This window comes from Procambarus clarkii, chromosome 15 (assembly GCF_040958095.1).
Source record: "Procambarus clarkii isolate CNS0578487 chromosome 15, FALCON_Pclarkii_2.0, whole genome shotgun sequence".
Taxonomy (NCBI): Eukaryota; Metazoa; Arthropoda; class Malacostraca; order Decapoda; family Cambaridae; genus Procambarus; species Procambarus clarkii.
In genome coordinates, this window is record NC_091164.1 from 5,172,488 (window position 1) to 5,234,413 (window position 61,926).

General features: G+C 37.6%; 2 protein-coding genes across 9 annotated transcripts; one reads left to right on the plus strand and one right to left on the minus strand.

Moving 5' to 3' along the window:
- Window positions 1-10,616: 10,616 nt before the first annotated feature.
- On the plus strand, window positions 10,617-37,509 carry DCAF12 (DDB1 and CUL4 associated factor 12-like protein). 7 transcript variants are annotated; one of them, XM_045743903.2, is made up of 9 exons: window positions 10,618-11,014; window positions 14,343-14,431; window positions 20,388-20,448; window positions 21,015-21,164; window positions 22,593-22,760; window positions 24,394-24,558; window positions 25,280-25,966; window positions 29,350-29,486; window positions 34,309-37,509. In XM_045743903.2, the coding sequence occupies exons 4-9, from the start codon at window positions 21,030-21,032 to the stop codon at window positions 34,502-34,504; spliced, it is 1,488 nt and encodes a 495-aa protein (XP_045599859.1). In that variant the 5' UTR covers window positions 10,618-11,014; window positions 14,343-14,431; window positions 20,388-20,448; window positions 21,015-21,029; the 3' UTR covers window positions 34,505-37,509. The 7 variants fall into 7 exon arrangements, with proteins under 7 accessions (XP_045599856.1, XP_045599857.1, XP_045599864.1 ...); XM_045743905.2 differs by having other exon boundaries at window positions 10,618-11,009; XM_045743900.2 differs by lacking the exon at window positions 20,388-20,448 and having other exon boundaries at window positions 10,617-11,014.
- Window positions 37,510-38,087: 578 nt separating this feature from the next.
- Window positions 38,088-53,825, minus strand: LOC123759081 (uncharacterized). Of its 2 annotated transcripts, none has more exons than XM_069324914.1 (5): window positions 53,506-53,825; window positions 51,886-52,047; window positions 49,158-49,384; window positions 47,675-47,883; window positions 38,088-42,727 (listed from the first exon to the last, which is right to left on the minus strand). In XM_069324914.1, exons 2-5 carry the CDS (start codon window positions 52,011-52,013, stop codon window positions 42,557-42,559), a joined length of 735 nt encoding a protein of 244 aa, XP_069181015.1. In that variant the 5' UTR covers window positions 52,014-52,047; window positions 53,506-53,825; the 3' UTR covers window positions 38,088-42,556. The 2 variants fall into 2 exon arrangements, with proteins under 2 accessions (XP_069181015.1, XP_045599866.1); XM_045743910.2 differs by having other exon boundaries at window positions 53,618-53,823.
- Between the last annotated feature and the right edge of the window lie 8,101 nt (window positions 53,826-61,926).

Below are 61,926 nucleotides of genomic sequence, written 5' to 3' on the forward strand. Positions count from 1 at the left end.
GCAATCCGACTTCGCAATCACAACACCATCTAGCTCGTATCTTGTAACTCTATCATCATTACCTAACCTCAGAACTTTACATTTATCAGCATTAAACTGCATCTGCCAATCCTTTGACCATTTCAAAACCCTATCTAGATCAACTTGAAGTGATAGTGAGTCCTCCTCCGAATTAATTTCCCTACCGATTTTCGTATCATCGGCAAATTTGCAAATGTTGCTACTCAAACCTGAATCTAAATCATTTATATATATTATAAACAACAGAGGTCCCAGGACAGAGCCTTGAGGCACTCCACTTACAACATTTTCCCACTCTGACTTGATTCCATTTATACTAACTCTCTGTTTCCTTAGGTATAGCCATGCCCTAATCCAGCTTAATATAGCACCCCCAATACCATGAGACTCTATTTTTTTAATCAGTCTTTCATGTGGCACTGTATCAAAAGCTTTGCTAAAGTCAAGGTATACAACATCGCAATCCTTACCACTATCAACTGCCTCAACAATGCTAGAATAAAAAGATAACAAATTTGTTAAACATGAACGGCCATTTATAAAACCATGTTGCGACTCAATTATAAATTTATGTTTTTCAAGATGAAGACGAATTTTATTTGCTATTATAGATTCGAGTAACTTTCCCACAATAGACGTTAGGCTAATTGGTCGATAGTTAGACGCAAGTGATCTATCTCCTTTCTTAAAAACTGGTATCACATTAGCAACTTTCCAAAACTCTGGCACTCTGCCTGACTCTATTGATTTATTAAATATGGTTGACAGTGGGTCACAAAGCTCCTCTTTGCATTCTTTAAGCACCCTAGCAAACACTTCATCCGGCCCTGGGGATTTGTTTGGTTTGAGTTTTACTATTTGTTTAAGAACATCCTCCCTGGTAACTGCTAAACTCGTCAACCTGTCCTCGTCCCCACCCACATAGACTTGTTCGGCTGAAGGCATATTGTTAAGTTCCTCCCTAGTAAATACAGATACAAAATATTTATTAAAAATACTACTCATCTCTTCATCACTATCTGTTATTTGACCTGTCTCAGTTTTTAATGGACCTATCCTTTCCCTAGTCTTAGTACGATATAACTGAAAAAACCCTTTAGGATTTGTCTTTGCTTGCCCTGCTATGCGAACTTCATAGTTTCTTTTTGCTTTCCTTATCTCTTTTTTAACATTTCTAACCAGTTGTACGAATTCCTGTTCTAAAGTGACCTCCCCATTTTTAATCCTTTTGTACCAAGCTCTCTTTTTACCTATAAGGTTCTTCAAATTCTTTGTTATCCACTTTGGGTCATTAGTATACGATCTATTCAATTTGTATGGTATACTACGTTCCTGTGCTTTGTTTAGAATATTCTTAAATAAGTTATATATTGAATCCACATCGAAATCCCCATTTAAGTCACCTATCGCTGGGTTCATGTCTCGCTCCAAGACCGGCCCACACCCCATACCCAAGCCTTTCCAATCAATTTGACCCAAAAAATTTCTTAGGCTATTAAAATCAGCTTTTCGAAAATCTGGCACTTTAACAGAATTTTCTCCTACTGGTCTATTCCATTCTATGCTAAATCTGATTTCTTTGTGATCACTGCTCCCTAGCTCACTCCCTATTTCGATGTCATTAATTTGCGTTTCCCTGTTAGTTAACACTAAATCTAAAATATTATTTTCCCGTGTTGGTTCCTTAATGTGTTGCGTAAGAAAGCAATCGTCAATTAATTCTAGAAAATCTTCTGCTTCACTATTCCCTGTTTTGTTCAACCAGTTTATTCCGCTAAAATTAAAGTCACCCATGACATAAATACTGTTAGATCTAGATGCTCTAGATATTTCATCCCATAGATGCTTTGCTTCCATTCTGTCTAAATTTGGTGGCCTATATATTACTCCTATTATAATATTATTAGCTTTTTCGTTTAATTCAATCCAAATAGTTTCTGTGTGTGGCTCTGTTTTGATTCCCTCTTTGAGACTACATTTCAAATTGTCCCTAACATATATGGCTACTCCACCTCCTCGTCTAATATATCTATCTGTGTGAAATAGTTTAAATCCATATATTTGATATTCAGCTAATAGTTCTCTATTTTCTACATTCATCCACGTTTCGGTAAGTGCAATAATATCTATTTTTTCTGTGCAGACAAGAGCATTTAATTCGTTAATTTTATTTCTTAGACTTCTACTGTTAGTGTAATATACCCTAAGTGAATTGTTATTTTGCGGACCTTCTCTTTCCCGGATCGTTTTGCCAATTCCTTTCTCCCACAAACACATACTTTTATTACCTCCTTCCTCCAAATCAATTCCCATACCTCTATCTACTAACAGTTTAAACCCAAACAAACACCTCTAACCACTTCTTCTAACGAGTTCGCAACAGCAACAACCCCAGCTCTCGATAGATGCACCCCATCACGAGCATACATTTCATTTCTTAAGAACATAAGAACATAAGAACAAAGGTAACTGCAGAAGGCCTATTGGCCCATACGAGGCAGCTCCTATTCTATAACCACCCAATCCCACTCATATACTTGTCCAACCCGTGCTTGAAACAATCGAGGGACCCCACCTCCACAATGTTACGCGGCAATTGGTTCCACAAATCAACAACCCTGAAATTCCCTGACAAACACTGAAAAACACTTCTTCCATAGAAGTGTTCCCAGTATTGATAAGTATTGATAAGTGTTCCCAGTATTGAAGTGTTGATAACTGATAACTCAGTTTTTTTTAACATAAGAATTAAGGAACTTGAATAAAACCTATTGGCCCATACGAGAGAGCTCATATTTATAAACACGTCCTAGAGTGCTGTAACGGAACCCATGGGTCCCCTCACAAGAAACAAATATCTTTAATAATCCAAAAGTGCCGCTTAACCAAAGTAGAAATGTTCAGCAAATTAAGGGTCCCAGACTGGGAATGACTTATTAGTGACATTACAGACTTCTTTTCTCAACTAGTTTAAGAGAAACTATGAACTACAGCACCTAAATAAGTCTTTGTGACCAGTCTTACACATGTTTCATCCTACATGTCAACCAGTGTTTTGCTGTTATTACGAACATTAATAACTAAACTTCTATTGTTACTAATAACTGCTGTAAAAATTTAATAACAAATTTGTATATGTTAATCTCTTGTTCAAATTAAAATTACATATGTTTACAATGTTGCACAATTTTTAGTTTCTAAATACTGTATTACATAAAAATTTACATTTCCTAATTCTATTTACACGTTCACTTATAAATGTTATCGTATCTTAGTTTAAAAATTACCCCATTAAGCTTATATATGATTCAATTTTGTGTACATTATACGTGAAGCGCACTGAGTATTATTGGCTTTAGTCACTGTACTTATCTTATCTATGTATTCTCTACTGGTCATGTAAGTATGCGTAACGTAGGCTTACGATTAATTGATGAAGAGGTGCCACTCAAGAGGTGGGTGGGAAGTATTAACTAATTAGTTGTTCACTTGGGAAGAAATATTAATTGTAATTAGTGGACTCAGTAGAATTAACAGACCCATCTTATTATTTGCACATAAGTTAATGAGAACATGGAGCAAGTACATTACTGACTATACTTGCTACATATGTATACCAACTCTTACTTAATTAAATTATTATTATTATTGTTGTTTTAGATTCAGCTACTCTGAAAAAAAATCCATGTAGCACGGGCTATAATGAGCCCGTAATTGAGTTGCCTATATATATTATTATTATTTATCTAAGGGTCATTTCACTTGAACGTGTCCAGCGTAGGATGACTAAGTTAATTCCCCAAATTAGAAATCTTTCATATGAAGAAAGATTAACAAAGCTTAAGTTGCATTCAGTGGAAAGGCGAAGAGTTAGGGGTGACATGATAGAGGTTTACAAGTGGGTGAATGGACATAACCGGGGGGATATTAATAGGGTATTAAAAGTATCAACACAAGACAGAACACGAAACAATGGGTATAAATTGGATAAGTTTAGATTTAGGAAAGACTTGGGTAAATACTGGTTCAGTAACAGGTTTGTTGATTTGTGGAACCAATTACCGCGTAACGTGCTGGAGGTGGGGTCCCTCGATTGTTTCAAGCGCGGGTTGGACATAAGAACATAAGAACATAAGAACAAAGGTAACTGCAGAAGGCCTATTGGCCCATACGAGGCAGCTCCTATTCTATAACCACCCAATCCCACTCATATACTTGTCCAACCCGTGCTTGAAACAATCGAGGGACCCCACCTCCACAATGTTACGCGGCAATTGGTTCCACAAATCAACAACCCTGTTACTGAACCAGTATTTACCCAAGTCTTTCCTAAATCTAAACTTATCCAATTTATATCCATTGTTTCGTGTTCTGTCCTGTGTTGATACTTTTAATACCCTATTAATATCCCCCCGGTTATGTTCATTCATCCACTTGTAAACCTCTATCATGTCACCCCTAACTCTTCGCCTTTCGTAGGATGCAACGAAGAGAAAGGAAGCGCAGGCCCCTCAGAAAGTAAAGGAAGTACCTAAGCAAACATTAGTTGTGGGAGATTCCCAGATAAGGTATTTGGATAGAACGTTTTGTGCTAGAGATAGGGGGAACAGGTTAAGGGTTTGCTATCCCGGAGCTGGCATTGGTGATATTATAAACAACATGAATGATATTATGGCTGGTAATGGGAACAATCCCATTATTTGCATTAGCGTGGGAGGAAATGATGTTGGTCGAGTCAGGAGTGAGGAACTGATTCAGAGGTATAAAACAGCCATAGAGTTAGTTAGGAGCAAGGGAGGAATCCCGATCATATGTGGCATTCTTCCAAGAAAGGGAGTGGGAAATGAATGGATATCGAGGGCACTTGGTGTCAATTGCCGGCTGGAAAGATATTGCAAATCAAATGCAATATCTTTCATAGACAACTGGGAACACTTCTATGGAAGAAATGAAATGTATGCTCGTGATGGGGTGCATCTATCGAGAGCTGGGGTTGTTGCTGTTGCGAACTCGCTAGAAGAAGTGGTTAGAGGTGTTTGTTTGGGTTTAAACTGTTAGTAGTTAGAGGTATGGGAATTGATTTGGAGGAAGGAGGTAATAAAAGTATGTGTTTGTGGGAGAAAGGAATTGGCAAAACGATCAGGGAAAGAGAAGGTCCGCAAAATAACAATTCACTTAGGGTATATTACACTAACAGTAGAAGTCTAAGAAATAAAATTAACGAATTAAATGCTCTTGTCTGCACAGAAAAAATAGATATTATTGCACTTACCGAAACGTGGATGAATGTAGAAAATAGAGAACTATTAGCTGAATATCAAATATATGGATTTAAACTATTTCACACAGATAGATATATTAGACGAGGAGGTGGAGTAGCCATATATGTTAGGGACAATTTGAAATGTAGTCTCAAAGAGGGAATCAAAACAGAGCCACACACAGAAACTATTTGGATTGAATTAAACGAAAAAGCTAATAATATTATAATAGGAGTAATATATAGGCCACCAAATTTAGACAGAATGGAAGCAAAGCATCTATGGGATGAAATATCTAGAGCATCTAGATCTAACAGTATTTATGTCATGGGTGACTTTAATTTTAGCGGAATAAACTGGTTGAACAAAACAGGGAATAGTGAAGCAGAAGATTTTCTAGAATTAATTGACGATTGCTTTCTTACGCAACACATTAAGGAACCAACACGGGAAAATAATATTTTAGATTTAGTGTTAACTAACAGGGAAACGCTAATTAATGACATCGAAATAGGGAGTGAGCTAGGGAGCAGTGATCACAAAGAAATCAGATTTAGCATAGAATGGAATAGACCAGTAGGAGAAAATTCTGTTAAAGTGCCAGATTTTCGAAAAGCTGATTTTAATAGCCTAAGAAATTTTTTGGGTCAAATTGATTGGAATGGCTTGGGTATGGGGTGTGGGCTGGTCTTGGAGCGAGACATGAACCCAGCGATAGGTGACTTAAATGGGGATTTCGATGTGGATTCAATATATAACTTATTTAAGAATATTCTAAACAAAGCACAGGAACGTAGTATACCATACAAATTGAATAGATCGTATACTAATGACCCAAAGTGGATAACAAAGAATTTGAAGAACCTTATAGGTAAAAAGAGAGCTTGGTACAAAAGGATTAAAAATGGGGAGGTCACTTTAGAACAGGAATTCGTACAACTGGTTAGAAATGTTAAAAAAGAGATAAGGAAAGCAAAAAGAAACTATGAAGTTCGCATAGCAGGGCAAGCAAAGACAAATCCTAAAGGGTTTTTTCAGTTATATCGTACTAAGACTAGGGAAAGGATAGGTCCATTAAAAACTGAGACAGGTCAAATAACAGATAGTGATGAAGAGATGAGTAGTATTTTTAATAAATATTTTGTATCTGTATTTACTAGGGAGGAACTTAACAATATGCCTTCAGCCGAACAAGTCTATGTGGGTGGGGACGAGGACAGGTTGACGAGTTTAGCAGTTACCAGGGAGGATGTTCTTAAACAAATAGTAAAACTCAAACCAAACAAATCCCCAGGGCCGGATGAAGTGTTTGCTAGGGTGCTTAAAGAATGCAAAGAGGAGCTTTGTGACCCACTGTCAACCATATTTAATAAATCAATAGAGTCAGGCAGAGTGCCAGAGTTTTGGAAAGTTGCTAATGTGATACCAGTTTTTAAGAAAGGAGATAGATCACTTGCGTCTAACTATCGACCAATTAGCCTAACGTCTATTGTGGGAAAGTTACTCGAATCTATAATAGCAAATAAAATTCGTCTTCATCTTGAAAAACATAAATTAATAATTGAGTCGCAACATGGTTTTATAAATGGCCGTTCATGTTTAACAAATTTGTTATCTTTTTATTCTAGCATTGTTGAGGCAGTTGATAGTGGTAAGGATTGCGATGTTGTATACCTTGACTTTAGCAAAGCTTTTGATACAGTGCCACATGAAAGACTGATTAAAAAAATAGAGTCTCATGGTATTGGGGGTGCTATATTAAGCTGGATTAGGGCATGGCTATACCAAAGGAAACAGAGAGTTAGTATAAATGGAATCAAGTCAGAGTGGGAAAATGTTGTAAGTGGAGTGCCTCAAGGCTCTGTCCTGGGACCTCTGTTGTTTATAATATATATAAATGATTTAGATTCAGGTTTGAGTAGCAACATTTGCAAATTTGCCGATGATACGAAAATCGGTAGGGAAATTAATTCGGAGGAGGACTCACTATCACTTCAAGTTGATCTAGATAGGGTTTTGAAATGGTCAAAGGATTGGCAGATGCAGTTTAATGCTGATAAATGTAAAGTTCTGAGGTTAGGTAATGATGATAGAGTTACAAGATACGAGCTAGATGGTGTTGTGATTGCGAAGTCGGATTGCGAAAGGGATCTGGGAGTTATGATTAGTAAGAATTTAAAACAAAAGGATCAATGCATAAATGTTCGTAATAAGGCAAATCGGACACTTGGATTTATTAATCGCAGCGTTAGTAACAAGACACCTGGTGTGGTTCTCAAGCTATATCTTGCTCTAGTTAGGCCCCATTTAGATTATGCAGTTCAGTTTTGGTCGCCATATTATAGAATGGATATAAATTCACTTGAACGTGTCCAGCGTAGGATGACTAAGTTAATTCCCCAAATTAGAAATCTTTCATATGAAGAAAGATTAACAAAGCTTAAGTTGCATTCACTGGAAAGGCGAAGAGTTAGGGGTGACATGATAGAGGTTTACAAGTGGATGAATGGACATAACCGGGGGGATATTAATAGGGTATTAAAAGTATCAACACAGGACAGAACACGAAACAATGGATATAAATTGGATAAGTTTAGATTTAGGAAAGACTTGGGTAAATACTGGTTCAGTAACAGGGTTGTTGATTTGTGGAACCAATTGCCGCGTAACATTGTGGAGGTGGGGTCCCTCGATTGTTTCAAGCACGGGTTGGACAAGTATATGAGTGGGATTGGGTGGTTATAGAATAGGAGCTGCCTCGTATGGGCCAATAGGCCTTCTGCAGTTACCTTTGTTCTTATGTTCTTATGTTCTTATGTTTCCAGTGAATGCAACTTAAGCTTTGTTAATCTTTCTTCATATGAAAGATTTCTAATTTGGGGAATTAACTTAGTCATCCTACGCTGGACACGTTCAAGTGAATTTATATCCATTCTATAATATGGCGACCAAAACTGAACTGCATAATCTAAATGGGGCCTAACTAGAGCAAGTATATGAGTGGGATTGGGTGGTTATAAATAGGAGCTGCCTCGTATGGGCCAATAGGCCTTCTGCAGTTGACTTTGTTCTTATGTTCTTATCTCTCTAGCGGCCTCGACGAGGACAGGAAGCCTGCGGCTTGTCAAAGGCCCCCCCCTCCCCCATTTTCCTAAAGATTTTATCAATCTGAATTTGCAAACTCAGCAGTTTTGGTATTTACGGCTTCGGCAAGTATGCGGTTCCATGAATTTATAACCCTATATTTTTTAGCCTAAGAATTTTTGGGGTAGCAATAGATTGGAAAATCCGCATGGAGGGTGGGCCGGTGTTGGAGCGACACGTGAACCTAGGGATAGGTGACGTAAGAATGGATTTCGATGTGGATTCAAAATACTATATAACTTATTTATTCTAAGCAAAACACAGGAACATAACATACCATACAAATTGAATAGCTCGAATAATAATAATGACCCGAAATGGATAACAAAGGATCCGAAGAACCTTATAGGTTGAAAAAGAGCTTGGTACAAAAGGATTAAGAATGGGGAAGTCAGTTTGGAACAAGAACACGTCCAACTGGTTAAAAATGTTACAAATATATAAGGAGGGCAAAAACAAACTATGAAGTTCGCATAGCAGGGTAAGCATAACTATGTCCATTTAATGGACATAACAAAGGGGATATTAATAGGGTATTAAAAGTATCAACACAAGACAGAACACGAAACAATGGGTATAAATTGGATAAGTTTAGATTTAGGAAAGACTTGGGGAAATACTGGTTCAGTAACAGAGTTGTTGATTTGTGGAACCAATTGCCGCGTAACATGGTGGAGGTGGGGTCCCTTGATTGTTTCAAGCATGGGTTTTACATGTATATGAGTGGGATTGGGTGGTTATAAATAGGAGCTGCCTCGTATGGGCCAATAGGCCTTCTGCAGTTGCCTTTGTTCTTATGTTCTTATATTCAAAGATTTGAGTAAGGGTTGTAACACCCATGACCCCCTCCCCCAGAGTTCACACCCAGGGAAGCCTTCTCCAAGAGGTCAGCCCAGATGACCTCTGGATCATCTTGTATGTTGATTAAAAAATTCCTGGGTTAGTCTTAGTCAGCTAGTTTCAAGTATGTAATATTTCATGATTCTCTTGTCAAACATTACAATGGAATTAGACCCCAGATTCTTATGTGTAAACATCCATGGATCTCCCCCTTTTAGCCAGGTCAGAGGTCAGCCACACTCGTAATTAATACTCCCTCTTTTGAACAGTGTATGGTGAATGTCAAACAACAGCCTCAGCCACACTCGTAATTAATACTCCCTCTTTTGAACAGTGTATGGTGAATGTCAAACAAGCTTGATGGAAAAATTCTTGAGTGTTTGTGCACGTGTGGCCGACCTCTTGCATTTTTGGTGTAGGTAGCAACAGCAAATCTCCCCCTCACCCCTTTTGGGGTGTATATATTGGTCCTGTAGCAGACTTAGGGGCATTACGGGCTCACCATAGCCCGTGCTACACGGACACTTCGTTCTGAGTAGCTAAATCTGAAACAAGACTTAGGGACAGAGTGCCGGACACCAGAATCAGGAGTGGATCTGTGAGAACATTGCACAGCCAGGGAGGGACAGAGGTCTTAAGGTAAAGTGTGATCTCTGAGGGTTTTGTTCCATGTCTATTGGTCAGTGTTAGAGTAGGATTTATAGTGGTGATTAGCATAAGTTTGTTCTCAATAAACTTTTGTTAAATTTCCCGTCTGTGTCAATTGTTGAAGCCTCTTAGCCTTTTGGATATGGTGGGCTGGCAACCGTCCCATAATTAATGACAGTTATAGAAAGTACTCTCCAAGTCAAGCAATGTTTCTTGCCTCGTTGCTTGATATAGTCTCAATGGTCAAGGCAGATGGTGGCAGCGTTTTTTAATCCTGTGTAGCATTTCCTTGTTGGCAGTGTACCTTTTGGTTCCGGTGTAACCATCATATGTCAGCTCATATTACAGTGTTCAATAACAGTGTTACCGATAGGAAGTGTTACTCAGTATAAGTAGTAGTGTTACATTATTAGTTTATATTATATAGTGGTGTTACAATATACTGGTGTTACAGGGTACCGAGTGCTTCTGGGGCCAGAGTTAGATATTGTTCTAATAGCAGCTCTGTGTTGAATAATTAGAGGACGTAAATGATTTTGTGTAGTAGAACCCCAAGCACAAATATCGTAATTGAGATAAGGATAAATGAGAGCATATAATAGAGCGTCAGCAGGGAAGGGCGAGGTACATGATATCTGAAAGAATGCCAACAGTTTTAGAAGTGTTAAAGCTCCCAGCATTCACTATGGATGGCTTGAACCTCAATAAGCACATTGTCCTCTCAACAAGCCATGGCTGCGCCCGTAGTTGTGAGGGAGAAATTGTGAGCGTGTCAAGGCGCAGCCAGACCAGAGAGGCAGCAAGACGTCGGTGACCTGGAGATCGAGGCAGTGGCGTGGGGGGTGCCCCGAGACACACACCCAGGACCTTAAGAACCACATTTCCCCCCACCAAACGAGCACGAATCATACAGGAGAGGGTGGCGGATGTGAGGAGGAGGAGAGGCAGCAAGATGCGAGGCAGTAGAAAAGGGTGGAGGAGGAGTCGGGGTTCCTGGCAGTGGCGACAGAGGGCGTTGCTGGAGTGTTTATATTCTTATTGTTGATGTTGAAGGTTCTCCCTGGCGGGTCTGGCTCCTCTCTCACTCCTCCCGCGGTAAGGTAGGCCTCCTGCTGGCTCTCACTCGGCTTGCTGCCCCTCTAGGGCACCACCCTCTACCACTGTAATGTCTGCCCGCAGATATTTGTACAGATTAGTTGGGAGTTTGAGGCTTCTTTTGTCATTGCATGCTCTGCCAGCCAAGGTGAGGGTTCATGTTGCTTCAAGAAACTGAATAGCAGGTTTTTTATCGATTTATTCATTAGTATTTCCTTCAGTGTATGTGTAGTATATTGAATGTGCTACGATAGCGGAAGGAATGCATGAATAGTTCCGTTATAAGGCCAAGGAAACATGTGATGATTCTTAACATAGGCTCAGGAACCGTAATTAACTTGTAGTTTAGTCATAAAAAGGGTTAAAATCTATCACCCGCATCACTGTAGAGACTGTTTGTAGTGACTGCAGATACTGCAGTAATGGAACTGGTGCGGGGGGTAGAAATAGCTTAAGCTACTCTATCCCTTTGAGATGTATTTATTGCTTATCTCAATAAACATACTGGAACTGGAACTTGTGTTTATTGGAAGCAGAAATGTATTATTTTAAACCCTAGTCAAGATGGTGGCAATGTAACCAGAAAATGTAGATAAGTGTTTCAACAAGACAAGAATAAGTGTTGTTTCAACAACAATTCTAGTGGCCATTGAGTAAATGACCATAGTTAACATCACACACCTCACACAGTACAGAATATTTAGAGAAAATAGTTTTTGTTGGGTTTGTTAGGTTTATTTAAAGAGTAGCATTGATATGGCATAAGGCTCTTATGAGACTAGATGGCTCCTTTTTTAATGTTATGAGCCCAAGGGCATGTATCTTCAGTACCTAGGTTAGCTTAGGTAAAGGTTATTGTATTAAAAATAACATTGTTGGGAACAGGAAGCCTATTAAACTTATTGTTCAACTTGCCAAGAGAGAGAAAGAGAGAGAGGCTGTCTATGTGGTCACCCAGCCAACACTTGACCTGACTAAGTCATCATCTACTGTATTATGTCATGTTTGTATTTTGCTGAAATGAAGATTGCTGTTTGCTTTTCTAATATAAAACACTAAGACTTTTTACAGTACATGTTGTAATGGCTTTAAATACACACAGAAAGGTTAAATTTAGTTAGTGCATCCTTAGTGAGATACTTGTTATACTGCATAGTACAGTGTAACAGTTACTTGTTTCTCCACAAGAAGTGGGCAGGACCTAAGGAAAAAATTAATAATACTGTATTTATTTAGCAGTGATGTTTTATCCATAAAAAAAGGCATTGAAAGGCAACAAAAATTGTCAACGAGGCTGAATAAATAAATGAGGCTGAAATGCCTCATTTATTTCAGTATGTTAATCTGTTTTCTAGTGTACTTGTTGAATGAATATATAAAGTAAGTTTACTTGTTGAATTCTAAAACATGCCTATCAGGACCAGGCACTGTATTATTGTAATTGTATTTCTTTGTTATTTTATGTTTATATCTGCATCAGCAATGTAAAAATGTTTTAATGTAAATTCATTTTGTTGCATAATGTGTAATTAATTGGACACAAGTTGTTTGGTTACTATTTAGAGTACTGTGTTTGTATGTTATATATTCTAGATTTTGCATTGGTAAAACCTGTACTGACCTTTTCCTAATGTAATTTACTATGGTACTGTATATTAAGGTCTTATTTTATTTTATCTCAATGAACAGCATATACAGTACTTGGCTAACTGGAAACCTAGTTAAAAAAAAAATGCCAGATGAATCTTGTATGCACAAATGCAAGGATTCAAACTCCCATTTCCAATCTTGTACATTTCAAATCCTTAGTGTAAGATAAATATATAACTTTTGTTGTTAAATTAAATCTACAGGAGCCATGATGAGGACTGGGTATTCCCAGATGCACACTCTAGATGACTCTGCCATGACATGGTCAAAAAGAATTACATCCTGGGGTACTACTGCACTCTAGGATTCCTGAGGCTTCCACTGAACCCAAACCAGGGTTTCACGCAATCCCCCCCCCTTCCCATGCACTCTGACTCTGTCATCCAGTAATTCTACCTCTGGTGCTCCTCTTTCAATATACTGTACAGAGAAATAATAATATTGTAAAATATCAATGAGAAAATCCACATGAGCCAAGTCTTCCACTGAGGCTTCAGTGCAAGCCTCAGGAATCCTCGAGGGTGGAGTAGTACCCCAGGTTGCAATTCTTTGGACCATGTTGTGGCGTAGTCGTCTAGAGTGTGCGTCTGGGAATTCCCAGCGCATAGGTTCGAATTCTCATCGTGGCTCCTGTGGATTTTCTCCCCATCCAGTACATGCCACCTACATTTCATATGCCCTAGCATTCATTTTTCTCACAAGCTGGCTGAGACTTCTGGTCACTTGGGCTGCCATCTGGTGGCTGCCAAGCACATCAGTAAGAATATTTACCCTATGGCAATCTATACCCTATCTTTGCCTTGTTTAATTTGAGGGGCCTAATTTCCTTTAAACAGTCACTTGTTTCATTGTGCCTATGGTTTCTGCTGGGTTTTCTCAGTTTTGTGGTTAATTTTTGATTCCCTGTTCCCATTCTTTGTAGTGAACCAGATTCTGATCCTGACTTCCAGTAGGCAACAGATTTGTTGTAAATATAAATAAATGGCTCGGAGGCCATTTATGTTGTACTAAATCTTTGTGAGTAATCCCTATCTTTGTAAATCTGAGATAGGGTTAGAAAGCAACTGGGAGTCAGTCAGGGACTTACAGAAAAGGCCATTTCATTAATTAACACTTCATTTTTCAAGTTATTTAACCTCTTAAAGTTAATTAAAATTCTGTATACTATTCTCTCATTGTTTATATATTTCTCATCAGATATTAAAAAAAAACATGGTAGGGAATACCTGTATGTGTGTGTGTGTGTATGCCTGTCATTATTACAATTATAATTAAAACTGAACTAACTGAAAAACTGAAGGTTGTTATTTCCCTGTATATATAGTAACAGGTTTAACCTTTTTTTGCTTTCATACCTCAGGGTTATTTCATCCTATTATGAATGTTATCATGATACCTAATCCTTCTATGCTTATCATTTTGTCAAAATCTCTTTACTTAAATAAGTGCAGTACTACAGATTTGGATAAAATATAAAATATATCATGCATTTCACAGCCACTTGTAACTGGTAATGTTCTTTATTGTAATTGTAAAAAAAGATCATATCAAAATTTCAAGCATTCAGCTTTTATGAACCATTAATGTTTCTGTCTGTTAGGCAATAAAAAGCAATGTCTTCATGCACCATTGCCAGACATTGTGTTTGGGTTTACTAAGACTTGTCCCTCTGTCTCCTAACAGGGGACTAACAGGACAGTGAGAGCCAGAGTTCACTGTCTATCATTCAGCTGTTCAACATCATTATAATTATGCAGAGGAACTACTGGCAGGTAGCTAGACCATTTATGCTTATTCTTTAAATTATTGACATGGTGTCTACAGTATATGCAAATTCTATCATAAATCTGATTTCTAGATCTAAACAAAAATGGTTTGTTACAATGAATTGTTAGTTCACATTTAGTTTTTAGAATACACAGTATTCATATTGTCAAGGGATTTATTGTACAGTTCATGTTGCAAGAAGTTTCATCTTGGCCCTTTTATTTTAACCACTTGGGCTGGACAGTAGAGCGGTCGTCTCTCTTGCAGGTCGGCGTTCAATCCCCGACTGCCCAAGTGGTTGGGCACCATTCCTCGTCCTATCCCAAATCCTTATCCTGATCCCTTCCAAGTGCTATGTAGTCGTACAACCCGTTCTCGCAAATTTAATAAGTCAATATTGACTTATTAGTTGTGTGCTTGGGTGACATACTAAACATAATAGTTTCCCTTGAAAAGCTTCATAGAAAACACCGACCTTACCTAACCTACTTAGTATGTTAAGATAAGCATCTTATTACTTCGTAATTACAATTATTACCTAACCTATACCTATAATAGGTTAAGTAACAATTGTAATTACGAAGCTATAAGATGCTTATTTTAACATACTAAGTAGGTTAGGTAAGGTCGGTGTTTTCTATGAAGCTTTTCAAGGGAAACTATTATATTTAGTATGTCGACTATGCACGCGACTATGCAAGTCAATATTGACTTATTAAGTCAATATTAATACTAATAAGTCAATATTGACTTATTAAATTTGCGAGAACGGGTTGAGTCGTAATGGCTTAGTGCTTTTAACAGACAGTTCACTTCAGTTCAGTTCAGCCCCTCTTTATCATTTACAACTTTATTGACTCAATATACAGTACAGTACTGTAATACATAAATAATAAAGATTCTCAAGTTTTCATCAATTGTATGTTTATATGAAACAAATGAAAATAATCTCAGAATGCTGACAATATTCTTTTGATTGGAAGTATAGTGAAAACACTTGCATTAAAAAGTTGAGTTCAAATACAATACAATACATTACAGTTGTTCCATTTGCACCCAGAAGTCACTGACAATTTGGATGTAAACTGATAGAGCTCTTTTGAAGGGTATAAGTACTGTACTAGAATAGCCTTTAAAATGAGATGAAGTAGACTCACATGTCAAACCCTGTAAAAATACATATGTCGTCACTGTTTTGAAACTATTTCTATTTCTTGTTTTTCAGTATGAGTAAAAAATAATTGTATTGTTGGCATTCATATATGTATAAACTAATATGGATTATCCTTTATAATACATTATATGAACCATGTTTAAAAAAAAAATCCTGAAAATTGCAGGACGTATTTCATAGGTAACATTTTGCATTCGTATTTCCATCTTATTTTTGTGTTGGCCCTCAGTAGCTTCCTGGTGCATTGGGTCTGGTATCGAAGGCACATTCACAATCCCTCTAGGCCTTTGAACCTGCACAGAACTACCAAACACAAAGCCAGAATCTGGCATGCTCATAGAGGCAAGGGTAGCATGGGGGATATAAGATCGACCTATAATCAGCAAACTGTTGAACAAGTACAGGCAAATCAAAACAAACTTCATAATTTGATTAAAGAGGGAATTGATGGACAACCAGCAGTATTTTGCCTAAGGTCAGCACTCTGCGTTAGTACCAAAGCAAAGTGGACCGCCACGTGGCTCAAGTCATACCCTCACTTGCATGCCTGGTACCACCTATATTACTACATCACCTCAGCAAAGACCAGCCTCCTTTTATAGTAAAGTTGTTCCTTGGAGCTTTGTTATCCCAACCCGTCTTCCTAATAGAGCGTCACATTTTGATGCATACTTTATCTAAGGCCAAAAATTGTCTATTGTTCAACTAGACATTGGTAGTGGCTGGCAAACTTGACATAATGTTCTGTTTTGGGTCCTCTGGTAGGTTAGGAAATGGGACCTTAGTACAGTGTATAACAGTTTCTTGACGTTGGGAAACCTTAGGAGGATGGGCTGATTATCCAGTGAGGTACCATGCTTACCGTACTTTTACTTTTTTGTTTCACAACTGTGTTTGTTCCCAATCTTGTGTCCCCCATCTTGTGTGTTAATTATTCCTAATTTTGTTTCAGGTTGTCTTCTCTGGTGTCGGCTCACATTTCTCATTTCCTTTACAGAGTCATTTCCTCCTGAGAGGTTTGAGTGTCATTCTTTCCATGGCTTTTCCTCTTGAGTTGGCTCAGTGTCTAGACGTGTATGGGACTTGGTTCTCATGTCAGACCTGTTAATAGGTGTTGATTAGATATAGTGTGTACTTACCATACTTAGCATTTTTTTGTCATTTGTGCATGGTTATCTCTTATAGGTGTGTCTTGTGCATTTCTGGGACTCTGCTTGGAAGATGAATAAAGATTTTGGTTTAACTCTCTGGCTCTGTATGTTTCCTCACCTATAGTTTACAGAGTTTGGTGTGCAAGAGTTTGCTACACTTCTCTTGCATCAGACACCCCCAGATGTTTTTTAATGGCATAAATGCAAGTTTCCATTGGCACTGTGTGAATTTTTGTACTTCAATGTTCTTGGTTTGTGATGGTTAACCCCTTAACTGCGTTGCCTCCAAATGTGACACCCCCGCAGTGCGCAGGAAATAAATTCTCTGGAAAAAATTATTTTTTCTTTTTAAAGTGTCAAAAACCCATCCCTCAGTATGGGTATGTAAAAAAAAGTCGAAATTGTACTTACTTTGGCTGCTATGGGGTCCGGAAGTTGGGGCGTGACGTCATCATTCCCCGTGCGCCCGTGCCGTAAGCTCTCGGGGGCGGTGGGGCGCTCGGGGCGGGGCACGTGAGTTGCCGCGAATATATTTTCGTTCATTTTTTGCGCACCTTTCCAAATACATTTTCATTGTTTTTATGTGGCAATCCAATGTATAATGAACACGTACACTATAATATCGCAGTACAACATCCGTACTGTCCGTAGACACTGTGTTACGTGCATGAAACTTGTGTACACATATTTACTATGTATCATGCTAATTTGTGTATATATACAATCTATTTACACACTATACACTGTCACACACTATACATTCACCATCAACACATTCAGAACACTGCGTAACAGCTGCTTCGTATGGGCCAATAGCAGCTGCCTCGTATGGGCCAATAGCAGCTGCCTCGTATGGGCCAATAGCAGCTGCCTCGTATGGGCCAATAGCAGCTGCCTCGTATGGGCCAATATCAGCTGCCTCGTATAGGCCAATAGCAACTGCCCCGTATGGGCCAATAGCAGCTGTCCCGTATGGGCCAATAGCAGCTGCCTCGTATGGGCTAATAGCAGCTGCCTCGTATGGGCCAATAGCAGCTGCCTCGTATGGGCCAATAGCAGCTGCCTCGTATGGGCCAATAGCAGCTGCCTCGTATGGGCCAACAGCAGCTGCCTCGTATGGGCCAACAGGAGCTGCCTCGTATGGGCCAACAGGAGCTGCCTCGTATGGGCCAATAGGAGCATTTGGCCATGAACACATTCAGAACACCTCGAGTGAGAGCAGCCACACCCAGCCAGTCTCCCTCACTCCAACATCTTACTCGCCAACATTGCTCCTCCCACCATATTGTTATAGTTCTTATTACACATGTTCTATATACCTATCTACATGTTTTATTTACCAGAAGTATGCAAGTAAGCCGGTATTGTGTCCAAACAGTACAGTGGCCACCATACACTGCATGAAAAATCACACAGCAGACGACGCTACGATTACGTCACCTCCCTCACCAAAATAGCTCTTCTCAACATTCTCCTGTTGCTGTTCTTACACTATATACACACACTATATATACCCATGTACATATGTGTTGCCCATAGCGAACCACTAAGCTAGTATGGTGAGCAAAACAAGAGTGGCAGCCACACACACACAATGAGGCTACCTCAATTCTCGCCCTCCCTCCCTCATCAAAATTCCTCCTTCCACAATACTACGCACAACGCTAATTATAACCACAATCCTGCTATTATCACAATCCTGGTCACTAATTCCTGTAAATGAATAATTGACTACACGTTTATTTTGAAAAGGAACCTAAGAAATCATTTGAAGATTCCTAGATGAACAAAATAATGCTGTGGTGCTGTGGCTAGCGCTGTGAACATCGTGAACAGCATTGAATCACTGATATTTGAACATTGTACCCAGTCATTATCACACTCAGGCTCTAATATAACACTATCATAGCTAAATAAAACAAGTTATATATATATATATATTTTGACATTATTAGGCGATGCTGTGGTCACATGCTGAACAGCAGTGCTGTGCGCTCATGCTGCGAGCGCCAGCCTTGGTTGCTCACACACTATTGAGGCTCCCACACCTGGGAATGTGGACCACGATTTTTTTTAAAGATGGTGTCTGTTTACAAGAGCCCTGAGGAAGCTGATGTGAACCCCATGTAGCCGCGGGAGTTTTGAATGGAACGTGAAAAATACAAATACCCAGAGGCGCGTTGCGCAAACCAGACGTGAGCCTGCTGGCGCGTTGCGCAGTTTAAGGGTTAAATTACCAATCTGCTACTTGGTGTATGCTACTTGCACCTTTCAGAGCATGGCAGTGTTTTCAAACTCCGTTGGACATTCTGCTTACCTCTGTCACTTTGCCTATTTTTTTTAATAACTCATAGGTGTGCAATAATTGTGGTTGTTGGACATCTGTGCTTGCCTGCCATTTGGGTTGCTTCTGCCCTATAAGGGTGTGCCTTAAGGTGCCAAATTTTGCTGTCTGTTACCAGCTCTGCAAAAAGGATGTGAGGAAAGACCTCTCTTTTTATGAGGGAAGATTTCAAGACTGTGGTGATGTGGACTTGTGCTAAATTTGGGGCCTCATGCTTTTGGTTGTCTTGATGTGGCAGAGGTTTGACTTGTTTATCTGGAATCTAATCGTGCTACCTCTGTCTCCACCTCCGTTAGAGAGCACTGAAAAGTCTCTGGTTAGGGCTTTACCTGTTCCAGAGGTATTGATGCTGGGTTCTCCTAGCTTGAGCAGGTATCCCTTGGTGGCAGTTTTGGGGCCTGTGGTTTGTCCACAGTCTGTCCCTGTGGTTTCTCCCTTGTGATGCTACCAAGTGCGATTATTTGCACGCTACTCACACTTCCTGAGCTGTGGCTCTCTTTGGCAATCTTTTTTTTCTTTGGTAGCGTGATCCAAGTTTTCCCAGGGTTATCTGTAGGATGGTTCGGTTCAATCAGCCTAACGTGTATCTGTGTACTCATGATGTGCATAAGTATGCTGCGTTGACTACCTTATTTGTTGATACATAGTTTGTTTTGCTTTCTTGTACTTCCATGGGCAGCTTTACTCAGTTTTGTGTCACTCTTAAATCCCCCAAGCACCCTGCACCTCCTTGAGCATACCACATCCTGGGCCTGGTGTTTGGTAGGTATATGCAAGGCCAAAAGCCTGGTAGTGTTGAGGATGTGTCTCTGATATCAGACTTATTGCACTGGAAAGCTACTGAAGCTGCCCAGAAAAGAGCATTTCATTACATTAAACTTTTTTTTTTTTAGCATTAGTCTTTTGTTTTAAAATAAATTCTGAGAATGTTAGTACAGTACTAACTACTGTAGGTATATCCCCTGGATTTTGCATGTCTATCTTGTCATATTTATGTACTGTGTTTTACAGGGTTTCACATAATTCAATACCTGGTGACCCCTCTCATTCTTTCCAATATAATATATAAAGAAATACTGGTATGTATGTTTGTGTACTGTATATATAGATGATGTACATATTTTGTACATCATTGGTTAACCCCAATATAACTGGTTCAGTGTTTTTATTGGTGGTATAATTATGGAAGTTTTGGTTAAGTAAATTTGGTAGATATTTGATTGATGAGTGTAATTAGTATATAAAAGAGGGTGGAAATGTTGCATAGTGATAACATTATACTATACTTCCAGGGGAGATAGTAGGATAACTGCATAACATTATCAGGAAGTATGCAAGAGGAATACAATTAAGGTAAATTAAACTTGGAGCAAGATTTATTTGCTCTATTTATTTATTTTTTCCTGAAGTACAGTAGGCCTATAGCTGAAAGATTAGAATATTGAAAAGGGTCACAGATTTTGAATATTTGGAAATAGTTTCAGTAAATATGATTGAATGAACATTTGAGTATCTCTATTCTGAAAGTCAACCGGGTAAAAGAGATTTAAGAAAGACATGACAAAGAACAAGGTGAAAGTATTTGGTGGTTAATGAGTAGCTCTATTCAGGCTAAAATATCATGTTTTGTTCAAAAATATCCCACCAGGTCTGATTTCCTTTCAGTTTGCTGCTATTAAATTTAAATGTCATTTAATCTAGATAACCTGGCTAAATTTGTTGATAGTTAAGCACCTCAAAGTTTGAATCCTCCAAGACATAAGTGTAAGTGAATTTCAGATCCTTCAAAGATCGTTTTCAGTCTGGGTAATATTTTTTCTAGACTATGAGTACTGTTTAGCAATTTCATAGCAATATAGTGTAAGTCTATTATTTACCCATTTATATTGATATACAGGTATACTTGTAACATTTTACAGAGACCAGTGGTGACCATGGCTACAACACATACAGTACGGACAGTAGGAAGCATGCCTGCAAAATTTGTGCCGAGGAAGAGATTGCGGACAAGACCATCAAGCAATGGTTTCCACCGAGTGGCTCTAATCCATGGGGAGCCAGAGCATAAGGTCAGTAATGCTTTTCAAATGATTATTACTACTGGATAGAGTATTGGCATGAGCAGAAGATCAAAAGTGAGGTTTGAAGGTACAGCTATTCCTATTTCTAATGATAGGAAAAATCTCCCTCTGCATTCTACATCAACAGATTCTGGAGCTATCCTGGCTCAGAATCACTCCAAACACACAGTTGTTTGTCCGGGGGCCAGTGGCTGAGTGGAGGGGGCTGGTGGCTGAGTGGACAGCACGCTGGGGACGTAATCCTGTGGTCCGGGGTTTGATTCCCGGCGCCGGCGAGAAACAATTGGCAGTTTCTTTCACCCTGATTCCCCTGTTACCTAGCAGTAAATAGGTACCTGGGAGTTAGACAGCTGTTACGGGTTGCTTCCTGGGCGGGTGGGTGTGTGTGTGTGTGTGTGAAAAAAATAAACAAAGTTAGTAGTTAGTAATATTGTAGTTGATTGACAGTTGAGAGGCAGGCTGAAAGAGCAGAGCTCAACCCTCCACAAGCACAACTAGGTCAATACAGCTCATATAACACTGATCTGACATCAATTTTATATATGCTTATTATATATGCCTATATAACATCAAGATTCTGAACTGATCCAACTAAATCATCTAGCAGTTCCCGTGTCACTAGTCCAACTCGCAGTTCCCATAGACATCATGAAGGACATCATGCTCTGTAGCATTAGAACATACGGATTCTATTATGTGTTCACATGCATTATTCATTTCTTTCCACCTTTTGAAGTGAGAGGATTAATTCATTAGCTCCCTCGCCTCTCATTAATCTAATCGTCGAAGCTTCAATTATCTCTGAAATTCTATCCCTGATACTATCTCAGTAATAGTATTTCTTGGGCCATGAAAATAATCTTGGGATTATTCTCATGAAGCCCATGGCTCGTGGGCTTCATTTTGTACCTTCTCTAACTTTAGCGCCTTTACCAAAACAAGAAATGACAATGGGCAGCATAATCAATAAAAAGATCTCAAAGCATGCCATGTGATTACCATTGGAATGTGAAATGTAAAATTACATTACAGTACACAATTAATAATTGTGTACTGTAATTGTATTGGTTTGAGAGCCTCTTGAGAGACCTTGTATAGATGAAGGTAGAAATAGAAAAAACTTCTCTATCCTTTTGAGATGTACTCCCTTTTCTCAATAAACTTACTTGAACTTGAAATGAACTTATGTATGAATTCAAGCAAAATAATTTTTTGGAGATTTTACCTGTAATTGATACAGGTGTTTTGTTCATCATTTACTGATGACTTTATGCAGGACATTGCCGATATCTCTCACTTTTCCATATTTTACAATCTAGTCTATAAATGTGTTCCTGCTTTTTCAATTACTTTGTCATTCTTCATATTTTCATTTACCAGTTCCTTTAAATATTGTTAAATCTATGTTTTTTACAGATTGATGAGTTCATGATCTATAGTGATGAAGAAGAGGATGAAGAGGAGAATGACGGAGAGGAAGAGGAGAATTCCCGTGATGGAGGAGGTTACATTGCCTTGGGTGGCGTGCCCCACCACCCGTCACACACGCACCATACTGTACGACGGAAACAGTCTTTCATGCAGGTAAATTAAAGTTTATTATTATTATTATTATTATTATTACAGTATTATTATTATTACAGTATTATTATTATTATTATTATTATTATTATTATTATTATTATTATTATTAAGGATAAAAAATCCACACTTATATATTTGTGTATTTTATGTAAAGATTTTATACTACACCAAGTACAGTAGTTTGCACTCTCCTAAGTGCAAACTCAGGAGAGTTTGCAAGGTCTGCATTTCAGATCAAGGTCTGAGTATATGGTTAGGATGGGACTTGCATCTCAACAACTAATTTGGTTGCTAACTAGAATCCTACTTGACCTCCTGACCATGTCACCCTCTATTCCCAACTGCTGATGTTCCTGTTGCTAAAGATTTAGCTACTCAGGACGAAGTGTCCATGTAGCACGGGCTATGGTGAGCCCGTAAGATGTTCCTGCGGGGTGTCGTCTAGGAAATTATGATCAGTTGACTTTTTTGGCATCTTGGGATTCTGAGAACTGGAGTTGTTGATAATAAAGGTATTCGTCCAGATGCTTACCTTTCTGGATGTTTGACCCCGGTCGATGGCAGACATAGAATGCTTCCAACCACACGGGGGTTTCTATAGGCCATTGCTTCCTTTGCCTCTCTTAGGGGGGCCAGGTTCTGGCTGTGGTCCCCGGTAGGCCCTAAGAACTCTATACACATGACTGATGCCAAAGTCTGACATTAGCACATCAGCCTGGTATAGCTCCAGGGAGCCTCCGGGTCACACCCAGAAAATGGCATGTCATTACATTCAACGCTGTTTTTTTTATTATTATTATTAATATCATGTTAGTGTGAATCAAAATCACATAAGGCTAATAATGATGAGTTTTCTATTTTGTCCCCTTCTAATTTCAGAGACAGTGAATAACTAAATTGTTCATGTGCCTGGCTTGAAGCCTTACTGATCTCCATGCAGTTCTAATTTTCTGAATTGTACATGCTTGTTAAGATGGTTCTCATCTTGCCTCACATTTTTGTCACTAATGCAAGCAAGAGGCATTTGTTTTGTGTAAGTGATAATCAAATGTAAAATATTTCAGGTGTTTACTGAAGCATTAAGCATTTGAGGTCATTTAAATATCTTAATGATTCTACTTCTTCACTTCTTCAAGGAGATGGGAAGGATTTTGTTGGCAACAATGCTTCAAGGATACCTATTGCTGTATAGTTAATATTCTTAAGTTTCTAAGCAATATTTGATGTCTATAATTCATAGGAAGTTATTAGATTTTTAAATTTCATATGTGCAATAGTTAAGAATTTTAAATAGAGTTTTGGGTATTAACTCGACTTTGATAATCAGGTACAGTATTTCTTTGTTCCATGATAAATCATCCCATCCTCTTAAGTTGATACAACAGACTGAAAATGGTGTACTAAAACTACCAAACCTAACCTACCCTAACCGAGTGACCCATGCATAGAAAACGTGAATGTTTGAGCCACTATGATTTATAGTACATCACATTTTGTCTGTTGGGGATATTGATAAAAATGCAATGTATTATTCTAGAGAACAGATTGGACATTGGTAGTTCAAATTTTTTTGAAGACAATTTATTGTTTATGAAACACAACATTTTTTAATACAGTTCATTTGTTTCTTCAGAAGTACCAGCCATTAAGTCGCAACTTTGCAGACTATGTCTTAACAAGATCTCGGGGATGCAGCAGACTCGAACACCAACACATAAATGAAGAATTTGGAACAAGGCACATGCTAACAACAGGCATGTTTAGGGAGCGGCCAATTTCCCTCAACCGAATCAATAAGGTTAGTGTAGAAATTTGATTTGGAGGTTTTGCAGGAATGTATTAGGGTAAGAGAAGTTGTTTCTTTAGAAAATGGCACTACAATCAAGTCTATAGGTGCAGTGTGTACCGAGATACAACATTTGCCGAAATAACAAAAGATTTACCTTGTAGAAGTGAAAATAAGCTCAGTTGCTTAAACACCAAGTTAAGAGAGTAGACTTTATTGAAGATAACATTTTGGCCATAATGATGTTATCAAATCTAATATTATCTTCAATAACAGTAAGCTTTCTAGTTGGTGTGTGTGTATATATCTTTGTTTCACTTTGTGCTCTATTCAGGAAATGGTCTCAATTATTTTAGTGTCTAGAATATCATGATTTTACAGATTAATGTAGAGTTGAACAGGTAAATGTTGTACCTGTATATAAAATTTTTTACTATGATGGCATATAATAACTGGGGCAATTAATAGTTAAGTTATTCCTTGTATCAAATTAGTGAAGGACTAAATTGTTTTTGTGAATCATGCAGCCAAAAGAAGTTAGTGTAAATCAAAATCACATAAGGCTAATAATGATGAGTTTGCTATCAAAGAACTAATGCCTGTATGTTTTTATTTTTAGTTTAGACTTGTGAAAGTTATAAGAACAAATCAAACGTGTCAAATAATCAACCTGTATATAGTTTCCGTAAAGTTTCACTTTGTTTTGGAATTGATCAAACATTTGTTGTTACAGGTGTTCTGCTCTCAGTGGTTGAGTGATCATCAGATAGCAATGGGGACTAAGTGTAATAAACTGATGGTTTATGATGTCAATACAAGACAAATGGATATAATTCCTTCCTTGCGTAGTTCAGAATTGCATCGTCCGCCAGAACAGCAGTGTGGAATTCATTCAATTGAAATAAATCCCTCTAGGACACTCTTAGCCACCGGTGCTTTAAATTCTAATGATATCGCAGTTTACAGATTGCCAACGTTAGACCCAGTGTGTGTTGGTGAAAAAGCTCACCATGATTGGATTTTTGACATGTGTTGGCTAGATGACCAGTTTCTTGTGTCAGGCTCAAGAGATACCCGCTTGTCTTTATGGAAAATAGATGATGATATGGAAATAGAAAGCTCCCGTAATCTGCCTAGTTATGGTCACATTAAGCCAGTGAAAGTTAAGAAGTGTAATGGTGCTGAGAAGGTGCGTGCTGTAATTTTTAATCCCAACTTTGTTGAGATTGTTGCTTTATCTCTAAATGCGTACCTTCACGTGTGGGACGCTAATCGTTTTGTTCAGAAAATGTCTCGGAAGCTTCCACATGCCATGGAGAATGTTTGCCTAACAAGAAAAGAAGATAGCTCGCTCTATGCAATAGGTTCTAAATCACATACAACTCTGCTTGATCCTAGAACTTTACATTATGTCAGAAAGGTAAGTGAATTTGTATGTTGTTGATTTTAGATTTAACTATCTTTACTTGGAACTAAAGTTCCGCGTAGCACGGGATATGGTGAGCTCGTAGTGGACTTGAACTTGTATTATTTATACTCTTTATACTTTTTTTTTACAGCAAAAATAATTGATTTTATAGCTTCTAAAATAAATATTCTAGTAAATGAAAGTAGACAATTGCATTTCAGTTATTTTTAGAAAAGCATTTTGTAATTTATGTACAATACTGTTTTATAACAATTTTTATTGCTTAAGATCATGAAGTTAAATTAGGAGGAGATATGACTGAATTATACAAGTGAATAAAGGCATAAATAAGATGAGAGGAGATACAATGTGTTAAAACTGTCAACTTAAGATAAAGCCGATAACGGGGGTATTCAGTGGAATCAAATTAAGATTGAAATAAGTATACTGTATTCCAATGCTGTATGGTGAACACAGGGTTGGCAGTAGAATTGTAGATAAGTAGAAGAAAATGCTTAGCAGCATCCTTGAAGCAAATATTTTAAAATTATAAAAATAGGGTAGACGGATCGATGGCAGAAAACAATTGGGTGTAAATAGGAATTAGCTTGCATGAGCCAGTAAGCCTGCTGCAGTGCTCACTTCTTAGTTTGTGGATAGGTCGATGGTGGATAGGTGTCAAGTTACTCGGCGATCTTCTGAGAAGAATGAGGACAGGGATTATTATTGTATTCCCAGGTTGAAACTATCACCCTTTGTCCAGGTGGCTGAAAATATACAGTATATCGTTTATTTTACACAACTTAAGTCAAGCACAAAGTAATTTTGTAGCATTTCTGTTAGGCTGAACTTTAAGACACTGTTCAGAGATCAACAATAATTCATTTAAATTAAATTACTGTACAAAGAAATTGCAAATATAAAACTGGTTAAGATGATAAAATTTACCTGCTATATGGTAAGGCTCTCTTACTATGATATACATTCCAAGAATGAATTAAATATCTTTAACTGTTCTTTTGATATACAGTAAAAGCAAACAAATTTACTCTAGTGCAAAAAGCATCTGAGTATTTCTTGAGATTAGGTCATGTTTGTAGAATTTTTACGTGAAACTAAGCATTTCATTTTTAGATATACTGTACATTCCTTAAGATCTCTTTCCCCCCTTCCCTCCTTTCCCTTCACAAAAATATCCAGTGATAATCATAACGTATTCTATACATGAGAAGACCAGTTGATAAGACCACTGGTTTCCTTATCTAAACCTAACATAACCTAAACTAACATAACTAAATCAATAATTCATGGGTGGTTCGGGTTGTGTCCTCCGGCATGTTCTCTGTTTTGGCATGTCCCGCTTTATATGGGGTTCGGGGACTGGTTTGGCTCGTGGTGGGGCAGCATGCTTCTCATTTTCATTGCCTTTCCTTTGGCTGGCTTCTGGAAACTAGTGTTTTCTGCATCTTACCCAGTTTGTGGTGGCTTTTCTACATCTGCTCTGTATTCGTCTGTTGGCCCATCTCGACAATTGGTTGGTGTTGGCTCTCAGCTAGTCTGCTTGTCTGGTCACCGGAGGTGGTGGTTCTTTTCCGGTTCACCAGGTTCGGGTTCCTGGAGCACTGGAGGAAGTCCCACCTGGTTCTGTCCCTGGTTCGGACCTGGCTGGGGCCTGTGTGTCTCTCTCAATCCGCTTTCTTGACTCTTCCCCTGGAGGCGTTGCTGTGGCTGTGGTCCCACCTTCAGCTGTTTCTGGGGGGCGAGCTTCATGCTCTCCTCATGCACAGGGGTTTCTGCTCTTAGGGTCCTGGTAGTCAGTTTGTTCGGTTGCAGCCTTCTTCTTTTCTGGCGAAGAACGAGACAGCCACTTTCAGGAGGGGTCCTTGGGTCATTGACGCTTGGTTGGTCAGGCCGGGGATACGCTTTGGGTTGATCCGGTTTCCCTTGTTCCCTGTTCCAGGGCTCGGGTCTCCCAGGTCGTCCGTAGGGTTACGTCTCGCCAGCCTGCGGTCTATCCTTGTGCCTAGGACATGTGTATGTTTGCTGTTTTGGCTGCCATTTTCGGCAACATGTCTTGGGCTGACACTCGGGTGCGGGGATTTTGGAGGTCGCACAGGGTCCTGACTGCCCATTATTTGGTAAACATTCCTGGTCCTGGGCGTTCGTGTGTGGCTTAGGGTCGCAGGTTGCAGTCAGTTGAGTTGTCTCGCCTTTGAATAGACAATTCCTGGGTATGTCCTTCTTTTCCTTATCTTTGGTTATGTAGCTCCAGGGAGCCGAAGGGGCTCCCCGCAGAAAACCAGCTTTGAATGTAATGAAACGCCATTTTCCGGGTGATCCCCAGAGGCTCCCTGGCACCCTCCCTCCGGTCGGTGGTTTTCGCGTTGTTTTGATGCTTAACCTCCGAACTAAAGTTATTGAGTAGCCACCGAGGTGGGTCTGGGGCTCCCCCTTCCCCTCCTAGGTAAGGGAGGGCTGCACGGAGGCGAGGTATGACATTTGCTTGCTTCCTTGGAATTTCGGGGAGTTATGCCTCTCTATTTGGTTTTTGGTTGCAATTGTTTTTACAAAGTTGGGTCTGTTTTGTTATGCCTACCTTTCTGGGTGCCTAACCCTGGTCTATAAATGACAGATTAGGAACCCCTCCCCCCCTTGTGGTTGGGGGTTTTCGAGGGGCTATTGCTCCCTGTGCCTTTCTGAGGGAGGCCAGGTTCTGGCTCATGATCCCCAGTAGGCTGAACTCCATTGACTTATGCCCTAGTCTAATATATCGCATATTAGCCCGATAGCTCCAGGGAATTTCCGGGGCTCACCAATAAAATGGCATTTCATTACTTTCAATGCTGGTTTTTCATATATTGTAGCAAAAAAATAACCATGTTATAAAAATCACCAAAAGGATTGGATGGGGTCCAGGCCCAGTTGATGTGGATAATGGTGATCATGTACCATATTGTATAGTATACAATATTGTTCTTCCATTGTTTTATTTTTACTTTATAATTGTTTTTCTTGTTTAGTTTCTATCATGCTATTTCTTATCTTGTTTGTGTTTCCTGAAGCGGTTGCATCTCCCAATATACTTTTGTTCCTAGGTGCAAGTAAGTGGATACTACTACACATTCACACCAGCCAAACTAACGTAGTACTGTACATTAAGTTTTAACAGGTGCTGCAAGTGATCTTTCAAGTCTTTGGAACACTTAGGTGTTCGAAATCTGACTTATAGCTACCTCAGATAATACAGTATACTGGACAGAGAAATGAACACATCAGCTAAAATAGTCCGTTTCTAAACAGTGGAGTTGTACCGTGGCTATAATGAATTATTTATTATGTGAGCATTTTAAGTAGATTTATTGAAAAGGAAATTCAGATTTTATATCTTTCTTCAGGTTAATGCACGAATAACCGGGTGTGGAATACGTTCTGTAAGCTTCCATGGTGATATTCTAACCATAGGAACTGGAGTGGGAGCCATCATGTTTTATGATATGCGAGCTGGAAAGTACATGGAATCGACTATGAATAGGTAAGTCTAAGTACATTTTTTCCATTATTCTTTACACCTCGAGAATGACTCGCTTACATAACATTTGGCAGCTTATAATTTAAAATATCTCCACCTCCGTATTCTCTTGATTCTACAATCAACCTTATTTGAATCTTTCTTAGAGTTTCTGTAAACTTTTCTGAGTTACAGTATTGGAGCTATTTCTTTGTATCCAGTTCAAATACAAAACCAAATTGTTCTCATACAAAATTACATGGCATCTTTTTAGAACAGTATGTGATAATTTTGTTTTATTTAAACCTAGTACATTGTATGTGTATCATCTTCCTCAAGCATTTAACCATGTTGTTCATCATCATCATTTGTTGATCTCCTGGGTCACCAGTCATTATCATATGACTGCCTGACTTTTATACTAGTGATGTTATAGTAATATGGTTATACTATAGACAGCCACTTGGTTTGTGAACTTATCGAACTAGTTCGAAATTGTGAACTTGTGTTATCCGAAAGTTCCAGTTTCCCAATTGGGTTTGGGGTTTCACGCTATACAAACTAAGCTCGGGTGAGGAAGCAGTCCGTCAAGCCTCGTGCCAGCCCGGGGTGGTGGGTAGGTGGCTGGAAGATGGCCTAGTTTGCCCACTGACCGTGTTGGTCGCCACCACTCTAGAGTGCCTTCTACCCTGTGATGTCACAGATTCACGGAATATTTTTCCCATTGTTTTAATTTCTCACAAGGCTGGAGTGTTCATTCCGTGACTTTGTTTTACATATCTGCACAATTAAGGAACATCCATGCACCATGTATGCTCCAAATGCACGCATTGTGTCAGTAAAAGCATCAACAAGCAGGATATGGAAAAGAAAGTGGTCAGTGATGACATTTGAGAAGAAAGTTGAAATAATTAAGAAGGTGGAGAGCGGTGTCCCAAAAAGTGTCACGTGCGCTGAATGTAGCATTAGCAAAAGTACTGTGTATCATCATCTTAAGGCTAAACCCATCATTTTTCATTATTTCTCTAGAAGTGAAAGTTGTAAGGCAATATGAAATAGAAAGGTAGTAAGTAAAGCAAAAGTGCAGTGTGTTGATAATGCTCTGTGGGAGTGGTACAAACAGAAGCGTGAAGTGACGAAGAAGCCAATGGCAGGCTGGCTGCTGGTGGAAAAGGCACGTGAATTTCAGCTAGCAATGAAAATTACTCAGAAGTGTGTATACAGTAATCGATGGGCCAGAAGCATTAAAACCTGCTATGACATTAGTTCATTAAAGTACATGGTGAAAGATAATCTGCTGAAACTATTGGTGCTAATTTGTATTCAGAAATTTGCGTAGATGGTGCAGGAACAAAATTTATCTCCAAAGCAAATTTATAATGCTGAGGAGACAAGTTTGTACAGTACTGGCGTTTGTTGCCTACAGACACGATGGCTCATAGTGATGAAGACGAACCTTCAGGTGGTTATAAGCAGAACAGATAATTTCTTTGTTGTGCTGTGTAAATGCAGCTGACATGCAGCAATTGAAATTACATGTGATTGGAATTAGCAAAAACCCCAGGGCTTTAAAGTCAGCTAGGTCCTCCTTGTGATTTATAAGAACCAGTCAAGTGTGTGGATGTCTCGAGTAATATTTGCCAAGTGGTTTAACCTCCAAGCTGCTAAGGGCTATTTGGCCTTTGACACCCACAGGTGCATAAAAAAAAATAAAAAATTTGTTCGTTCTTATAAACCTGTTAATTTGTGTTCCCTGATCACGGGAAAAATATTAAAAAAATCTTAAGTGGTATATTTTGGTTACAATAGGGCGCGGAAGTCAGGCAAAAAAAAAAAAAGAGGCGCTGACTCGGCAAGCGTCGGAGGAGTTCTGCTCCCCCACAGCTGTCAGGCGGGTGTTGCCACAAAGATATAATTACCTAATTATTTCAATGTCTCTGATTGATGTTTTCTTAGTTTTTTGCAGTAATATTATTCAATAGTGTGCAGTACAGTATGATTTATTTATATAATAAAATGAGTGAATCATCGCTGTATTCAAAATTATGGTTTGCATATTATTGATTCAATTATTATATTAATAAAACCATAAACAAATACTTCTGCAGTTATTACACTATATACACAGGTTATATATAAGTGTCTGCATGTTTTGTTCACCATAACGAACCACTTAGTTGATGTTGTGAGTCAAAAAGCAACGAAGAGTGGCCAGCCAGCCAGTCGCTACCACTCCCTCCCTCAAAAACTCCTCACTCGCCAGCATCCTCCTCCCACCATAATGTTTTTGCTTTTATTCGCTACATACAGACGTTATATATAATTATCTACATGTTTTGTTCACCATAACTGTTCATCTAAGCTGGCATAGTGCACAAAGAGCATAGTTTCTACCCTTACACAGCATGACAAGTCAGGAAGATGATGCCACCTCCCTCACCATAATGGCTTCTTCCAACACTTCTTTTGCTGTTATTACACTATATATGCACGTTATATATAAGTATCTACATTTGTGTTTACCACAGCGAACCACTAATTTTGTATGGTGACGGCAGACAGTAACAGGTGGCCACACACAATTGATTTTCCCTCCCTCCCTCCCTCAATGGTTCAAGGCCAGATGCACTAACATTCCTCCTTCAAGTACTGTTCAAGTCCCTGTCCACAGTCAGGGATCTTCTGTAATACTATCATTACTAAATAATACCAGTTACATATATTTTTGGCATTTTTAGGTGATGCCATGGTCACAAGCTGAACAGCAATGCTGTGAGCTCATGCTGCGTGCGCTAGCCTTAGTGACTGACTCAGTACTGAGGCTCTCACACCCAGGAATGTTGCCCATGATTTAAAAAAAAAAATGGTGTCTGTTTACAAGAACCCTGAGGAAGGTGATGTGAACCCCGTGTGTCCGTGGGTCGTTTAAATCTTGTGTAGTACTCCAAAACTTCATATGCAGTTTTGTGCAGTTTAAGGGTTAATAAGAACTTTGTACTCAAGGTGAAGGAGCACCTGAAAAGTGTTGGCCTGCTGCAAAACAGCAAAGTTTTGCTGCTACTAGATAATAGTTCAACGCATCCACAAGGTAATGAGTTGGTAAATGGCAATATCATTGGAACATTCTTACCACCCACTACAACTTCACTGATCCAACCCATGGATCAAGGGATAATTAAGAACCTTAAACACCACTACAAGATGTTTGCCAGATGTCTTAATAATCAGCTAGGAGCAATTAAGGACTTTTATAAAGTCTTCACAATAAAGTCAGCCATCTGGACTATTGCTAGTGCATGGGATGAGGTACAGCAAACAATATTAAGAAAAAATGGAAAAATAAAAAAATCGTTGGCAAAATCTTTGGCCCACGTCAAGTGTGTTTCCTGAGGAAGATGACAAGGCAGATTTTGAAGGATTTGCGGCTAAAAAAGATAGCGAAAGGAAAAAATTAAGAGGAACTCCTAGCCTATGTCAAGGGGATCAAGTCCCCTGAACTGAGAGCCGAACTGGTGACTGAAACAATAGAAGATGACATAGATAGGTGGATAGATTTTGATGAAGAAGCCCCAAACAGTCAAAACATGACTGATGATGAAATTATAGAATTAGTACAGTATGTGCAGCAAAAAAGCCAGAAGAGTGCAGTGAAGAAGATGGCGAGAAAGAGGAAGAGGACGAAGAAATGTTAAAGGAAAAATGTAATATGGAAAAAGTTCAGCAACATTTTGAAGGCATACTGGCATTTATGGACATGAGTAACAGTGAGTTTGAAATTAAGGACATGATGAGCCTGTACAATTTATGTGAAGTTTTTGAATAATATTAAAATACCTGTATTAAAATGCAATAAAAAACAAAATATATCTATTAGGAAACCTTAAGTGTAGGTTGACTGAATCCTGGCACACCATTTATTAACTGCCTCATTGCATCCAAATTTAAAATCTGCTCTTTTTCTATCTGACTCAGCCACCAAAACTCTCCTGGCAATGAACTTCAAAACCTGTACAGTACTTTGTGATTTTCTGTCAGAAATAGTGGTACCAACCCCAAGATGATCACTTTTGTATATCAACTTATCCTCTAAAAAACAAATAATGTCTCGTTTTCAGTTTTAACTAGTTCAGCAGTATTTTTGTTGGCAAACACCCTATAAACTCTCAAATAAGTCAGGCTAATCCTGGTAAAGTAAAGGAGGAATCAGAATGTGAAAGAAAAGGCTGCAGTGAGTGAGACACGTGCATAACATGAGTAAATATCTGCATAAATGTCTTTGAAATGAATAAAGAAGATTTTTTCTTAAATATTGTACTATAAATACAGTTTGTACAGTATAATAATTAATTCATTATTTGTGTGTAATAATTTATGGTTACAGACCTGAAGACATGGCAGAAACGTTAAAATTAGGAAAGCCTTGATTTAACAATGTGTACAATCCTAATTATTTAATTGGGTGCACTATACAGTACATTCATCAATCTGTATATTGTATGTACAGTATATAGATTTATAATTGAGGTTTCACTATACTGTACATAAATAAATCTGTATACTGTAGATAGATTTATAATTTGAGGTTTCATTATACACATGCATATATCTGTATACTGGTTGTACAGTATAGATTTATAATTGAGGTTTCACTATACATACGCAAATTTGTATACTGTACGTATATAGATTTACATTTATCTACTAAATGGCTTTCCTGGCTTGATGTCTGTTTTGATAATTACTTATGTTCAGGCACCTAACTCGCTGAACTATAATTTTTTTCCATTAATAACTATTTTTTATGTAAGTAATATTTGAAGTTTGATAAGAATATTCTTTTTCACAGTGGCCGAGCTGTTGTGCTAAAGAGTACAAAAGGATGGGTAAGTGCAGATGATCAATATCTTGATGTCTTTCACAATGTGGAATACACCCCGGCAATATACACCCATTGTTATGACTGGTCAGGTATGCGACTCTTCACTGCTGGTGGGCCACTACCAGCTTCTCTAAAGGGCAATTATGCTGCCCTCTGGTGCTGAGACTTGACAACATAAATTCTAATTTTCTAGATATTGTAGTGAAATGTATTTCTTTCAACATTCAGCAGCCTTTTATAGGTACATTAAATTCAAGAAGATTTTTGAGGTCTTAAAAGATAAAATTTGGATAGCTTGATGCCATTTATTTAAAATATTTATAGGATTGTTGATGAGATGTAGGTAAATAAAGGAAGGATTTTTCTTACACATGCTGTGTATCAGTTAAAATTTTGCCAGGAGATACGTGGCCAGACCTTTACTGAATTGTCACTAAAAGTGTAAGCTCCTGAATGAAGATAGTCAGATGCCATCTTTCAAATGCCAGAAGAATCTTGCACTTAACTGATGTTGACCAAACCATTCCAGATACTGTATTTAACTCATTCCATCTTAATCTGTTGTCAGCGGGTTCGTGTGTAGTAGTCATCCCTCATTCATGTCCAGGCTAATGCACTTCTTATACTCTAACAAAAGTTTAGGTGGAATCTGAAACTATAGCATTTGAAATGTGGCCTTTTTTTTTTTTTTTTTTTTTTTTTTTGTAAGCTTTACTCTGGTAAAGCATATCTGTATAATTTTAATATATTTTATGTACATACTGTGTTAGCTCATTTGTTGTACTTGTAATAAAGTAACAAATAATAGGTTGATCATTTTAACTACAATACATCCTTTTTGGGAATATAATAATTAGCCCATCATCTCAGTTTTTCTGTTTCATTTTAAGCCAAGAAATTGTTTAATTTAATACTGTAAATAAACTTTTAAGATTCTGTTTAGTTAGGTGTGGGCATTGTAGTGAAATCTTGCTGAAAAGTTGTTATATATTAAATGCTGTATATAAAAGGCTAAGTGCTTGCCCATTCTTAGACTAATACAATATACCTTGATTACTATTGCTGCATTATGCTAGCATGCATTATCTTGGTAAAATACAATCCAATAATTCTGTGAGAATGTTAAAGTAAAAACAATATTTTGGTACTAAAATATTAAATTGTAAGTTTCCCCAATTTGAAGATTATTCTTGTACTGATGTAATGAAACCTTTGCCAGTTACAATTTTTTTTTTTTATATAAACTAAAATTACCTTTGTTGATGCATCACAGGAATTGTTTATTGGGTTTTCAAAAATACCTCATTATTTAATAAATAAGCCAAGCCTGTACCAGCTGTTGGATTATTTTTAATATATTTTAAATTACAAATCCTTGGTTCAAGGATATCAAATTTTCAAATAAATGTCACAATATGAAATGTGATTAGTAAGAAAGTGCTTAGAGTTGGTTGAAAAAGTTTAAATACAGGCGCACCTCGAAAATAAAGATTTTATCATTCTGGATTTGCAGAAAATCCGGAAATTTGCTCATTTCTTTTACCATTTACCACCAAATTTTCTGTTTTTTTTCCCCTTACAGCATGTGATACAATGTATGTTTATGTATAGACAAATAATATACAATGATTTTGGTGGGATGGTACTCCTGGCCTCGTGGCTTCTTTTGATTATTACTTTGGTGGGGTATAAACATTACTTGTAATGTATAAATTTTAAAAAATATTTGATTACCTTTTTGGAGCATAGGCTAGTCTTCTTAACCCAGTACATGTAATAGCAGGATATAGTACTACTGTACAGTATATGGTATGTACAATGCAATACAAAGCCTTCCACATTGTACTGTAACTGCCCATGATGATGCATAATTCACACACAGTATCATCCAGCTGGTTTGTTAGTATTTCTTTAACTGCAATGTTTTTTCTGTTACTTCCACCACTGTTTTTCTTCTTACTGACAAACTTCATTTCCTTCCTCTGCATTTCAATATCCAAAACAACAATACAATAGTGCCATACTCCTCTGCCGATTGTTTGCCTGCCACACCATGATCCGATTTCTCAAATAGCTCTGCCTGTTTATTCATGGTAAGGAAATTTGCCTTGCTCTTACCTGGTCCACTTACCAAAATACCACTCTTGCCATATGACAGCTTCTAATCACATAATTATATATTGAACAAAAAAATCCAGATTTTAGTAAAATCCACTTTATTAAAGGTAGGATTTTCGGGGTGCTTCTGTATAATAGTACTGTATTAAATAGGCCGTGGAATGAAGTGCAAATGTGAGTAATAGCAGCAGGTGATTCATTAGACCATTAAGGTAAGTATATGCAGAATAACCTACCTAAATGTCTGAAAATAAGAAGTGATCAGTAATTTCTTGAAGTCAATGATCCTATACAGTATATAAAATATGCAGTTAAAGGATATATTTATCACTGTGAAAATAGTAGTCAACAAAGTGAAAGAAATAAACTATTTTAATTAGTTACATGATCTTTTCTTTTATAATTTCTATAACCACCTTTCAATATTTAGTACTATTTACCATTTATATGTCCAGGCTGAGGCCTCAACAACATATGAAAGTGGGGAATGGGATAACAATAATTGAATCAGAAATATTAAGTACAGTATAAGATTGATCATCAGCTGGCAATGTTAAACATGACTAACTGACATGGGTCTGATGCATTCTAGTCAGACTAGAGATCAAAGCTGCCATGGAAAAGTAACAGTGTAGTTTGTTCAAATATTGTGCTGGAATAAAAATTAAATTTAATTCTTTCTACCTAACACTATGTAGTGTTATGTAGCAGATGCTGAGAAAGTATGACTGAATATTTCATGAAGATAAGATATACAACTTTCAAGGCTTTTTCTGAGGAACTTGCAGTTAGTGGCAGGAGTGTGGGTGAGCGAGCTTTGTGACAGTGATTCAAGATTTTCCTCTTAACTAAATCAGGTTTGATTAATGTATGTGATGGTTTGAATTAAAGTACAATATGTAAAAATTTTCTATGGCAAGCGCTGTTTGTATTACATTCATAAATAGTATTCTACTTTGGGCTACAAAATCATTATATTGCATGGCTCCTGATCAAAATGTAACACACAACCATATTATTTAAACAGCACAATAAAATTGATAGATAACACACCTTTAATTTTTTTAAATTAAATCCTTTAATTTTTTGTTTTTCTGTTACGAGTAGCTTTATAACCATTACCCTTTCATGTCTGCTGCCTTACATGGGATGATTACCTTGTTTACTACTGTGATAACACTTGCCTCAAGACGATGATTCCATACGACATCAAATATTGTAGAAGTATTAACAAATATTTTGTAAAATATAATTTCCCTTTAAATTTTGTTATATAAATAAATGTAAGTATTTTTAAATATTTTCAGAATCGATAAGAATAAAAGAATGAAGATAACTGCAGAAGGCCTATTGGCCCATACGAGGCAGCTCCTATTTATAACCACCCAATCTCATTCATATATATATATATATATATCTAACCTATGCTTGAAACAATCAAGGGATCCTACTTCTATTATGTTATGCAGTAATGTAAATACATTAGTCAATATCTTACACTGAGAAAACAAATGGCTTTGCCTTTTTGGATTGTATTGTGTGAATGTGAACTACAGTAGCTTGAATAAATTCTGATCTTTCAAATATACAGAGGATGTTTGGATCAGTCAATTGAATTACATGAAAGGTTTGTTTCATACAACTTTATTTCAGAACTATGGCAATTGAATGCAAATTACTTTAAATACATCACTAAGGATATGTAAATATCCTTAAATTAAATTTGCAAGATTTCAGTGGACTTCTTGTTGGTTTTTTAATGATACAGGTTCCTACTTTGGCTTTGCTTCATGTACTTATTTTTTATATTAGATTCCTTTTATTCATGTAAGAAATCAATTTTAGAATGCACTCTCTTCTCTACTACTGCTCTTACACATCCTAAAGCTGGCAAATACTTATACGGTGCCATTTTATAAATTAGTATCAGTAATAGTTTTCAATAAAATTTAAACAAGCTATTTTCTTTTATAAAAATTCCTTCCTATACATGCACAAGGTGCAGCAATGATATAGTTTACTTACACTTGCCTAAATATTACCGTGTTCAGCATTTATCTCAATACTTTCTGAGCTCTTCTTATACTGTACCTTACACTAATCTTTCTCAATATATTTTTTCTTTCTATTCTTCAACAAAATACATTTCTTAGATCACTTGCTATTTATTTTCTATTTCAAACCCTTTCATATTGCAGTTGTTGCCCATTCTTAATTTAACACAATGAGATAAAGTCAGTGTACAAAGTTTCACAAGAAATTAATAAAATCAAAGTGTATCCAATATCTGAATTAAAGTGATATGAGCAACAATAATTTGCAGATTCCAGAAATCAAAAGTACAGTACTGTATTCAGCAATTGTTACACTAAGCTCAGTCAGCAGCAAAGCTCGTCTACTCACACAAAGTTTTTCTTCATAATTTCTTTATTAAATTTTACTGAAATTTACGTACAATTACCAATACGAATATGGTTATCAAGGATAACCCGAGGACCTGATGAACTTTTCAGACCTGGAAACAACTGGGATACTACACAGGGAGGAAGTAATGTAAAACATTTCCTTGTCCAACAAATCATCAATGACAATATGGAGAGGAGGCATAGATGGCTGGGAGGGGGACAGAAGACAAAGACCATCAAAGGTTTCGAGAGACACAGTTGAATACCCAAGCATCATAGATGCAAGCACGATGAAAGGTCACCAAACATACCTTCACTGGAGTTGAACCATGAAAGGGCCAATGGGAGAAACACCACCAGTCACCTAACCTGAGCGAACGCCAAAGGTGCACTGACCTCGAAGGAAAAGGCAAGCCAGAAAAAAAGGTTGCCTACAATGGGCTACAGAATCGAGAGGCAGACTACAGTAGTAACACCTGAGAGAACCTGGAAGGATGCTCCTGCTGCAGCCAGTGTCCAATCCACCAATCCCGAAGGAAACAATAACATGGAGAGCAACCAGACTCTTAGAGGTGATCTAAGACTATGCCAGGAAGCTAGATGTATAACATAGTAATTGGCCACTGCATCATGAATGAGCAGAGCAAAACATTTAGGAATTCCATCTAGAGCAGATACCGCATTAGGCAAGAAGGAAAAGGAATCCAAAGTATGGGAGCCCACCTCCATATTTATCCTGGACAAAATTTCCAGAGTTTTGCAAAAATCGAGAACCTCTGCTAAATGGGTCCAAGCATTGTCATCCACTGAGCAGTCATCAGAAATTTGAATCCAGACATGGAGCTGCCACAAATTCATGTCATAGGAAAACAAAAGAGAATGCTCACACAACAGAAATGAACTCATAAATCACAGACGAGGAAAGGCAGACAGTACCATGGAATTTAACCAAAAATTTTTATTCACCATCAAACTGGAATCCCATAAATGTGCAAGACACACTTGTCTATAAATAAGGCATAACCAAGCAATAATATTCAGACTATTTAGTTTGTACATAGTGTATATTCAGACTATTTAGACAAGTACATAGTGCACCTGATTCCCATCAACAAGTCTGGCACAAGGACCAAATCCCAAGCATCACCAAGTCCCAGGCACGAAGCAACTTGAAAGATACCCCAAAAAGAACTCACGAGCATCTCAGAAAATCTGACTTTGGTGAGGAAATGGGAAATGTAAGCAAATACCAAAGAAGGTAACCCAGAAACAAAGTCATGTGAACTAATAAGTAAAGAACATGCAAGAGGGAGAGGATAAATATGATGAAGCATTATAAAAAGGAAAACAAACAGTAAGCACCTCCCTTATACCACCTTTTACCGGACAAAATGTCCCCTAGCAACACTAACCTCATTTACTTCAAGCCAGTGTTGATCCTTGCAGAGTAGTACTGTGTTTGGTGCGTGGCACACAAATAAGGAGACAGGTAGAACACCTAGGGGTCCAGCCTGAGCTGCCACCTGGTGGTACACTCTGGTACTAGCAAATTATTTGTTGACATTGAGCAAACTACTGCTTCCCAAGGAATGATTCTCTCTCTCACAAATCAATATACTGTACTTTCTTTCATGAACCATAAGCAAGTAAGTAATTATCAAAAGAAGGCACAACCGGGAAGGCTATGTAGCACCATCAAATGTGCGGAATAATCAGTGGGCGCTAATTATCACCAAAGCTGCCAATACGAGAACAGAAATGCATAATGTGAACAATGTCAAAAGTATCCGATTCATCAAGAATTCTATCGAGGAAAAAATAACCACGAGGGACGGTCAGAAAGCAAGACACACGCTCGTCCTGGAAGTCAGGACATTCAACAATGATATGCACGACTGTAAGAGGGACAATGCAATTTGGACAATAAGGAGCATGGCGGCGCTCCATTAAGTGACCGTGAGTTAAGCATGTATGGCCAATACGCAACCTTGCTAGAGCCGTTTCCCACCGCCGGTTACGGTGGTAGGAGGAAGGCCACAAGGACACTACGCTTAAGAGTACGCAGTTTGCTACCGACAACCCTTCCAACGGGCAATGATGGAGGAATGAATAACTGGGTAAAAGTCGGAATAAGGCCTTTATGGGAGATGGGACAAGCGCGGATAGCTTCTCTAGCGGCAGCATCCGCACACTCATTTAAAGAAACACCAATACGGCTGGGAACCCAGCAAAACTCTACGGATTTAAATTTACAGAGATAAGAAACAACCAATGTTGAATCTCGACGAAAACTGGATGGACTGGATTAAAGGACCCCTAGAGCCATGAGGGGCACTACGAGAGTCATGAATGAACACAGAGGAGGATTGACAACGAGAAAGCAGGAGACGAAGAGCATAGAGAATAGCATAAAGTTCTGCTGTGAAGGTGCTAGTCTCTGGGGGGTAGGCGACACATATAAGTGTGGTCAGGAAAAACAACAGAGTAGCCTACACAGTCCGCAGACTTAGACCCATAAGTGAAGATGGAAACGGAGCGGAAGTGTGAAGAAAAGTGTTCAAGGAAAAGGCGTTTCAGAACCGTAGGAGGGGTAAAAGCTTTAGTGATGCGGGTCAAGGATGTACAAAATTTTGGAAGGGGGGCTCTCCACGGGGGCAAGGAAGGAACAATACGAATAGAAATATTAGAAATACGAACCGAAAGAGAATCCTGCAAGCGAGATAACCAGACAGAAAGAGGGAGGTGGTGAAGAGGAACAGGAACTACTGGAGGGGTAAAAGTCAAAGCACGAAAGAGGCGAGAGGAAGGATGTTGCAAGGATCGCGCAAGACAGCGAAGACAGTAGCGATCACGGCGGTCCTGAAGAGAGAGTTATGAACCATATCTGAACAGGAATCTGGTTTACATAATTTTCCAATCAAGCATAGTCTTTATATAATGTATGCTAAACTTAGCAGCTGCGGGCTGCTGCAGCAACAGCCTAGTGGACCAAACTCTCACAAGTCAAGCCTGGCCTTGGGCCGGGCTTGGGGAGTAGAAGAACTCCCAGAACCCCATCAACCAGGTATCATCAGTGGAAGTCTTGTATGAAAAATATTGCATGTAAATAATGCCCATTAATAAACCAATTATCAATGATTAAAAGTTTATCTAAACTAGATCTAAAAAGATCTAGTTTATACTAAATTTTTATATACACGTACTATATACTTCCTCTAACCTACATTTCTGGAAACTCATCTTTCTCAAGGATGCAGTTTGATGTAGAATCTTGTACAGGTATTTCTAATAAAGCATTACTTTCATTTAAGGTTAATATCAGTTCAGATGTGCACTTGAAATGTGGGTAGATAATTAAAATTTAAATTACAGCATATAGTGTACAGGTCTAGGCCCTATTTGGCTTAGACACCAATGCTCAATGTCAGCACTGGAGAAATGTCTGACAAGCCCCTGAAACATTACTAATACAGTGCAGAGTTACAAATCACAAGATTTCAACAGAGCAGAAGTTGTTAAACACAATGGGCATAATCTTACTGAAACAAACATACAAGTCATAAATACTCCACATAAGTAAGACAGAAACAAGAAATAATGGGTCAGCCAGAGGCTTAAAGCCCATGCAGGAATATCCCTGAAAAAAAAAAGGCCCAGATACAGTACTTTCAACACTCGTGTATCGCTTAACGTCATTTGTTATGCTTCCTAAATTTTCTTAATGTTTGTCCTTCCTCTTCACTGGAATTCCTTTTCCCAGTTATGCTTGACAGTAAATCAGATTTATTTTGGTGAAGAATGCTGTGTGTCCAGACTGTAAGTTCAACTTTGTGTGGTGTCCACTTCTCACTGCCATTTTCTTCCTGTAAAAAGTGGTATATAGTAACTAGCAATATCATGAAAGGTGTTGATATTATTTGAGCACATCTTCAAGTAATCCAAGTACCATTTTTGAGGAATGGTTACTCTGTTGAAGACTTTGTGTTCAAAGTCATTTCATATCTAAAGCATGATAGTTAAATATAATCTCTAAATACACAAAATGCTTTACATGCATAGGTTATGTGGCATCAGACATCAACAGATACTCGTACCATGATATTTGAGATTACTGTATCCCATTTGCTGGTAAATTTTTTCTTGAGATAGTTTTGCCTTCAACATGCTATTCACACAGGAAAATTATATTTTCTACAACACGTGGAATGTCACTCAAATATGATACTAAAGTATTTAAGGTACTTCATATTTCTAGAGTAGAATATTATCCTGTACTGATCTCTCAGTCTCCAATTTAAAATATAAGCTACAATGTGTTATTTTTTACTCTACACACAGGCTCCCAAACATACTCTGGAAGCCAGGCAAGAGGCATCTCACAATTTAAATATAGATATCTGAAGGTTACGTTGCACATAAGGTTCATAAGTCATTAAATCAAGCTAAGAAAACAAAGGTGCTAAAAAAATGTGCATAAACACTTTTTCAAACCGAGTGGTAGAGAGATGGAATAATTTAAATTAGAGGGTAATTTATACTAAACCCATTGAAAGCTTCTAAATACCATGGGACAAAGATTATAGGAAAGATGGAACACCATGAGCATTGCTCATCCTGTAACTACACTAGGTAATTATACCAAGCAATCCCAAGAAATGCCTCTATCAATTGATTAACTGGTTGCAATGATGTCCTATTAGAATGAAGCCCATAATTAAAACAATCAAATTAAAATATACAATTTGCTCTTATAAAAGTTACCATCACACTTGTAATAGTTGAGAAAGCTATAAAGAAACTAAAAATTTGGAGTTATGGATGGCCCCTTTAACATTCATTTTGATAAATATACAATTTTGGTGGTCCATGTTTTAAAAGGCTCTCTCCCATGGTACATCCCCATCTGAAATAAATATATCTGTGCTTGGTTCTATATCAAAGAACTGCTAAGCATCTAAGTTCTTTTCTGATAACTACAGAGCAATTATTCTAAACCCACTAATAAACAAAATATTTGCATACAGTGTATAGAACACTAACTGATTATGTAGAGGATGAGCTAAGCATCATTCAACTTACATACACAAAAATAATACTCCACAATGCTAGGCAGTTTCCTGTTAGCAGAAACTGTTTAATAATACAACCCACATGACAGCTCTATATATATTTCTTACCAGGTCTATGTATCAAACAAGCTTTTCTAGTCATCTACTATTTTCTGTTTATCTTGATACACTGTCAAAAACATTAAGATATAGTAGAACTGGTATTTACATAGGTAGAACTAAGGATAGTGGTTTTTGCTATGCTAATGATCTAGTTTCATTAGCACATATCAAAGATGTTGTGGAAACTTATAGAAATACTGTATGTGAAAGATATACAGTAGTACTGAATACAATCTCACATTCAAGTTCAAGTATGTTTATTGAGATAAGCAATAAATACATCTCAAAGGGATAGAGTAGCTTAGGCTATTTCTACCCCCCTAATCTCACATTCAATCATGGTAAATGTGCCATAGTTGCTAATTCACTAGATTCATCATATCTAGATTTTGAACTAAAACTATTAGGCAGATATAATCCTATAAAATACTTGAAAAGGCATTGTGGTCTATTATATCCTTAAACAGCCTACTTGTCAACTTTTCTGATGCTATTTGTGTATCATGGGTGTACATTCTCATACCCATCATGACTTAATGCTTGGCCTAATGTTCACACCTACACTTTAAATAAATAGTTCACAAAAAATAATAATATTTTGGTTTAGGGATCATAGATCCAGCTAACAACATTAGCCTTTTCTGGAGGGACCAAATGATGCTTCCTTGTAGCTAACCACACAGATAACTTCGCACACATGAATCATATTAGCCCTAGGAGTTATTAATAGCCTCCCAGAGACCAAATCCTTGACTCTCTACAAGGATCCAGTACTTTACCTGATATCCAGCCACTTGGACCACTTTTTCAGGTGCCAGCCTTCTGGGATCCTAAATGTTTTCTAGGTGTGTGCCATTCTTTGGACTCTCTCCTGTGGGGGGCCCATTTGTTTGTGTATCATTTCAATATTTATTAATAGCTTCACATGTGTAGGTTTACAAGTCTTCCTTGCTGTGTGGACTTTTGAAACTTTTCATCTTGAGTTGCATATGTTTAGGTGCTCGCTAATATTGCCCCTGCCATGACAGGGTATCTTCCCTGGTGGGGTTGGGTGTTTGTACCATACAGGCTGGCCTGCTGTAATTACCTAAGTGTAATTACTTAAGTGTAGTTACAGGATGAGAGCTACGCTCGTGGTGTCCCGTCTCCCCATCACTCTTTGTCATATAATGCTTTGAAACCACTGACGGTTTTGGCCTCCACCACCTTCTCACTTAACTTGTTCCAACCGTCTACCACTCTGTTTACAAAAGTGAATTTTCGTATATTTCTCCGGCAGCTGTGTGCAAGGCTCTGAGCTTGGGGGCATTCTGGTATTTACTTATTAAGGGGTGCACTTGGATTCAGATGCTTGCACATTTGGCACCCCACCGACGCCCTTCACAGCAGCATTTTTCCTCGGAGCTGCATTCAGTGTGTCTTTTTTTTTTTTGGCAAATGACCCTTGTGTTTGGGTGTCCTACTTGGGTGTATTACTTTAAGGGCAGCAAAGCCCAGCAGGTCTTTGGTGTGATTAATTGTAGCTCAGGCCACAGAGCCTGCACTCGCTACTTGCAAGTTTAGGGGGCTGCACATCAGTTTTGTCAAGTGCCAATGGTCATTTCTGCTGTCTCTGCTATGCCGCAGGTTGAATACTTTACCCTCTGCCCACAGACATGTGGTATTTGATTTCCCTGATTCTCTATCTTAACTAGAGCCTCAGTTTTTTGTTTTTTTGTTTTTTTTTAGTAATAAGGCTTAACAGGTGGCAGCTGTTTTGGGTTCATTTGCCTGTTTTTGTTTTTTGCGGTCGGGTGCTCGAATGGTTTTCCCAGTCGGCCCTTACTTGGTTTCTGAAATTTGCTTTGGAGCAGCTGGGGCATTCTGCTATGTTTGCTTTTACCCTATTTCCTCCAGTCTCCTGAATGTCTGAGAGTTTCAGAGGCTTCCTGAATTTCTGGCCTTCTCCAGGAATTGTGCATTCCACACTGGGCAAAACCCACAAAAAGATCTGAGCAAAATACACCCGCCTGTAAAACAAAAGGCAACAGATCATTGGCAGGAAGCAACAGGCCTACTGATGACCATACGCCAGAACCTAGACCCCCAGAGAGACATGAGGAGCACAGGCTTATAGAAACCCCCGTGTAGTTGGAAGCATTCTATGTCTGCCATTGACCAGGTCAGGCACTCAGAAAGGTAAGCACTCCAAAACAAACCCCTATTCTGGTTAAAATATTGCTACTGAAAGCTGAACTAGTGGACAGAATTTCCCAAATGAAAACCCGAGTAAACGAGCATGACGTCACCATGTCACCGTGCCGCTGTCTGTGCAACCCCCCCCCCTCCGGGAGGGGAAAGCGGGAGCCCCAGACCCCCGTGCTTCCAACCACACAGGGAGGTTTCTATAGGCCACTGCTCCTCGTACCTCTCTGAGGGGGGCCAGGTTCTGGCTCGTGGTCCTTGGTAGGCCTAGAACTCCATGTGCACTGACTAATGCCAGTCTAATACAGTATATTCATATCAGTTCGGTTAGGTCTGGGGAGCCGACGGGGCTCCCCCTCCCCCCCATAAAATGGGAGATATAACTACTTGTCTAATATTGGCTTCTACAGAATAGTTTGGTGTCTGAATAAATCAACATTCCCCTTCCAATTAATATAATCTTTCCAGTAATGTAATACTGTATTTAGATATTTTTTATTTTACTTGCAATGGCAATAACTTTCTTAAGTAGCCACAAACAGGAAACTAGCCTAAGATCAGTAGTAGGGCTCATTACATTATATTCAAAGTTAATTTTTAAACAAACCACCTGGGAGACCAAGTATCTGGGAATATACTTGAAATTCCTATCATCCCCTGATCTGGTAAACACAATGAAACACAAACAACCCCTGATCTGGAAGGCATGAGCAACCAATGGAGCAGAAGCCAGCAACAAAAGTAAACAAACACACCATCTGCCCCAACCACCGGGCTCCACAGAGAGCCGCTGGACATGCGCTATCTGATGTAAGGCACCTTGACAGGAGGAAACCCCAAGGGACTGACTACCAAACTTTCTCCAGGAAGAGAATCCTGACCAAAGGCAAAGGTAATGTCAGCAGCAACCAAAGGCAACTATGGCTACATGCTGCAAAGGGATGGCTAACACTTAGCTGACTGGTGGTTCCTGCAGAGCTGGGAGACACCAGGAGGACCACGCTAAAATGTACGAAGAGTGTGAATGACTGGATTAGCTACTTGGGACCCCTTGGATAGCCAGAGATGGTGGCAAAGGTGTGGGGACAACTAGTAGTTGGACTTAGACAATGAGTGCTTACATACTGTATTTCAAATCAGGGTTGCAAATGTTATCTTTGAAATTGCTTGTTTTAGCGTGTTCTACCTTAATGTGGTTGATCTTGTATCCCCACTTCCCAATGCCTCTATTGAGGGGGGGAAGGGTGCAGATTTGGGTCCCAGTTTCTGGGAGGCACTTCTGAGTTACTGGAGCTTAGTGCAGTACCTGAGTTTGGATGGCTCCAGAAGGGCAGCATGGGAAGCTACAAAGGATATCCCTCCCATAAAAGCTCCTTGCAACTCAAATACATAACTTTTATAAAGAAAGAAGGAAAGGAAGGAAATAAGAAAAATATATTAAGGCTAAAGTATTACCTTATCTCCTTTCTGAGCATCACAATTTAGCCGTTTTGCACAGTTGGTCATTTCAGAATTCAGCAGTTCGTACTCAGCAGCATTATACTTGAGTGAGGCTAGACTGGGAAGGGTATGTGCTACTTCATCTGCAAAGAAGCAGCACATCTCTGGGACACATGCAGCCAATATTCCTGATGCTGTTGCAGGACCTACACCCTTCAGGATAACTGTTGAAATAATACAGTATAGCATTTTCATATATTGTACTGAATATCTGTTAAATTAATACACACACATTCATTTACACATTCTATATACGCCTGTATAGAAAGCTGAAAAACATATCTAGCAATGGGGGTTTGCTAATAAGAACTCTGCTAGCCACTGTAATCGCAGGATGACTGTGGCAGCAGGGAGATCCCCCAGTAAGGCAAGGTGTTGACCTCAGTGTTGCTGGTAGAAGAATTAGAAGTAGAGTGGATCTTCTGACGATGATAGCTAAATACTTATTATCGCCATTATGCAGGATGACAACATACAGTACTGTATATGTAAATTTATATGGTGATATAATTGCTACACATAATAATGGCCTTAAAAACCAAAACAAGGACTCTTTCTAGAAGATTTACACATGAAATCTATACTCTGACTAAAAATGAAAAAAAAAAAATGCGTTTGTAACAAGGCTAATACCTGAATAAATAGATGTAAACCTTGAGGACAAGTTAAGATAACTTTATTTAACAATTACCAGAGGGATTATGATTACCAAGTACAAAATCCTGCGAGGGAATAGATAAGATGAACAAGGGCAGCTTCTTGGACAGGAGGACTGCAGCTGCCAATCCTCCAGCGCTGTGGTTGATATCTACTCCCTGGCATGGCTTGGCAGCTTGTCTCCTTTTCCTTAACTGCCAGGAGCTCTTCTCATTCAAGCTTTAGGTTGAATGTGCTCAGCTGGAGGGGTTCAGTACATTCCCTGTCTTTATGTCAGTCTGCAGCTCTGCGCAAGACACTCAGGCCAATCCGTCATGATTCAGTTGAGAGCTTCTTCACTATATGCCTCATGAAGGTGTGTGATGTTGGGTCAAGTGTCCAGGTGTCTGCTTGGATGCTTTCACTTGCATTAACATGACCCAATAGGAATCTTTGAAAAATCTCTGTTGTGCCAGTACAGCATGTGGACTTGCCTTGACTGTGCATAGTCCTGGCCTCTAGAACTGGGCTTTACTTCAGAAAGAAGCTGTGTACCTTGCTCTTAAAGGAACTTTTTAAGTTTAACTCTAAGCCTTATTTTTTGGGGTATCTGAAAGTTTTCTCCTGCAGAAATACAAGAGTGATATTTCACAGAATAACATATGGCAAAGCTTAGAATTAAATGATTGTATTCAAGAGCAAAGAGAACAAATAGAGGGTAAATTTGCAATGGCTCAAAATTAATTTCTAAATTGTTGACAATAATGAAATAAAATGTGAACTTATGTATTCACACTCATACCTAAGGATTCAATTGCATCTGTTACTTTGTTTTTTGTAGCATATTGAATCCCTTTTTGAGATGCACTTTTAACACTTTCTTCACTGTTGGATCCAGCCAATTCCAGTAAGCGTGGACGAAACTTCCCTCTAGAGAGCTTCCAGTCCATGAGACGCACCAGTTCATCAAGTGTTATATGTGGAGGCTTTCGTGATAGTGCCTTCTGACCTAGTTCTTCCTGGACCCATCTTAAAATATAAGCAAAGAACTCAATAAATAATTAGAAAATATGAACAGAGAATTATATGCCAATACAAGGCATATCAAAATTAAATACGGAAGCATACAAAATATACAGAAAATACGTCCCGGTGCAGAAGATCCGAAAACATTTTCACATATGGAAACAAAAATCTGCCAGTATTGGTCCCTTTACTTACAACAGGAGATTCATATACTGAAGATGTCAAACAAATATCCATATATGCTGGTTTTTTAGGACAAGTGTAACTAATTTAATTATAATAAATTAGTTACAATTGTGCTAAAGAAACAGCACATATGAATATTTAGCAATCCAATAGGTAGCATGAAGGTTGAAGATCCTTTCAGCCCTTCATTACAAATACTGTACTTGCCCTTCAGACAACATATTGAATACTAATAATGGCCCAGCAGACTTCAAAAAGAAATCAGCAGCATGTCCATGCACTTTGACATGGATCCCTATTCCTTGAACTCTAAAAGAGGAAAAAATTAAACTTCTGGTGAGATACCAGAAGCACTTGCAATTGCTATTGCAGAAATGATCCTACCTGCACAAGCCTGTAGCAAAGTGGTAGCAAAAAATTAAAGACCAGTCGCACTTATGTCACACATTGTTAGCCTTTGAGAGTAATTATGCATTCCGTCCTCTCGAATAGTACAGCTCATTCTGACGAATTACTTCCCTAAGGCCAAAAAATTATGTACTAACCATAGCAGCTCACAAAATTGATGTGATGTTCTGTTTTCTATTTTTCTGTTAGTGAGGAGAGAAAATAAAATCCAAAATAACATCGTGCAGCCAAGTACAGTACTGGACTCCAAAATGAGGACAACAGTACCAAAGTAATTAATGGCAAAACAAAAATGTCAAGACCAACCTCCTGGAAAATGGGCTCCGACAGTGCTGCCCAAAAATCAGACAAATACTGTACCATTAGGCCCAAAAATTTGCACTGTAAAAAGCCACATCAAGAAAGATAAGAGAAATAGAACCAATGTGGACAAAGGGCACAAGAGAACCAAACACAACAAGTTACTTCATACTATTGAGTTTGCCTAAAAACAGCAGAATCAGCCCCACTGAAAGTCAGAGTGTAATAAGTACACCAAGGTTATACAGTATTCTGAAAACAAAGTGCCCAAGACTTTTCAACTTCTCCCCCTCTAAATACAATATGAGGTAAATTACAAACAGTCCTCTAACAGTATTAGGAGAAGCTTGATAAACACCTTCAAAGGCTACCTGATCAATTGAACACATCCACAAGGGCCATTACGAGGGTTTGAACTTACGTCCGAGAGGATCCCAGATGCTGCCTTAATCAACTGAGCTACGACATGGTAAAAGAATTGCAACCGGAAGTTCTACTGACCTTAATCAGATCCTGCAGCCTCTCTGAGACACAAAGAAGGGTTTTACACAATTCCCCTATGCACCCGAGCTCTATCAAGTACAGTAATGGACTCCAAAATGAGGAGAATGGTACCAAGGTAATTAATGGCAAAACAAAAATGTCAGAGATAACTCATTGTATGCCAAGAAAGAAGGTGCTGAACAAAAATGAACAGGTTCGAACCCTCTTCACAGCCCTTATGGATTTGTTCATTTGATGCATCACGCTATTGTGATTTCTGTGTGCTACCTGATCAACCTGGCTGAAGTGCCAGGGAGCCTCATTAGAGACAAAGCTGTGGGATGTACTGACCCTGGAACCATCGCATGGTACTGTATCCTTTTGGGGTATTACAATAAATTAATAATAATTTATTTATTTATTTATTTTATATATACTGTACAAGAGTTTTTACATTCTTGTACAGCCACTAGCTCGCATAGCATTTTGGGCAAGTCCTTAATCCTAATTTTCACACACACACACTTCCCCACAAAGTGGCCCATAGCAGTTGTCTAACTCCCAGGTACCTATTTACTGCTAAGTGAACAGGGCAATCAGGGTGAAAGAAACTCTTCCCATTTCTTTCCGCCTCCACCTTAGGACTACAAACTCCGAGTGCTGTCCACTAAGCCGTCAGGCCCCCCCTAAATAATTTATTAATAACAAATTAATAATTTTTTTGTTTGGGACAGAAAACCTGTGTATATGCAGTATATACTTTAGGCTTGTATCGAGGTCCCCCAATTTCAAACTACTGACCCTCCCCAGGATGCAATCCCATAGTAGTTGCCAAACTCCTGGGTACTTATTTATTGTTAGGTGAACAGAGGCACTAGGTGAGAGTAAAAATGCCCAACCATTTCTGTCAAGCCCGGGAATCGAATCTGGGATCCGTAGCTGCGAGTTGAGAACAAAACTAACTGTACTGTATGACAAGACAAATTTAATACACAATCACACACTATTGCAGTACTCAACCAAACCACACAGAGCATTTTCCTTAAAATCTATAAATGTGTAAAAAATAACAGAACTGGATAGCTTTTATAATCCACCTATTTCATGGGATACAATACTGTACTTACTTATCCAGCTGCTCGAGGCTTTCTCCTTGTTTCTTTTTCTTTTGTGATGCTTTGATCTTGAGGGCATCAGGATACAACTTCAGCACTGCTACAAATTCATCTGAGTTCCCTTCAGTAATGAACTGCATTCTTGTATGAAATGTAAATGGATTTTACCCTTTTCTGAAAAGTAAAGAACTGTGTAACAAAAAATAATGCCGAAGCTTCAACTTAAAGATTATAATCTTTTATTTGAAAATACGTAATTACATAAGCCTAATAAAATATTTCATATTACTGTATAATTTTGCTGGAGGTCAATAAAACTCCAACATGATTGACATTAGTGACACTATAATCTACTAGTCTGAAAATAACTACTTTTATCGTGTTTAGCAGTATTTCGGCATCTTTAAAATCACGATGTATTGTAAAATCAAATCAGCAGAGACTGAAAAAAAATCTTGCTTTCCAATTATTAAAATCATATACTGTATATATATCAAAGGCTAAGTTGGGTTAAATTATCATATAATCTTAGAATAGGTTTGATTAGATAAGGTTGGTTTAGGCAAGATTCTGAAATCTGTTGGCAAACCATCCTATGGAAGTTGTTTTTGCTGGAAAGCTCGTTTTGTTGTAAAAGTTGAATATACCCTTAGACGAGGCTGGGTTAGCTTAAGTAGGAAATTATGTTTGATTAGTGAGTAGTTATCAAAGGAAGGCGCCAAGCCAGGAAGACTAGGTAGCGTTCAGCCCAACGCTACCTAGCCCAACCACTTGAGGTGGATGGTAGAGCGACGCTCTCGAGTCATGCAGGTCGGCGTTCAATCCCCGACCGTCCAAGTGATTGGGCACCATTCCTTTCCCCCGTCCAATCTCAAATCCTTATCCTGATCCCCTTCCAAGTGCTATATAGTCGTAATGGCTTGGCGCTTCTCCGATAATAACTCAGTTAGATTAAGCTAAGTTGGTTTGGTTAAGCTTTTGGCAAGTTTTAAAATCCTTTGGCGAACCATCTTGGGTACAGAGTAACCCGTATCTTTGTCATGTACAAGAATACAGATCTTCCTTCATATTAATTCTCAAAGACTGTCAAGCTGGAAAACTAAAGCCCACTAAAGCGTTAGTCGCCCTCGGGTAAATTCAGGTAAAACGAGACAACTCGTCCCACTACCCAACTGTTCATAGGATGGTGTTGCCTGTGCAATAGTATCTTTAATTCCTAATGCTGTATTTATTTTGCATATTAAATTCCATTAGGTTAACTATGAGGAAGTAGCGAATGCATATTAAGAGCAGAGGACTGAAGTTAGTTTACCTTTAGCCGCTGTAGTTTGCCTTTAGCAATTGTAGTTTACCTTTAGCAACTGTAGTTTACCTTTAGCAAATGTAGTTTACCTTTGGCAACTGTAGTTTGCCTTTAGCAACTATAGTTTACCTTTAGCAAAGGTAGTTTACCTTTAGCAACTGTAGTCTACCTTTAGCAACTGTAGTCTACCTTTAGCAAATGTAGTTTACCTTTAGCAACTGTAGTCTACCTTTAGCAACTGTAGTTTGCCTTTAGCAACTGTAGTTTACCTTTAGCAAAGGTAGTTTACCTTTAGCAACTGTAGTCTACCTTTAGCAACTGTAGTTTACCTTTAGCAAGTGACGTTTGTACAGGTTAATTGTAAAGGTTAGTGCCAGAGTGGATCAAGGACTGGACCACAATGGTCTATGAACTAAGCAACTTGGTTAGTTTGACACTTACATTATAGTAATGTGTGTGAGGGCCGCGTGAGGCAGTAGAGCACTGGTCACGGGGAACTGGGCCGCGTCTTCAAGGGGTTCCCGCGCACTCTTTGAACCATATTGGGATCTGACCCAAGTATCGAAATTGAAATTGAAATAAGTTTATTTGAGGTAAAATACACACAAAGGGATGAGGTAGCTCAAACTATTCTCACCTCGTTCAGTACATCGTGTTAATACATACATAGACACACATCACAAACAATAAACATATTACCGAACATTCTGAGAGATAAACATATACATTTCCTGACCCAAGTATCAGTTGGGTCAACCCATGTATAGTATTCCTAAAAGGTGCAGCCTTGTTGGACTAGACGAACGCCACAAGAAAATGGTTGAACTGTCTATGGTAAAGTATTTCAAATGAAGCTTATATGTCTATCGTTCGTGAGGTGTATAAAACATTTACCATTATATATTTACATATTCACATATTTACCTGAAATAATCACTATTTTGAGAGGTGTTCCGTTGATCGATCTGTGCCGGGCGGCGCTCGCAATTATAAAAATGCAACTCGTAAATTGTAAAAACTTGTATATATAAATAAAAAAATAACTCATTTTGTAAGGAAATGTATATGTTTATCTCTCAGAATGTTTGGTAATATGTTTATTGTTTGTGATGTGTGTATATGTATGTATTAACACAAGGTACTGAACGGGGTGAGAATAGCTTGAGCTACCTCATACCTTTGTGTATTTTACTTCAATAAACTTATTTCAATTTCAATTTCAACTCATTTTGTAGGTAATGTATGTAATGTATGCCTTGTATATAATGTATTTTGTATGTTCTCTTTTGGTGTGTATACATAAGCTTGCTAATAAAAACAAAAATCTTCCCTAAATAACCATTATCATTATTAAAAAGTGAAATATCCTGTTAATGACCGTATATGAGACTACTAGTCATTGAACAAATCCACAATGGCCATGACGAGGGTTCGAACCTACGTCAGAGAGGATCCCAGACGGTGCCTTAATCATTGTAGATTTGTTCGATTGATGCATCACTCTATTGTGATTTCTGTGTGTAACTAGTCATTATTCACAAAACTGTGGGTGACGGCACTTCAGTCTCAGTGGGTTAAAACTCCTTCATTATTTGGCCTCATTATAACTTTTAATAATTTATTTTGTCAGGGACAAGAAGCCTGCCCACCCCTCTACCCCTTTCCTTCCTCCCAGTTCTCACAACCACTTGGGGTGGTCTACCAGGTGGACGGTTGAGGGACGGTCTCGCTTCATGCAGGTCGGCGTTCAATCCCCGACCGTCCAAGTAATTATGAAAAGAAGGCACCAAGCCGGGGAGGCTATGTAGCACCTTAAATGTTGCTGGATATTAAAAAGGCCCTAAATATCACCGCCAATACGATTAATAGCACATAAGGCGGATGATATCAGATTCACTAATTAGGATTTTGTTGAGGGACAAATAACCTTGAGTAACATTAGGAAAGCAAGAGCCTCGGCCACGATGGTCAAAAGTCAACCCGCAACTCTTCTGAATTGGCGATTCCCAGACACCTGCCTTAATCGATTTTTGACCATCGTGGCATAGTCGGTTAAGGCAAGTGTCTGGGAATCGCCAGAACGAGGGTTCATCACTCCATTGCCCCAAATGATTTTCACTTATATATCAAGCCATTGTGATTTCATTGCAATCTGCCTCTAACCTTTTTCACTACCGCCCACAGGATGGGTATGGGGTGTATAATAATTAAACCAAACTGATGTGGAGTGTAAAAAGAGTGAACGAAATTAATATTTTTTTAAGCAAATAGTTATTTTGTGTGTTTGAATACCTTACTGTATATCTATCAGTCATTATATAGACTCTATCTATAATCAACACCAAGAAAGAATTTAAGTAAAAAAGAGACTCACATTAATAGCACTCACAACTTAAGTGTGGCTAGTGGTGCCAGCACAATTGTCAATGTACAGATGTGTTGCTTGATATTGGCAATATTCCCTTTAGAAAGGATAACAAATATAGCTTTTACCATCAAGTTTAATCATACAAAATACAGATTAACTCTAGCAGCAATAGCACCAGTTTTCAGATTGTACAATAACCACTTTGGTAATGGTGCAATTATAATGTGGATGGATTGCAATCTTTGTCATGAATCAAATAATATAATCTGAAAATTTTACTTGGCATTATAAATTACTTATAATGTTTTGATAGTAGGACCCTGTAACAATCGAAAGTAAACAAGCTGTACCCAGCATCCAAATTTCCCTACAGTGAGTTCCCTGAGATTGAGCATCTGGGATCATCTTTATTCAATGACACTTAAGATTACTAATCTGGTTACCACCATATTACTAATTACCACTGAGATTACAAATCAAATAGGAACGTAAACTGAGAATGAGCACAACTAGTACAAAGAAGCTTTAAAGACAAATGAACTACCAGAAATAATCTTTCTTGCCCTGTGCCCTCTTTGACATTGTAGTTTACAGTACATCATTTTTTTTACTCAGTCCAATAGTGACAAGACTATGTAACTATAAAACTATTTATTTGTTATTCTTTTTTATTGCTATTGCTTTTATTAGCCTTTGTTATGGTTAGGTAACTTTGACCTCTACAACTTCCAAAGTCCATCCTTATTTCTCCTTTAAGCACCGTGGAATATAATACTGTACTGCATTCATCCAATCACCTCATGTTATTTTGCTAATTTAATAAAATATTTTTTACCTACATCTGCTGTTAATATTTTTGCCATACCCAAATCGATAATATCTGAAAAATAGTTCAGTCATTCAGCCTTTAACATACTCATTCACAATTTGCCTTCCTTTAACCAATCTATTTTCTCCTTAAAATCTCTGGTTTCACCACCTTCCCCTTATCCCAAAGACCTTGGTTAGGCCCCCTTTTCCACAAATATTTTTTAACTGTTGCACCCTTCAGTCATGCATGGAGTCAAATTAACTGACCCATGGCTGCAGCATTGTCAACCGACTTGGTCATAGAGCAATATCTGCCAATTTATGCATGATGCAACAATAGCCACCTCAAGCACTGTGCAGTATCAGCTAACACCTACTTTATCAAAATGCTACTCATTGGTTCTGTGCAGCTTTAAATCCAAAACCTGAAGAAGAATAATGCTGTATGATACTACTAAACATATTACATCATCATCTCGTCTCCTGGAAGAAGAGTACAGTAGAGTACATTCAGTGTTATCCCCTCCATTAACATCACATCTTCTCTTTCAGGTAATGCGGTGTATTCAGTATTTTCCCTCCTTTAAACCATATCTTTTGCAAGTAATGCACAGTATAGACTATCTTTAATCTATTACTCCCTAGAGTAATTTAATTATTGTCCAATCACAAGTGACTGATGTAAACTATGCTCCATTAAAAAGATATTTTATAAACCTCTGGAAGAATTTATATTTACTCTAGATGTTACATAAAATACATTAATTATTGTTTCAGGGTCATACTAACGTATAAAATGCTTGTAAATAAAACAATGATTTTCAAGAATATATCAGAATTTACAAAATAGGTATTATGCGGGCCATACTTAAATAATATAACCAGCTGCTCTTTTGTGTTTTCTGTACTAAACAGCAGACTATGAAGAATTCATTGTTTAATCTTACTACATATTGCAGACTTAATATTCTAGTTAGAGAGAACACAATATTTTCTTGTACATCACTGAGAAATACAAACACTGGTCCAGTAGTAAAGAAGGTACCTTCAAGGAATAGTAAAAGCACAAAAACCCACAATCTTTCTCAGTTCCAGTGAAAAAGTGTTTGCTGTCCAGAAATAAAAGGAGCATCAGTAAAATCAATGGCCATTAGTTTATCAATTTAATTCCTATGCATAAAGGCTTAATGTTAAAGGAATAATTAAAACCACATTTTCAAAGGTCAAAAAATTTAAGAAATTTGAAAAAATAAACATTCCCATGCTATATTATTAGGCATTGTGGAATAATTGTTTTAAGACAAATTTATGTATAAAGCTTTGGGAAATATTCCTTTTCTGTGAATGGATAAAACAAACTCTTATCCCATAAAATGTGACAATACAATATCATGACTAATAACAGGTTGCATGTATATTTTATATAAATATATATATAAATATATACTGTATATATATATATATATATATATATATATATATATATATATATATATATATATATATATATATATATATATACATATATATACATATATATATATATATATATATATATATATATATATATATATATATATATATATATATATATATATATATATATATATACACAACTTTAGAACACACATATATATATAAATATATATATATATATATATATTATATTATATATATATATATATATATATATATATATATATATATATACACACATATATACACACACCTCTATATAAACACACACAACGCATGCATACATACAGTAAATACATACACGCTATGTATTTATATATATGCTATAATATATAAAAATGCAACAATGTCCAAAGTCACATTATTTATTGGTTTAAATATAACATATTCTGGCAGCAAGATCCTCATCCTTCCCCCTTTGAAGGACAAGTAAATTATGTAAAAATCTGAACACCGTAAAATTCAATAGGCCTGAAGATAAACTATATCCAAAGCTTTTAAATGCATATAAGCAATGCACGCATTTTAAATTACAATTGAAATAAATGACGCTGAAAAACCATTCACCTCGCCACACACACACAAAATTTGAGGAGAGTTCAGTTTTACTACCCAACGCCAATTTACTTACAATGCCCTTTTTGTGGTGGCCACCTAGTGTATGCATAAGATAAGAACATGAGAATGAAGGAAACTGTAAAAGGCCTCTTGGCCCATATGAGACAGCTCAAATTCATATCCACCCAAACTCGTGTATATTTAATGTATTTCTAACCTACACTTAAAACAATCCATCGAACCACATCTATTATGTCACCCAGCAATTTCTTTTACAGTTGAGACTCCTGTTTTCAAACCATTATTTACCTAGGTCTTTCTTGACACTAAACTAATCCAATTTATTTTCATTATTTCAGGTTCCATTTTGTGTTGATATATAGTATTTACAATATTATTTATGTCTGCTTTGTATGTCCTTTTTAATCTTTCTTTATAAAGGAAGGTTTCTAATTCCTGGGATTATTTTTGTCATCCTTCTTTGTATGCATTCAAGTGAATTTATATATATTTTATAGTACAGACACCAAAACTGAACTATATAATCTAAATGTGGTCTAACAAGGGCAAAATAAATCTGAAAAATAATATATGATGTTTCTAATGCTTCTAGAAATAAATCCCAGGATGCTTATAAAACACTCCCATCTTCACACTTGGTGCACCTTAATTTGGATACTATCAACAGCAGCACCCAAATTTAGGTGCCTTCGTGGCAACTTAATTCAAACACTTTAGAACTAATGAGCATTGCCTCAACAGGTGAGATAGGTTTGTCAAAGTCCTTAAGTTTATAATTAGGCAAAAGTCACTTTAAATCAGATGCTTATAAAATCACAAGAATGAACTGTATGAAAAGCAAAACTTAAACTTATTGATATATTCTAAAAAACCTGCAAATATATCAGTTAACATGATAAAGTTACATGAATAGTTATACTATATGTATGTTTATGTATATGTATAAATATATATATATATATATATATATATATATATATATATATATATATATATATATATATATATATATATGCAAGATATACTTATCATAAATAAAACCACTGTATTATCAAATAAACTAACGAGTTTTATCATTCCTGACTTGTTTGATCACAATCAAAATAGATAAAATGGTCAACACAAACTGTGTCACCTTAAATTCTATATAATATATAGCATTAGCAATGCATTTAGATACTGAATCTTACTTCATATATACTGTAAATATAAGGATTTAATGTCAATAAATATATTACAAGAGCATAAAACATCCATTGGTCATTTCTCACGTTATGAAACCTGACTCAAATAAATAATTCTGCCTTTCACAATAACTTTAATCTGATAAAGTTATCCACATAACACTGGTGTTCGTTTTGGGCAAAAGTCTGAATATCAATGGTGTGACCGAAAGGCAAAATACAACAATTTATATACTATTAAGATATCCTTGAACTCTCCCCAATAAATACACCAGTGCAACTAACAAATCCTTTCATCACTTTCCTTAGACTAGAGTAGACCCAACTGCCTAACAAACAGAGAGACTGACACTTAAACACAATCACTAATTAGAATGCAACTGTTGAGTTCATTTTTAGCATCGAAACTAATACAGTTTCTAAAATGTCATACGAAAAAATACTATAAAGTACCTGGCTGTAGCAAACTAAAATTATTTTTATCTTCTATTGATGTAATTTCCTACAGCAGAAAATATATACAGTAATCATGTGATAATCTTACAAACAATTACAGAAAAATTAAAATAAAATACCAGCTGTAAATGTTCACGTTATCAAGGTTTCTAAGGTAGAAATTTATCACTTTACACAAACCACATGTCAACTGTTGCTGTTCAATTAGTGTTCCTACACTGAAAAAGCTGCTATCTAGGCATTCATAAATCTACATCAGTGTCTGTATATAGACACATTTACAGTGATTCAATAGTTGTCATGTTGCGTGCTGCTGTAAGTCACAATCTCTCTATATTTTAGGCAATTTATTTTTGCGAGTAATGGGTACAAGGAGTAATAAACAAAATACAAACAAAAGCTAACACTCTTTGAACACAATATGCTTACAAACTTATAACATCTCAATACAGTAGTGCAATTAGCTACATAAAGAAAAAAGTCAGGCATTGTATGTATGAATGACCATATACATATAAACAAAAAACCTGATCTATACAGTGTTTGTGATGCATACATGGCATGTTTAGCTGCTACAGACATTGACAATTAAAAACCATACCCAAATTGTAATTGCCACCTAACAAGTAGTAGAAATGATCAATAAAGATACTAAAAAACTTCAACAAAGTCAACCATCAAATTTAAATGAAATTAAAGGTCTTTCTTCTTCTTACACTATTAAAGCTACAATCATCTGAAGAGGAAATGGTAAGAATACATCTTGGTTATAAAATGAATCAGGCACTATATTGTATCACCATTCTAATGATTAACAACAACTGTAGCCGACTTGGCTCATTAATACAAAATGTATTTCAGTAAGATTAGTTTATGTTAGGCTTCTTAACTAATTACTTGTTGACAATGAACTTACCTTTTTTACTTTTACTCAAAGTTAAAAGCAATATAACAAATATTGTACTATTGCCCACACCCACAAATTCCACATAAAAACTCCTGTCCTGGTTTCTTTACTGTAATATGCTGACATTTACGTGGCATGACAGCCTTCCAATGCTGCTGCACGTCCATAAATACTAGACAACACTATATTGTACCTCAACTCCCTGAAAGAAAGTTATCAAGTGTTGCAACACAAGTACAGTCACTATACTATGCTAAGTTCAATTATGTCAAAGGTGGATGCCACTGTAACAACTACATATTATGTAGATGGTGGATGCCAGTGCAACAAGTACATATTATGCATATGGTAGATGCAATGGTAACAAGTACATATTATGCAGATGGTGGATACCACTGTAACAACTACATATTATCTAATGGTGGATGCCAGTGCAATAACTACACATTACATGGATGGTGGATGCAACAACTACACATTTAAGAGAGAGTTCAGGAAAGTTGCTATTGTTAAGAATCACTTCTGTCATTATAATTAGCTATATTGTGCCATAACCTCACAATGTTGCTAAAAATATTCACAAGAAACAGACTTGCATTAACATTCTGATGTGCTGTGCATCATAACAAGTTAGAGCAGTACTGTAAATGACAACCCATTCAAGTGGAAGATTAAAACAATAATAATCCAAGTACTGTAGTTATCAAAAAGTGCCAAGCCAACAAATAATAAAGGTTCCCTATACATTCTAATCAATATGAAAAAGGCCATTGTGTTAGTGGTAGTAGTAGTGTTAAGTTGATGGTAAGAGGATGAGGTGGTGTTATGGAAGAGAAACACAAGACGAGAGAGAGGATAATAGAGAGAAATAGGGCTGAGTGTACAGCATAAAACTGCCAAAATTAATGTAATGCATCTATCTCTACACTATACTTGACACAATATTGGAGTTTATTATCATAACTTTAAA

Coding starts and splice junctions, on each gene's coding strand:
- DCAF12 (XM_045743900.2), top strand. CDS start 14,411: ATGCAGAGGAACTACTGGCAG. Junction 22,761..24,393: donor GGAAACAGTCTTTCATGCAG/GTAAATTAAAGT, acceptor TTGTTTCTTCAG/AAGTACCAGCCATTAAGTCG. Junction 25,967..29,349: donor CTTTACATTATGTCAGAAAG/GTAAGTGAATTT, acceptor ATCTTTCTTCAG/GTTAATGCACGAATAACCGG.
- LOC123759081 (XM_069324914.1), bottom strand. CDS start 52,013: ATGCAGTTCATTACTGAAGGGAACTCAGATGAATTTGTAGCAGTGCTG. Junction 49,385..51,885: donor AGCCTCGAGCAGCTGGATAA/GTAAGTACAGTA, acceptor TTATATTTTAAG/ATGGGTCCAGGAAGAACTAG. Junction 42,728..47,674: donor ATGCTCAGAAAGGAGATAAG/GTAATACTTTAG, acceptor CACTTTTTACAG/GAAGAAAATGGCAGTGAGAA.